We start from the raw sequence: 72,089 nt of genomic DNA on the forward strand, positions 1-72,089 counted from the left end.
TTTAACATAGTATCTGGTGAGGTTCTTCCCATGGTGCCTGGTGAAGTTCTTACCATGATGTCTGGTGAGGCTCTTACCATGGCATCTGGTGAGGTTCTTACCATGGTGTCTGGTGAGGTTCTTACCATGGTGTCAGGTGAGGCTCTTACCATGGTGTCTGGTGAGATTCTTACCATGGTATCTGGTGAGGTTCTTACCATGGTGCCTGGTGAGGTTCTTACCATGGTGTCAGGTGAGGCTCTTACCATGGTGTCTGGTGAGATTCTTACCATGGTATCTGGTGAGGTTCTTACCATGGTGTCTGGTGAGGTTCTTAGAATGGTGCCTGATGAGGTTCTTACCATGGCATCTGGTGAGGTTCTTACCATGGTGTCTGATGAAGTTCTTACCATGGTGTCTGGTGAGTTTCTTACCATGGTGTCTGGTGAGGTTCTTAACATGGTGTCTGGTGAGGTTCTTACCATGGCATCTGGTGAGGTTCTTACCATGGTATCTGGTGAGGTTCTTAGAATGGTGCCTGATGAGGTTCTTACCATGGCATCTGGTGAGGTTCTTACCATGGTATCTGGTGAGGTTCTTACCATGGTGTCTGGTGAGGTTCTTAGAATGGTGCCTGATGAGGTTCTTACCATGGTGTCTGGTGAGGTTCTTAACATGGTGTCTGGTGAGGTTTTTAACATAGTATCTGGTGAGGTTCTTCCCATGGTGCCTGGTGAGGCTCTTCCCATGGTGCCTGGTGAGGTTTTTACCATGGTGCCTGGTGAGGTTTTTACCATGGTGCCTGGTGAGGTTTTTACCATGGTGCCTGGTGAGGTTTTTACCATGGTGCCTGGTGAGGTTTTTACCATGGTGCCTGGTGAGGTTTTTACCATGGTGCCTGGTGAGGTTTTTACCATGGTGCCTGGTGAGGCTTTTACCATGGTGCCTGGTGAGGTTTTTACCATGGTGCCTGGTGAGGCTCTTCCCATTGTGTCTGGTGAGGTTTTTACCATGGTGCCTGGTGAGGTTTTTACCATGGTACCTGATGATGTTTTTACCATGATGCCTGGTGAGGTTTTTACCATGGTGCCTGGTGAGGTTTTTACCATGGTGCCTGGTGAGGTTTTTACCATGGTGCCTGGTGAGGTTTTTACCATGGTGCCTGGTGAGGTTTTTACCATGGTGCCTGGTGAGGTTTTTACCATGGTGTCTGGTGAGGTTTTTACCATGGTGCCTGGTGAGGTTTTCACCATGATGCCTTTTGAGGTCTTTACCATGGTGCCTGGTGAGGTTTTTACCATGGTGCCTGGTGAGGTTTTTACCATGGTGCCTGCTGAGGTTTTTACCATGGTGCCTGGTGAGGTTTTTACCATGGTGCCTGGTGAGGCTCTTCCCATTGTGCCTGGTGAGGTTTTTACCATGATGCCTGGTGAGACTCGACTTCTTAGCTTCCTCCACCTCCAACTTTCGTGTCTCCCGTCCTTCACCTCCACTTTCCTTCTCCGTGAAGAAACATTTCATGGTCTTCTTACACAACGCTCTGAAATAAGGAAATGGCACTTTTAATAAGAACCTTAAATTTCAAATATTTTGCACAAAATTCTAGATGTCCTCCGTAGTTTGCACAGGAGAATGGTCTTACTGCCAGTTGTGAGGTATGTGGTCATGTAGCTCCAAGTACTATATTTCTTCCGAATAATTTATGTAAGTGTAGCCATCCTAGTGCTGTTCACTCATGACAAACAAAGACAGATCATACATCTGAAGAAAATTCTTATTTCACTATCTGAGGATGGCTTGACTGACTTTAATAAAGGGGCGACGAGCAAAATCGTCTATTTTTTTTTTTTTTTTTTTTGGGGGGGGGTCCAATTTCAATGGAATTTTTACTGTAAATTAAGCAGCATTTCAAACCTAGACACTGTGTTGTTAGTGACTTTTTACATTACAGTTAGACAGAAAAAAAATAAAAAGTGCCCTGTTCTATAGGGCTTAAATCTATCCCTCCACTACAAAATTGGTAAGTCTTACAATGTTCTAGTCGATATCAGATGAAAGATAACGAGTTAAATAATCTAATTACAGGGACGTTTGAGCGAAATGACAATTGATTGCATTATACAAAATGTTGAAATTTTTTTTTTCTTTTTAAGAACTTTTTGGAGAAAAAATCAATAAAAACAAAATGGTAAAACATATCACAAACCTTCTCTGTAATTCAATAGAAACATCATTCCTCAAGTAGCGTGTGAAAAAATCACGATGCTCCTTTAAATACTCTTCGAATGACAGATAAAACAATGCCAATAGCTTAGTTATTCCTAATTATGTTTTGTGTACAACTCGACGGTTATGGTCCGCCAAGTCTGAGCGAGTTACACCCCACCATCTTTGTCGACAACCTGCACGTTACTCAGGGACAATCTCTGCACTCTCTTCACTCTAGTCCTCACGGAAGCTGCCATGTGGAGTATTTAGAATGAAACAGTCATAAAAATCGTAATTGTTGGAGTAAAAAAAAACCCACTAAATGCCATGTCCTCTTGCTGACAGTAAGAACAAAAAAAAATACATTTGTGGAAAAACATACTTAGAAATATGATAGAAACAAGCTGATTTCATCAACATATTGCCTGAATTATGCTCTGTTTTTTTGGTAAGAATTATTTTCCATAATTTTTCAATTTCAATTTTTTATCACTAAAAAAAGGCTCGTCACCCCCTAACAGAAACTGCTCAGTGGCGCCCAGGGAACTTACCATACCTTAAGTATGCCACTGGGTGCAGGTACATCACTTAGTTTAATATCTTTATTATGCACCCCATACCCATCCTCTGGGCAGTACTCAAAAAGATTACAGAGGTACATAATGGGTCCAGGGACTGAGCCCCAAAGTTTTGATAGCTGAACAAGCTACAAAGGCAATGAACCATTCACACGTCCACACCTGATAACAATTGCAGTAAGTTATTAATTCAAATATTAAGCTTTATTTACAGTGAGCAAAGTCAGGGTATTATTCCAGAGTGATTTGTAACATACCACTGTGAATAAAATACTTTGACATACCTTGAGCATTTCTGAGCAGACTGTCTCTGAATTCAATAATTTTATCTCATTCCAGTACATAATGACGCAAAGTGTGACAATAGTCAATCTAGCAAAGCTTACATTTTGTTTCGTCTACATCTGATGGTGATTTAACCTCCCAAAGATATTTGTAACCCAGCCGGAGACGGACAGTAGTGACATCCAAGAGTCTGATTATTTTGCTGGATGCACCATAGACAGTGGCTCCTCCTGGATGACAGAATGATGATAAATGGACTGACTGGTGTCAGTCTCCTTGAGTCTTACGTCAATAAGAACATAAAAACATAAGAAAGAAAGAACACTGCAGCAGGCCTACTGGTCCATGCAAGGCAGGTCCAAGTCTCCTACCGGCTTAAGCCAATGCCCTAACCTAGTTAGGTCAGGTCACGTTCACTTAAGGAAGGAGCACGGCATCTGACCTAGTAGCACAAGCTAGCCAGATCCAGTTCACACCCACCCACACCCACTCATGTATTTATCGAACCTACTTTTAAAACTACACAACGTTTTAGCCTCTATAACTGTACTGGGGAGTTTGTTCCACTCATCCACAACTCTTACTAAACCAGTGCTTCCCTATATCCTTCCTGAATCTGAATTTTTCCAGCTTGAAACCATTACTGTGAGTCCTGCCTTGGCTAGATATTTTTAGCACTCTATTTACATCCCTTTATTTATTCCTGTTTTCCACTTATACACCTCAATCATATCTCCTCCCCTAATTCTACGCCTTTCTAGACAGTGCAGATTCAGGGCCCTCAGTCTGTCCTCATAGGGAAGATTTCTGATTTCGTATTATTGTTCTCAAACTGTTAACTGAAAGCATATAACTTACCCAATGCATCAGTTCTATCATGCATCTGAAGACCAATATGAGATGGAATCCACAGAAGATGCACTGCCCTCAACTCATTAAGCAGGTACATTAAAATCACTATTTGGCATTATTATAAAGTAGGAGTGGCTACGCAAGGCGACGAAGCAGCTAAGAGTATCTCACTCGTGTAGGTGTAACAATAAAAATAATAATAATAATAATAATAATAATAATAATAATAATAATAATAATAATAATAATAATAATAATAATAATCGCTCTGGGATTAATGTTCGCTAGGACATGGAACGGGTCTTAATCTCGTTCTGGTTAGCAGTAATCCAAAACCAAGACAACAGTGCATAAGTGTTTGCAATAAAGCGAACAGAATCCTTGGCTTCATTTGAAGGAGCATAAATAATAGGAGTCTTCAGGTTGTTCTTCAACTCAATATATCCTTAGTTAGGCCTCATTTAGATTATGCTGCACAGTTTTGGTCACCGTATTACAGAATGGATATAAATGCTATGGAAAACATACAAAGGAGTATGGCAAAGTTGATACCATGTATCAGAAATCTCCCCTATGAGGATAGACTGAGGGCCCTGAATCGGCACTCTCTATAAAGGCGTAGAATTAGGAGGGATATGATTGAGGTGTATAAATGGAAAACGGGAATAAATAAAGGGAATGTAAATAGCGTGCTAAAAATATCTAGCCAAGACAGGACTCGAAGCAATGACTTTAAGTTGGAAAAATTCAGATTCAGGAAGGATATAGGAAAGCACTGGTTTGGTAATAAAGTTGTGGATGAGTGGAACAAACTCCCCAGTACCGTCATAGAAGCTAAGACGTTGTGTAGTTTTAAAAATAAGTTGAATAAATACATGAGTGGGTGTGAGACCTAGCTAACTTGTGCTACTAGGTCTGATGCCGTGCTCCTCCCTTCAGTGGGTGTGACCTGACCTGACTAGTTGGGTCATTTGGTTTAAGCCGGGAGATGACTTGGACCTGCATCGCATGGACCAGTAGGCCTGCTGCACCGTTCTTTCTTTCTTATGTTCGTATGTTCTTCCGAAGGAAAATCGGTTCTTCACTGTTACAGCATGTGCTGTTCAAGCACAAGGGGGCTTTAAAAGTATATTACGGTATTATAGACATTTTCATTAATCCATCCATGACATTTCTTAAAAATTATGTAAGAAACACGCTACATATCACATAAACATAATACATACAACCATAAAAGAACATAATGATATAACTGTAAGAGTAGATTAGATTAGATTTTGCCACCGAAGTGGCTAGTTTATTGTGCACCCCATATCCATCCTGTGGACGGTAGCGCGAGAGCATGTGGATACACAAAAGGCCTAGGAACTAGGCCCCAAAGGGTTAACAGGAATACATGTGGATTTATATCTACATATCTATAGTTCACGTATCTGTTACAAGCAAATTTAGGAAATTTGCTTAGTATATCTGGTATCTTATTTTCATTAATAAGATATCTTGACATGTCACATAGGTTATTATACTGTCTGTCTCTGTATTCCTCAATAAGTGGACAATTAAGCACATAGTGTTCAAGAGAGTGACCATATGCCTGATCACATAATTTACATTTAGTTTGATCGTCATCTGTGTGTCTCCCAAACTGCCAGAAGTACTTGTAACCAAGCCTAAGCCTGGCCACTACAACATCAGTCAGTCTGTTCACATTGCAAGTTGCTCCATAAACATACTTATCTACGTTCATGTTATCATAGTGGGTTATAGATCTACTCAGGCTTCTAACTGCATTCCTATAACAATCATCTTCATTATTTACTTCTCTCCTAATATTATTCCAAATGCTAGACACAGTTATACCAAAGTTATATTCTACGTTCTCCTTCTGGATACTCTTCTTGGCTAACATATCAACTTTATCATGAAGGAGTAATCCAATGTGTGATGGGATCCATAGCAATTGTACATTAATTCCTTTGTCCCTAATTTTTGAGTATCTATACCTGGCTTCCCCAATGAGCATGTTGTTGGAGTCATTATATGAGCCAAGAGCCTTCAATGATGACATAGAATCAGTAATGATGATAGAGTCAAGCTCAGTGTCATAGGTTAGCTTTAGCACCATTAGGATTGCAAACAATTCAGTTTGCAGTGTAGACGCCCAGTTGTTAATTCTTATGCCTAACTCAACAAATTTATTGTCGTTCTTAACTAGGGAGGTGGCAACAAGAGCAGATGCAGCCCTGCCAGAAGACTCCTGTTTAGATCCATCAGTGTATATAACTTGTGATAACTTATTACTACCAGCTAGGCGAAAAATTTCTTCTTGAGCAGTTGCTCTAACAAGAGATTTAAGGAAGGGATTACTAGCAATGAGCTTCTTGGGAGTTAAATGAACACATCTTCCATGGAGGGGTGAAATGCTCTTGTTGCCTACAGTGATACAGTTCACGCAGGTTATAAAACTTAATGCAATTGCACGTTTTCACAATCCATTTAGATCTGAGTGTATTTACCTCTAGACACTTGGTAAGATTCACTGTGACAGTGTCTGGTTCGTTTCTCAACATGCTAATACCGAGTACAGTGTTAATTTCAACAATCCTATCACTGATACTAGAAATACCAAGCTCCTTCCTCATGTTAAGAACTTTTGTAGATCTGGGACAGCCAAGAATAGTCCTGAGAGCTTCATTTTGCATTAACTCCAAGGGTCGGAGGGAACTTTCTCTAGCTAATATCAACATGGGAGCAGCATAATCAATTAAGGACCTAACATAGGCTATGTACATCATTCTCACGATTCTCACATTAGCACCATAGTTGGGATTGTAGCCAGCAACAGCTTTGAGAGCATTTAGCCTAGCTTTACATTTCTTGTTTAGTTGTGGTATAGTGGATTTGTTAAAGGGTACATCTACACCAAGATATCTGTAAGTTTTAACGTAGCTAATGATTTCACCCTGCAAATAGATGGGTGGGGGATGTCGTTTGCTTGTTAATATCTTTGTTTTAGAGGAAGATATTATGAGGCCTAGTCGATTACAAATTGCTTGAACTTCATTAAGAATGGTATTCATCTTCTTATGCCCTGTTGTATGGATCATGATATCATCAGCATAGCTTATAGCTATATGTTTAGGTGAGGCAGGTAGAGCATTTAGGAGAGCATTAATCAGAATATTAAATAGCATGGGACTAAGAACTCCTCCCTGCGGTGTACCTAAAGACATTTCTTTAGAATCACTTCTGAAGCCTTGGTAAAGGACAGAGGAAACTCTATTTGACAGGTATCCTATTATCCAGCAGAGTAAGCTACCACCAATATTCATTTTGGCTAGTTCATGTAGTATAACGGTTCTGTTTGCAATATCAAATGCAGATTTTAGATCAAGAAAAGTGGTAAAACTAGTAGAGGTGTGTGCAGTGAGAAAGGTGGAAATACAGTTCTGCACACTTTTACCTTTCATGAACCCATAGAGGTAGGGGGAAAGTTGATGTCTGATTCTGTAGTACAGTCTGTTAAGCATCATTCTTTCAAAAGTTTTGCAAAGACAACTAGTTAAGGAGATCGGCCTAAATGTATCAGGCTGTTGGGGCTTAGGGATAGGCACAATGAGACTATTGGTCCATGAAGTAGGAAGAACGCCCTCAATGTAACTGAGATTATACAGTGCCAACAAAGGGTTATCAGGCACGTGCCTTAGAGTTCTGAGAATATCATAGGTTATACCATCCTCTCCAGGAGCAGTTGATCGACCTTTGGTTAATGCATTATCTAATTCATACTCGGTAAAGAGGCAATCACTCTCATCAATATTTTGGCTCATAAAATTAATCAGTTTCAACATTTCTTCAGAAGTACTCTCTAAATTTTTTCTAATATGAGATGGAAGGCTTTCATGCCTGGATGTTTTGGACCAGTCATTTATGAGGTCATTTGCTTTTTCAAGAGGAAAGGGATGAGCAACATTGCCAGTCTTTTTCCTGGTTATTTTATTTATACCTTTCCAAGCCAAACTCAAAGGGGTGGACCTATTTAATCCACTAACAAACTGTTCCCATTCCTGTTGCCTAAGTTCTTCCTTTCTATTCCTTGCATTTGTTAGTGCAGCTTGGAACGTTCTGAGCAGGTCTGGGGTTCTACATTCACGGTATGCTTTATCAATCCTCCTAGCTGCATGTGTTAGATTGCGCAGCTGTGGATCATTATAGTATTTACATTGGTTTTTATTGTTATTTATGGTGGAGGGTCTTTGTTTCCTATTCCTGCCCACTTGATCTGTGAGAACACTCTCAATAGTGGTAATTAAATCATCATTAAATTTTTGTGTGCCAGTGGGCTCGTAATTCTTATACCATTGATCCAAGTGGTTAATAAAGTTGTCTCTGTGTTCTGGTTTGAGAATAAGTTTCCTCCTTCTGTATTTAGCTCCTTGATTGCTGGAGATGTGATCAAGATTGACAGTTGTTAGTCTTGGGAAGTGATCAGATAGAAGATCATCAACTATGACAGAGTCATGCATCGTATATGATGTATTAAATCCAAGACACAGATCTAGTATGCCACCATATATGTGAGTAGGCTCAGTAGTGCCCACAATTCGAACATTATCATGCTCATTCAGCAATCTCACTAGTTTAGTTCCATTGGTGTTTGTTATAGACCCACCAATATTCTTATGTCTGGCATTAAAATCTCCAAGAATGATGGTAGGTTCACTATTGATGCGATCTGGTAAAGCATCAGGTCGAAGCTGGTTCGCTGGGGCATAGAGATTAAAAATGTTTATGGAAAAATCGCCTGCATATACTTTGACACCATGATACTGCATGTTAACTCGACTCTGCAAGGAAAGGAGTGAATGTGGCAAGTTCTTTCTGACATACATCACACAACAGTTGGTTGACCTTAGGTTATAAGCTGCATATCCAGGCAAGTTTGGTGGAGGTGCTCCATCTTTCAATCTACATTCCTGCAAACAGATGACATCAATATTCTTGGTTGCACTAATATGATGTAAGTCAGGCAACCGCTTCCTGATGGAAGCAATGTTCCATGAAAAGATTTGTAATGTATCCATTGTAGTGAGTTATTACAATCTCTTGCTCATAAGATGGTAAAACTATTATGCTTTGACTGCAGTGTGCAGACACTTAAGAGCAAATAGCATAGTTTGTACGTCTTTATCTTCAGAACCTTTATTTTTAAGCATTTTTCGGCATTTTGGCAGCCAGTTATGAGGCAAGTTTTGAAGGCAAGAGTTATGGGCTTCTTTCTCACAAATTGCTGGAAGCTGAACGGAGATTGCTGCACTTTTGACATCATCACCATGCTCAAGAGCATCATCCTGATTACATATATTTATTAAACTTGTCAGGATCTGTTCAAGATGCTCAATTTTTTTCTGGAAAGTTGTTATAATATGAGGAAGGTCAGGCGAATCCAATGCCTCTCCGGAGGATGGCACTTCTGGGTTAGTGCTTCCTTTAACACCTATCACCTTAACAGGTACCATGGTTACATTAGCGTTCTCTGTTTCATCATTCATTGCAGGTAGGTCCTGTGCATCTGACTTATCTCCAATTTCCAGGGAGGTTACCTGTGTGGTGTCCGTCTGACTGTTGTAGTTGTGTGTATTGGGAGAAATGACAAACTCATCCCCATATTCAGGTGTAGCCATAGGTATCTGTAGTGGCAGACCAGTAGTTCCATATGTGCTAGCAGGGATGGCTAGCTCCTCCACAGCTGGTGTGTGTGATGGCATTCTGGTATCACCAGAATTGTTTGCAGTGAGGTGGGGTTCTTGCACACTTTGCAGAGGTTCAGTCTCAGATCTGGCTGTGGTAGACTGGATGGCCCCATCCTCAGTTACCATTAAAGGACTGTTATCAGGTTTACCTCGAAGGTTGTTTGGGTTCTGACTGCAGTCCTTGTGGGAAACTGTAACCCCAACTTCTTTACAGTTAATACACTTAAATTTTTGACTGTCAGGGCCTACTGTGCATTCTCTAGTGGAATGTTTCCCAGCACACTTACCACACCAAGAACGTAGTATTCCACAGTCTACTGCAACATGGCCATAGTGCTGGCATTTGTAACACCTACGTTTAGGGGGTAGGTACACTTCGATGTTTAGGAAACGTAAACCATGCACCCAGATATTCCGGGGGAGGGGCACAGGACCTACCCAACTGGCAATAATTTGGGATTTTCCTTTAAGTCTTTTAGGCTTGATGATATGCTCACTTAGAGTCAGATGGGATGGGTCCATGCAGAGAGGGTATCCAAAGATTATGATACTGACCCATTTTTTAAAGTGGTGAGTGTCTGATTGAGGTCGGAGCAGCTTAATATCCCCATAAGGTGTACTAAGTAGATCATTGATCAGCTCTTTATTCTGTTCCACAAACACAAAGTTGTGTGTGTTTTTCCTAAATTGGATCCTTGAGTTAGGATGCTTGTTTACAGCTTCCATTAGCCATGCACACTTAGCAGGCAGCGGGGTGTTGTCAGGGAAGTTCAGCTTAACACATTCTTCCTTTGAAGAAAGACTTCTTGCAGCCTCTGTGCACCAAGGACGTTTAGTATCACATTGTGTACGAGTCAAGTGAGTCTGACTACGTCGACGCTCTAGCCCTTTCTCACTTTTTCTCTTTTGTTTACTTTTAAAGGTCTGGAAGCTATCATCATTTCCATCACCTGCAGAAATAGGTTCCTCTATGACAGTTGCCATGTTTGCCAGTGATGATATCTGGTGTAAGACTCACAACACAAGAATTCATCGCTTATCTTTCCCTTATAGCTTATGCAAGAGCAAATATTCACTACAAAGTCAGAAGTCCAAAATAGATCACAAGACACAAGTGCTCAAGTTCAATGAACACCTCCAACCATACTAAACCCAGACCACCACCACTCAATACGACACACACCCCACCAAAAACACACTCAGAGACCTCTTGTATGTGTTAATAATATGGTACATATAATGATATAATGGATGGTACAGGCGAGGTCTTACACCTTATCACAAATTACAAAGATGAACAGAGAGAGAGAGAGAGAGAGAGAGAGAGAGAGAGAGAGAGAGAGAGAGAGAGAAAGTAGGTAATATTGAGCATAAAATTAGAATTCTGACGTACATCACATTAAACATGAGGTTCAAATGATAACTTCCACTTGAGATAGTTCAGGCTACTGCCACCTAATGTACCTCACTGAAATAATAATATAGCAGACATCACAATGAACGCTGACGACAACCTCTTACCCCAACCATAGATTGTAAACAGAATTACTAAAAAAAAAAAAAAAAAAAAAAAAAAACAAAAAAAAAAGAAAAAACTAGGTAATGTTACAATGACAATGAGATAAATCACTCTGGTTGACTTCCTTGGTCCATCCTGGGTAACTCACACGTTACTATGTTATACATGTATGCAAGCATAAGTGTGCAGCTGTAGATAGATGAACCAGTACCTAAACAATCTCACTTACACACGCGTTACTATGTATGACAAGTGTTACCAAGTACACCAAGTGTACACTTTATCACTTAGAATACACTTTTGTTGATGTAAATATAGGTGAGAGTGGTACACCGCTGGTCGTAATAAACACACTCAACTTCTCAAGGTCACACACTAGGCCCAGCTTCTGGAGTTACCAGCGTTTTAATGTGTTTATTATGTGTCAGTGAGTGTCTGCAGTCATTAAATTGGTGTATCAGAAGTTAAACACTACAATCCAGTTGATTAAATAGTCTAAAACAATTTACACAATGTATAACTAGAAGTGTAATGATTTCAAATTGTTACTATTACAATTTTAACTAGGCGCTAGACCCACTAGATGGGATGGCAAGGAACACAGATGTTAACAGGCTGACTCTTGCTTAACACAGTTGAAAGGTAACTGAATTACTCAAGTAAGAAAGTATTCATGAAACTGAACATTATGCAGGAGTAAGCTTGTTCACAGTAAAAATACAAAGCATAAGTTACACACTCACACCACAGATCAACACTGCAATTTGAAATATTACTGGGAATTTAGCAGTAAAGTTTCAGTCTGAACGAGAAAATGTATTAGAAAACACAACAATGACACTAGGACAAGCAACTTAATTATGTAACCGTATTTAATAGTTCAGTTACACTGAGCAGAGCATGTGTTACACTGATTTATCAAATGTAAGGAGTCACTACACTGAAGTACACTCTGAGCCTTTTAAAGTCTTAATACAGGCTTACAAATGACAATTAACTGTTGGGGAAAGCAGCACTTAACACTTCTAGCACACGTATGACAGATGAATGTTCACTGTGTACAAGCCAATCACCACAAGCTTACTATGTTTATAAGTGAACCTCTGGCATGTCCCACTCAAAATGTCAGCACTGCAATGCTCGTCAAATTGTTCTCAAGCCACTACAGGAAACACTGGTATGCCAGCAGCACTGCAGAACGTATACACAGACATGCTGGGCCCTAGGACAGCTATAACTGCAGGCTGCCTTAGCTTGTGCTGCCCTCAAGCTTGCTTGACTGTGTTCGCCAAGCCCGCGCCAACTACCCGGACACCTGCTTGCAGCAGGCAGGCAGGCACACAGGAGACACTCGCAAGATGAGCGGAGTGCGGCACAGAGGACACGGGCACTCAAGTACCCATGTGGTCTGGCAAAAAAAAAAAAAAAAAAAAAAAAAAAAAAAAAAAAAAAAAAAAACCACGCCTCTAGACCACAAGCAAATAGAGGCGAACGGCTGAGTTCCAAATCGAGGAAGGAGAAGGGACAAGGAAGGGATATTCACCTCGCTAGACACAGGCAATATGGGTGTAGTGGCCTGCAGGTCGCAGTGCAATTTTCAAGGTCATTCACTGGGCCCACAGTCGTCTCGAGAGTTACCAACCCTGTACTACTTGTTAACTCCAAACCCACAGCACTTAACACATATAGCACACGTGTCTTGGAATGACACAAATTTTCACTACATAAGAACTAGTTCTCACAACACCAAAGGTATGGCCGGAACACTGTAGAACGTTCACAAAGGCATTCTGGGATTCAGAACAGATGTAGCCTTGGCCTTCACTGGCTGGCTTGGAGCGCTGTTTGGCCTGGATCAGCTAAACTCGCCCTTATCCCATATGTAGATAATGGCGACAAGTTCTTAATAATGTACTAGCCTCGTGTCAGGACCTGGGGTTAATAATCTCAGGGGATAAAACAAAGATACCCAACAGGCGTCCTCCTCGGCAGAGAGGCACAGTTCGTCAGATCCAGTTGCATGATGGGTCTCTTCTAGAATATGTAAGCAGATACAGGTATCTAGGCTTTGAGGTTCCACTACTTGGACCTGTTGTAACGAGACTTTGTCGCCAATACAAAGAAAGGCTGAGAGCACTTAGAGTTGTGGCAGGTTTTCATCCCAGGTATGGAGCTAATGTTAAAATTGTGAAAATGATGTATCTTGCTTATATTAGATCATTGGTTGATTATGCGGCGCCACTACTTGCACTCGTGTCTGACTGGAAGCTTGGAGGGCTGGAAAAACTGCAAAACGAAGCAATGAGGATCATCCTAGGATGCCCTCGTACTGCCAAAACTTTAAATATGCGGAAAGAACTTAATATTCCAAGCATTAGAGATCGTGTTACTGAAAGAAATATCCTTATTGGAGTCAATATGCTTAGGTTAGCCCATTCAAACCCCTGCACAGAAGCCCTTCAAACTTTCCTCAGCACTGGTGAACATCCTTCCAGATGGATCGAAAAAACTGGAACCGACCTCCGCATGAACCAGCTACATGATCTATGTCAAGTTAGACAACAGAGACATTTCCCTGCTCCATGGGATATTACCCCATTCCAAACTACCATTCCTCCATTTCCCCCCAAAACTCTTCTTAAATCACAACCAAAGCTTCGTCTTGAAGCCAAACATGATGCCTAAAGCTGTATTGATAACCTAGTCACACTCTTTCACAAATTATTTATGTTGATGGTTCTGTTCACCAGTCCACTGGTGCAGCTGGTAGTGCTGCTGTTGTCATACAGAGTGATGGCTCTCAAGCTGTCAGTGGCCGTTACAAACCCAACAAGGAGAACAGGAAGACAACAACAAACTGTACTGTATCCAACAGAAGATTGTACTGTATCCAACAGAAGATTGTAGTGTTTTCAACAGAAGATTGTACTGTATCCAACAGAAGATTGTACTGTATCCAACAGAAGAATAAGAAGATTGCATTGTCAGTGGTCAGTCTTCACGTGAGGTCACAGACCCCGAGCTGCTTTGGGGATTTGGTGGACGGTTACGAAGCATGGCTTGCTTCTGCAGTGTTTTAAAAATTGAGGTTGGAGAGTTGAAGGAGGAGGTCTTGCTTCTCCAGGAGGAGATTAGGAGGCTGAAGGTCCACCTCAATGGGTCTGGGAGAGAGTGTGAGGTGGCTGGAGTTGTGGGGAATGAGGCTTCTAGCAGTGAGGTGCAGTCTGTCTCTCGCTGTGAGGAGGCTGTAGTTGGGGAGGTAGCAACGGCTACCAGCAGTGAGGTGCAGTCCAGCACCTGCTACAAATGGCGAGTGGTAACCAGTAATGGGAGGAGAATCAGAATAAGGAAAGTTAAGAGTGAAGATCTGAAGGTAGGAAATCGCTTCTCTGTTCTTCAGGATGAATGTACTTCAGTGGCCAGTGAAAGTAAGGGTACTACTGCCCCTGCTAACAGAGGTAAGCGCATTCTTGTGGTTGGTGACTCTCAGGTAAGATATATTGACTGTGCTTTTTGTAATAGGAATAAGAAAATGAGAGATAGAGTGTGCTTCCCTGGAGCTGGTGTTGGGGACATAGTTAACAGGCTGGATAATATCATGTCAGGTAATGGGGACAAGCCCATTATCTGTCTCAGTGCTGGTGGAAATGATATTGAGAAGGGTAGGAGAGAAGAGCTGCTAGATAAGTACAGGTCAGCTATAGATTTCATTAAGTCTAAGGGAGGGGTCCCAATCATATGTAGCATCTTGCCTAGAAGGGGAGTAGGAAATGAATGGTTGTCTAGGGCAATTGGTGTAAATTGCTGGCTAGACAGATACTGCAAGGAACTTGCAATCCAATTCATTGACAACTGGAACAACTTTTATGGCAAACATGATATGTATGCAAGGAATGGGGTACATCTCTCTGGGGCTGGGGTGGTAGCACTTGCAAACTCAATTGAGAAGGCCATTGGTGAAATGCCTATGATTTTAAACTGATAGAAGATAGAGGTATAGGTGTGTGTGGGAAACAAGCAGGTTGCAACACTAGGGTTGGAAACAGTGAATGTATAAAAGGCATTCAGCATGAAGTTATAAATAAAGACAATAGATCAGGTCAGCAAACAAAGGGAGACAGCAGAGGGCAGCAAGGGACTAGCTCCCTTAAGGTTTACTATACTAATAGCAGGAGTGTAAGAAATAAGATAGATGAGCTAAGATTAATTGCAAGTGCAGGAAACATAGATATTATTGCTATAACAGAGACCTGGCTCAATCTGAAAGATAGAGAGATGCCCTCTGAATGTCACATACAAGGCTATAAATTATTCCACACTGACAGGGTCAACAGGAAGGGTGGTGGAGTAGTGATGTATGTCAGAGACAAATTAAATTGTTGTGTTAGACAAGATATAAAATTAGAAGCGTCAGCCACTGAATCTGTTTGGTTACAGCTTCTCGAGGGCCGAGAAAAACTAATTTTGGGTGTGATTTACAGGGCCCCAAATCTTGATAGGGAGTGCAGTAAACTTCTATGGGACGAAATTCGTAAGGCATCTACATACGAAAATGTTGTGCTAATGGGAGATTTCAACTATAGACAGATTGACTGGAGCAATTTGACAATGTAGGATCTATTGCCTGTACTCAAAACTGTATTTATGTTTCCTTAATATTATTACGACTATTTATTTCATCATTAATAAAGTTGAGAAGTATCCTCCTGTTCGGTTTATGGCCCTTAAATGTTCTCATTGTTAAACATTAGTCATTGGTCATGCAGTAGTGACATAACTGGAGTTTACTCCTCCCATCCCCCCGCCCTTGGATTTCATGGGGGTGACACCAAAGATGTTGCCCTGGGTGACACCAACCCTAGCGACGCCACTGATGTATTCTACTGCACCATCATGAAGACAACGTGTACACCAGAGGTGGGCACGTTCTTCGATAAGAAGAGACACATGTGAAAAATTTTGAATTTTCCCAATTTCATTATGCTTAAATTTGAATTATTATTATTATAATCAAAAAGAAGCACTAAGCCACAAGGGCTATACATGTACAGCCTTTTAAATTTGAAAAATATAATAATTCCGTATTAAAATGTGATGCTATTTGGATCCTTCAAGAAATTTCGAGTGAGGGGGGATGTGGAACAGCTGAAGAGTGATGCCAGAGAGAGATGCCATAATGAATTTAATGTGTGAACACTGGATTGAATTGTGCAATGTAATCAGGCGTCCTCGAAGATCAGTTGGTGTATATCGGCCTCAATCCATAATATAGACGTTGCTGACACATTCCTGCTGAAGAATTGGGATAAATAGTGTGGAAAACCCTTACAATTCGGCAACAAGGACGAAAAAATAGAGGACTCCAATTCTCCCAGCAACACACCTCAGCTAGGTGATGCTTACAAATAATATACAGTAGTTTTTGCATTGGCCATCGTAAATTCTAGCTGTTAGGGTGTGTTACAACAGCATTAAGTGTCTTCCAATGATAAATAGTAAGTTAATGCGTATAAAATTTATTGCTTTAATGATATGGTTATATAAGGAATTGGAGCAAGCTAAACCAATTAATAAAAGGACTGTAGAAGGTACTTAGGTTGAATGACGGCTTAGTGTCTCTGCAGCCACACACGGAGTCGTTGTCTTAAGGAGTCGTCAAACTCCAATCCTTTGGGCTGTGGGAAATCAAGTAATCTTGAGTATATAGTTGCCCCAAAGGAGCATATGTTTCAGCATTTCATTTAACAATGCTGAGTTGATGTACTTACTTCTTTGGTCTCAATGGCCCATGGATTATGGGATATATTGGTAAATCTAGAGAAGCAATGAACTAGCTATTACTGCAGCCGACCTAAGTTCATTACTGACTAGACTTACCTGGGTATTTGTATCTGACCCTCAAAGTTTTCCCTGGCTAGGGAATTACCCCAATATCCGTTGTCTTGATTGAAGTAGTAGTATGTCACCGTGCAATGTCTCTCTCTTTAGATTATTTACAACACACACACTGTTACACTACACTGTTATCAAGATTTCTCCTTTCATAGTAATGTCACAACAGGAAGATAAGTACGCTTCACTTCAATAGTTCTACCATGAATTGTTGAGACTGTCACTGAGAAACAAAACGCGCAGATCACCAGTGTTCTTTGTCTGTTATCCCTGTGTTAAGCACGTTTCCCCTCCCAGGTTTTAGAGTAATCCGACTCCTTGCGGCAGGCTTCATCCTGGGTGCACCCTCCATACAAAGGAATTGCTGAATTCAGCGTTATTTCCCTCTTTGCTAAACATCATCACAGTGTTCAATACAAGTATCAGATTTTCTGATATCTGCTCTTCAACAACAATTCATTTTTGCCCCACACAGGAGTTAAAGTGATGTAGGATTTCCTGTAATTTTCCTACCATGGTCAAAAGAGTCCTTTTCCTCACTTCATTATCAGTAGCAAAAAGGGAAGCAACGTGACTTTGCTCTGGTACATGCTGGCAAAGTATTTGCTTCAAATTAAATTGTTGATCAGAAGCAAGATGCCATTTGCCCTTTCTGAGAGGGTTGTGTCCCTCAGATGAAAGGGGCTGATCCCCCCGCTTTCTGGGAAAATTTTCTCCACAGCTTAGGAGAAAACCTCCCCTAGTCTCTGTAAAAATATTCCCATTAACTATTTCTAACAGTCAGGGCCTAAAATCATATACAGTCCACATCATTTCATAATTTACCATTATTGGTATTGTTTAACATTGTAATTATTAATTTAATGTTAAGTCTAGCTTGTTTTGTGAGAGTGGTAGGGAGTGGGCATCGAGGGAGTGACAGTTCGGCGACCTACTGTGACTAAGTCCCACTTACCTCACCTAAATTATTTGCTGAAAACAATTCAGGTAATACCCTGTAAACCTCCTGCAGGTAATTTCCCACACCACATATAATACTTTTCATACATTTTTGAATGTTCAAGAGCCACAGAAAGCATTATTTTAAAATTGTATTTATAAATAATAAAAAATACAATTATATAATAGCCCTACTCACCAAAGCAGAACATATTTAATCTCTGCTCGTTGAAGACTTTTGACTTTTTATTTTTGCAGATAATTGCTTAAAATCTGGCTAGTAGGATGCCAAAGCTGTTCTAAGAAGCTCAATGAGGTGACTGTTAGTGAGGATAGCACCATGTTTGACCTGATAAATTTCATTACAGAGAAGATAGATTCACAGCAATAAATTGTCCCAAAAACAGGGAGTAGTCGGAAGCCAGTTTTCTGAAAACTGGGATACTTTGCTTTTGGGATTTGTTTCCAAAAGTCAGAGATGAGCTTTTATGTACTAGCTTCAAACCCACATCTTCCTGCAGCTCAGTAAGCTCTGTTTTTAATGAAGCAACATCCGTAGCAAAAGGTGCAACAACAGGACATCCATCGTTGATGACATTAATCACTAAAGAATTTACAAGAAATCAAAACATGGCTTTAGCTTTTTTAGTTTCTCAAACCTGTTCTCAAAATCATTATAAAGTGTTTCTAAGTTTCCTTCGTATTGTTTCAATTTACTGTCTTTAATTTCAACATCAGGAAAAGCAGATGTTCTTAATTCAAGGTTAGGAAAGTGGTCAAATTTCTTTGTTGGCAGATCTCTTTGAAAAAGATATATTTTATTCTGAAAACTGATTGGGCAAGTTCTGTAATAGCTTTGTTCATGCCTTGAAGTACCATTAGATCCTGTAGCCATTCGTGATCTAGTTGTTGCAGCGAGAGAAAGGAATTTGTTCTTTTGCCTTTTCAAGTTTTGAGTTCTCTGGAGCAAGAATTGCAATCATATTACTAATATTCTTTTTTACAAATTCTCCATGATTGTAAGGTAGTTTACTTCGAGTAATATTACAAGCTATAATATTATTATTATTATAATCAAAAAGAAGCGCTAAGCCACAAGGGCTATACAGCCCAAGCTATAATAAAACTAGCTTCAGTAGCACATCACTGCTTACAGAGGGAAAATAGGCTGTTTTGTTGTTGAGTGACTAAATTAGATTTAAAAAATCTCATCTTATTTTTTCGCAGTTCTAATTCAGGAGGAAATTCAGATGCAATTTTTTTATGGTTGCATTCATGGTGATGATTTAAATTACTGGCTCAAAAGTGGCTGATGGTTACATGAAAGATAAGGCACAGTCCCTTTTCACCCTTAACAGTAAAAGCAAAATCGTTCTCCCATTATTGGATAAACACTCTCTTGTTCGTATTTCTGTATTAAACTCTTCTGTTACTCAACAAGGGTTTTATAACTTTAACTAAAATCAATTTATTAATCAGAAAAATACTTAACTAGTGCAGTGCAGTGCAAACTGTGCTCCGCTACCTCCGCAAGCACGTAACTTGTGTACTGCATGAAGAGTAATGGACGTGTGTGAGACGTGTCTGCCCTATACGAAGACAAGAGCGTAGTCTTACAACCCCAGTATCAATGATAAGGCCAGAAACCTAAAACTCGGCTTGATAGACCCCTCAAGGAAGGTTCCTTGATGTTGGTGAGGGGCTCTTGATTTAGGGAATTGGATCTGTGCTCCAGTTCCCCGAATTAAGCCTGAATGCCTTCCACATCCCCCCCAGGCGCTGTATAATCCTCCGGGTTTAGCGATTCCCTTGATTATAATAATAATAATAATAATCGGCTTGATAGAATACAACTTGTTATGAATCATATCAGATCAACGGTTACGAAGATTACAGCAAATTAGTCTGAGAATGGAAAACCCTTATATGAAACACTATGGTAAAGTACAGCCCGCGCTGCGCAGCCAAGTCTGCGTGCTCATTGTCCTGAACATCTACTTGATCAGGGACCCAGCAGAAAACGAGTTCCTTGGTGTGGCGCAATCAAGTGGAAAGCGTTGACTCTAGTTCTAGAAGCGTAAAAGGCACATTGTAAGACTCTTCCCTGCTAGAAGAAAAGCCTGAAGGCATTAACACTCTGGCAGACTTGAAGGAAAGAAAAACGAGGGGCATAAATGGAGCCTCTGAGAGATGTGGACAAGATGATTTGCAATTTCTGTGGCAACTTCAAAAAGGCTTGCAATACTGACACCGGCAGCCCTAATAAGGACAGCTCGGTTTGGAGAGTACTTGGCACTCAGTGCCCGTCATTTATTATTATTATAACAAAAATGAAGTGCTATACCTCAGTTTCCGAGTTTTTTCAAAACTGTATTGATAGAGGAAGCCGAAGTGACGGTAGAAACAATTCCGCCAAAAAGTGTGTTTAAGTTCACGGATTACACGTCGGTCAACAACTCTCGCCCGCTTGCAGTCAAGGAGTCACTCTGTGGTTCTGTTGTAACCATATCAGCCCCATGCAACACATTTCAAATGCACTGCATGAGCACAAGTAGGAGACCACCAAGGCACGCATTTCTGAGACTGTATTTGAGGTTGCGGTTAAAACTGAAGACAGACATACATGTATTTGCAATAGCTCAGCAGGGAAGGACAAAGGAGATTCATCACTAAAAACAATTTGATGCGAGTAAAGGGCCCAATTCGCTAGTTCAAACTGCCAACGTGGGCTACGAGGAAGTCGAGAATATGATCATTATAATCATGGGGAAGTGCTAAACCCGTAGGATTATACAGCGCCTCTGGGGGAAGGGAGGGTGGAAGGTGTTCATGCTTAATTCAGGGAACTGAAGCACAGATCGAATTCCCTAGATCAAGAGCCCCTCACCAGCGTCAAGGAACCTCCCTTGGGGGAGGTCGAGAATATGAATAAGTAGGATAGGAAAATGACCGCTGTCATGTAAATCAGGGACCACAGACCAGATAAAGTTTAGTGCAGCTGAGGAACAAATTGAGAAACCTATGCAAGAGTTTGAGTGCGAAAGTCAAAATGAGTTGGAGTATCTGTATTTAAAATATGGAGGGTGGAAGAAATGAGAAGAGCCTCTAAATGATCGCCACGAGTCATAGTGAGACCCTACCCAGAGGAAATTATGAGTATTAAAATTAATAAGAGGAGAGGAGTTGGTAAGGAAGAAATTAGAGATGCCACATCAGGAATAGATGATGGCCGAGGAGGAAAAAGATAACAGAGCAGACTATACCACTTGTCCAAGTAAATACAGGTTGCAGCGTAATGCAGTGCAGTATTTACAAGGACTCGAGAACGTGGTATACTGCAGCGCACAAGAAGTGCTAATAGAGCATAGCATTAACATTGTGCATCTGTCTATGGACCAAGAGGGTCAGTAAAGTTAACATGCAGAGGCATTGGGAAATTAATGAGTGAAGTATTGGAATGACATGAAAGTGGTGAGAATATGAAGTGTTAGGGGGTGGACTGGTGTCCATCACAAGTGTTGTCTTTTTGATAAACGCTAAACGAGGATATGGTTTCAATAGTCTCAGATGGGAGGGAAGGCGGAAGGAGCAAGGTGACAAAGGGAGTAGATGTAGTTTGGGTAAAAAGTGGAGACAACAGAAGACACCAAAGATGGGGTATAGGTATCTTGGCAGGCAGAAATTTCCGGAGGGACAGGCAAGGGAGCAACAGTATCAGATGCTGCGCAGTTCAAGGTAAAGGCCTAGACTCAGAGATAGGGAAGAAATAGAACATTTGATAATGTCCTGTAGTTTGGGAGCTGAAGGAGATTTGGACATAAATGAATGTGTACTTTAAAGAAGGAATACATGGAATCTATTTAGATAGGAAGGGGAGCGGAGGTGCTGAAATGTAAGTGGGAAGGCAAAGAAGTAGGGACAGCAAGAGATGAGGTCGGAACTTCAGAACTCAGGACTGCAAAAGGGTTAGACGAGTTGACTGTGGAAGTGAGGGATAGAGATATTTGTGGAAGCAGGCATCACCGAGGTCTGGGACCATCTAGCGACCCTGGAATAAGAGCCGTGGGAATCTTCCTTGGAGGCGGAGATGGGAAACTGCCATAGCATAAGTGAAGCCCTCTCTAAGACGAATCTGCCTTCCCTTAAAATCGAGCAATGGCAAGAAGAGGCAAGGTGCACCTCTTCGCAGTTAAGGCAAAAGGTAGGGTGGCTGCAAGATTGACTGCTATGGTCAGTAGCACCACAGACCGGGTATTCTGCCAATGACCTGCAATATTTTGGCGGGCAGCCAAAGCGCCAGCATTTTCTACGTTATTGTGCAGGGATCACCTCCCGCACTTGTAGGTACTGTCCCACTATGTAAACAGATGGTGGCAGCTCACGGCTGTCAAAAGTTAGCCTTACTATATTGCAGCCTCTGCCCGCAGGCAGAGAGTACATGTCGGCTTCAATGATCAGGAGATTCTGGAGCTCAAGTTGCTTCAGAATGTCTTCATTACAAACAAGTTGCGTTGTATGATCACGTGGGGAAAGATAATAGTTCCACAGCAAAAATTAAGGGAGATGTGCTTACAAATCATAACTGGTGCATTGTCAATATTATTATAATCAAGGAGAAGCGCTAAACCCATTGGATTATGCAGCACCTCGGGTGGGGGATAGAAGGTATTCAGACTTAAATCAGGGAACTGGAGCAGAGATCCAATTCCCTAGATTAAGACCCCCCTCACCAGCATCAAGGAACCTCCCTTGAGGGGTGGGGGTCAGAAAGATAGTAGTAGAGGCTAACTTAATATGAGTAAGCATGTTATCAGGCATTTATATGCATTTGAAAAGGAAAATAATGTCAATTCACTTTATGGCAATAGCCTGGAAATTAACCTGCCATATAAGCTGTATTGACGTGCGGTACTGTATACAGCTGTATTGACGTGCGGTACTGTATACAGCTGTAATGACGTGCGGTACTGTATACAGCTGCATTTATTGTTGATCGGGACACTGTTCAATGTACCTGTTATGTTACCCTAGTTATTACACTTTCAATGTTAATTTTATGCCAGAATTCTAGCACTCGTGTGAAAATTGCCATCCCTTGTCAAATTTTTCATTACCCTGCATGTGTAGTGGCATTTTAAGGTTTCAATCACCCCTTGATCTAATGGTTGTGTCAAGTTGCAATATTTGGTGGTAAATACATTATCGCATTTAAATCCACATTCTATAGATGAAAATTACTGAATTATCAAGCATTTGGTGAATTTTTCAAAAATTGTTTGTTGAAGTACATCTTGACTGAGGGAGTAAAATAAAATTCACACAACATGAAGACTTCACATCTGCACTGTCTAGATCACCAAATAATGGGTGAAGTCTAACCTCTTAGAGCATGGCTGGGTTTAGCACTTCATTTTGATTATAATTTTAAAGGATGGGCATAATACAAACAATAAATCAACACAGGCTTTCACTTAAAAAGAATCTCCTGATGCATTAGCAAGAAGCAAGCTAAAACCAAATCTTTTGCTGCCTTAAATCCACATGAAATGTATTCTCGCTGATAAAAGTACTAGACAGCAATAAAGAAAATACACCTATCATAGCACTTAAATGTTCAGATTTGTAGCCAGAGGGGCAAAATATCCCACCCCTCTTCAAAGCAATTTTTTTGTTTAGGACTTTACAAAATTTAAACAGCATGCTATTGAAAACAAGACTGGGTTGTGTAAAAGTTTACTATATTCAGTACCATACACCTCTTATTTGCAAATTCAGTACACTACACACCACTTCCCTATACATTTACATACCAATTCTGCTTCATGGGTAGTCAGTGTACCCACTGGCTAACCAGTCATGGAAGAAGTGAATGTTTTTAGATATTTGGGAGTCGATTTGTCAGAAGATGGGTTTATGAAGGATAAGGTTAACCAGAGAACTGATGGACAAAAGGAGAGTGGCGTGTCGAGGTATCTGGAGACAAAAAACCTTTTCCATGGAGGCAAAGAAGGAAATGTACGAAAGTATAGTGGTTCCAACACTATATGGGTGTGAAGCTTGGGTTGTAAATGCTGCAGCGAGGAGGCGGCAGAGGTAGTAGAGATGTCCTGTCTAAGGGAAACGTGTGGTATAATTATTATGAAGAGAATTCGTAGTGTGGAAATTAGGTGGTGTGGAGTTACTAACAGTAGTAGTCAGAAGGCTGAAGAGGGGTTGTCGAGGTGGTTTGGTCATTTAGAGAGAATGGAACGAAGTAGAATGACTTGGAGAATGTATATATCTGTAGGGAAAGGAAGGGTAGGGGGTCATCCACAAAAACGTTGGAGGGAGGGGGTGGAGGAGGTTTTGTGGACGAGGGGCTTGGATTTCCAGCAAGTGTACAAGTGTTAAACAGGAGTGAATGGAGACGAGTGGTTTTTGGGACCTGATGAGCTGTTGGAGTGTGAGCAGGGTAATATTTTGTGAAGGGATTCAGGGAAACTGGTTAGCCGGACTCGAGTCCTGGAAATGGGAAGCACAATGCCTGTACTTTAAAGGTGGTGTTTGGGATATTGGCAGTCTGGAGTGACTAAACTGTTGTATCTGGGCACCTCTACAAAGACGGTGATTATGTATGAGCGAGGTGAAAGTGCTGAATGATGAAAGTATTTTCTTTCTTGAGATTTTCTTTTTTGGGTTGCCTTGCCTTGTTGGAAGATGACCAACGTGTTTGGGGGAGGGGGGGGGGGTTAAGCTAAAATACTATATCAGTAAAATCAGAAAACGTAGCTTATTTACCATAGTGCTATGATCAGAAAAACATTTTTCAAGCTTAACCCCAAAATGGACACTAAACAAAATTCTAGAGGATTTTGGAAAAAATAGAAAAGTGCATTTTTATAGCTGCATTTTTATAAATCAAAGACTAAAACAAGTGAATCAAATAAAAAATTTGCTATCTGGTTGACTAAAAAAAATGTTCACTTCAACAGCAGCAGTATCAATGTGCCGGCAACGTGAAGTTTTACTGTATGACAAAAAAAGATTAATTGCTTTTAGTGTTTAACACTTATAATCATAAACTAGTGTACTATGTATTTAAAGAAAATTTAACACTTCAAACATTGGGAAATGCTTAGCTCGACATTGCTCCACTTGAAACATACGGTATACATTGGCTTAATTTATTTTTATTCTATTTTTTCACTACTTTGGCCTTTAACATTATATACAAGGAATACTAACACTAATTGTTTAACATGGAACATGGAAATGTCACACTAACTATTGGGTAATCCTTTGTTAAAAATGCTTAGTACTTTGAGACTTAATTCCAATTTTAGTATGAAGTTGTACTAAATTTGGAAAAAGTTATCTTCATGCTACTTCCAAACTCTTGGCTAGTAGAGAAGCTGGTGGTGGAACAAAAGCTGATTTCATTGTTTACTTATGTTAGGCATACTAGTATGTTGGACAATCATCAACTTGAGTTAACCATAATTCAGTGTGTGGACCCCTCCTGGCCTTAATGCCCCTTCCCCCTTTCTACAATAGATTGTAGAAGACCCAAAGAGTGGTGCCGAGGTCAAAAAATTTGACAGGTGGCAGATTTGAAGGCAGGAAAAACTGAGCGTACTATTGTAGCACATTGGACACAGTCGTCAGTTGCATACTAGTACACTTGACAGTTTAAAGGTAAGTTTGCATTTTCCTGTAGCCAGTGAAAACCTGGCAACATTTTACAAGAAATCAGCTTAGGAAATAAAGATGAACTGGTAAAAATAGTTTATTAATTTAATATCCATTACAGATGGAGAAAATAGAAAAACAGGTACACAAGGAAAGGAATAGTTTAAGACTAGTATACACTACAGTTGTATTTTAATAGTTTTTCAATTTTTTTGTGTATATATACTGTAACATACAGTAGAGCATGAGAAGAATCAATCCAAAATTCTGGAGGCAATGAAGGTCAACCTTTGTGGTTCATTTGTAAAACAAAGTCACTCAGGACTAGGAATGGAATGAAATGTCCATTGTAAAGCTAAAACAAAATTCAAGACTGCACATAAATGTGCTCAATCCTATATGAACTTAAAACCTTTTTCCTACTAACTTCACATACACCTTTAACCAGAATAATCTTCAGTGCTAGTTAGGCAATACAGCCAATGTTGTTTATCCCTATTACAAGGTTTGCCACCTCTTGCTTTCTGATGACTAATGTTTACTCAAAGGGTGCAGACATTGCCTTAGCCTGTGCTCGTACTCTCTTCTCGTATTCCAGTCGATTTTGGCTGAAAATAAAATACCAAGTAAATCCAGTACCTTCATTAGCCTTATGTACTTATAAATTTTTAAAGTAAAACTGAAAGATCCAATACTGTCTTAAGTTTCCCTTTAGTTTACCAATTTCCATTAACCTGAAAAGAACTGAAGGATCCCACAGCCACTTATAATATTTCTTCAATTTAAAAATTGAATTTATACTAATTATTTAACCCCTAACTTTTAGAGCAATTTGATGTGAGCAAAGATGCTTAATTACGCAAAAATATTTATTCATATTGCTGAATAGCTCAAAAGCACTGTTTACACATCCAGCTGCAGCAAAAGTAAATTTGATAAAATGCCTTCAAAACTGGCAAGTATGCCGACAGAGTAAACCAAAATTTACGAGGAGCAAACAGCTCCACATAAATTTTTTCATATTCTGCCTCAGCAACACCTATGCATGTACTCTAAAGCATTTTGAAATGCTTACCAATAAATAGTGTAAGCTTCAGCCTGTGCAGGGTCCTTAATATTGGGGTCATTGAGAAGATCTTGTATGCCCAATAGGATCTGTTTAATAGTAATAGCTGGCCTCCAATCCTTCTCTTCATCTAACAATGACAAGCAGACAGTTCCTGCGCAAAAGAAAATTATACAAATACAAAGTAATTTATACCACATTAACACGATAAATTATGCACAGATTTTAGTACCCGTTTCCCTGTTGTGAATAACCACACAGAATTCATAATACATTTACTTTCAACGAACACTAAGTCATCCTTACACGTTCAGCTGTACTCTATACTCAGAACATCAGTTTCCAAATTGTGTATAATCAAACTAGTTAAGATACTTTTTGCTTAAGATTTCTTTCGGATGCATTTGTGTAGCAAAAAAGATTTCCACTGAGCAAAAGTGCTCCCAAGTGTCTTGGCAGTCACTACAATGGAAAATAAAAGTTTGATGGCAAGGAAAACCGAGACGGGAAAAAGTGATATTTACAGTACAGTGGACATTCATAATTTGGGAGGGTGACATTCCTGAAATCTGTGTTACCAACGTTTTCCATGACTCAGGTGTAAAAAAACATGGGTAAAATTAAGGTTGCATGCCTGAGAACCAGTCAAATTTCTTTAATGTAATACAGTGGACCCCGGTATTCGATGGCATCGGTATTCGATAAATCCGGTATTCGATGCATTATATATCAAAAATTCTGCCTCGGTATCCGATCGAAAATCCGGTATTCAATACGATTTGTACGAGACTGTGTCCACGTGTGGCCTGAACTCCGTGTGTGCGTGTTTACAGACCAGCCATTGTGCGCACATCTAAGGATACATTCGGTACATTCCATATTATCACTTTCTGGTGCTTGTTTCTGCAAAACAAGTCACCATGGGCCCCAAGAAAGCTTCTAGTGCCAACCCTTCAAGAAAAAAGGTGCTAATGACTATTGAAATGAAGAAAGAGATAATTGCAAAGTACGAAAGTGGAGTGCGCGTGTCGGAGCTGGTCAGGTTATACAGTGGACCCCCGGTTAACGAACTTTTTTCATTCCAGTAGTATGTTCAGGTGCCAGTACTGACCGAATTTTTTCCCATAAGGAATATTGTGAAGTAGATTAGTCCATTTCAGACCCCCAAACATACACGTACAAACGCACTTACATAAATACACTTACATAATTGGTCGCATTTGGAGGTGATCGTTAAGCGGGGGTCCACTGTATAATAAACCCCAATCAACCATCTCTACTAGTGACCAGGAAAACGGCAATCAAGGAAGCTGTTCTTGCAAAACGTGCAACTGATTACGAAACAGCGACTGCAAGTGTTAGAAAATGTTGAGAGACTGTTACTGGTGTGGATAAATGAAAAACAGATAGCAGGAGATAGCATCTCTCAAGCGATCATTTGTGAAAAGGCTAGGCAGTTGCATGACGATTTGGTAAAGAAATTGCCTGCAACTAGTGGTGATGCGAGTGAATTTAAGGCCAGCAAAGGTTGGTTTGAAAGATTTAAGAATCGTAGTGGCATACATAGTGTGATTAGGCATGGTGAGGCTGCCAGTTCGGACCAAAAAGCAGCTGAAAAATATGTGAAGGAATTCAAGGATTACATAGACAGTGAAGACTTGAAACCTGAACAAGTGTTTAATTGTGACAAAACAGGCCTGTTTTGGAAGAAAATGCCAAGCAGGACCTACATTACTCAGGAGGAAAAGGCACTCCCAGGACATAGGCCTATGAAAGACAGGCTTACTCTGTTGATGTGTGCCAATGCTAGTGGTGATTGCAAAGTGAAGCCTTTATTGGTGTATCACTCAAACTCCCAGAGTGTTCATGAAAAACAATGTCCTCAAGGCTAATTTGTGTGTTTCAAGTGCTTTACCTGGAGTTTACCTAGAGAGAGTTCCGGGGGTCAACGCCCCCGCGGCCCGGTCTGTGACCAGGCCTCCTGGTGGATCAGAGCCTGATCAACCAGGCTGTTGCTGCTGGCTGCACGTAAACCAAAGTACGAGCCACAGCCCGGCTGATCAGGAACTGACTTTAGGTGCTTGTCCAGTGCCAGCTTGAAGACTGCCAGGGGTCTGTTGGTAATCCCCCTTATGTGTGCTGGGAGGCAGTTGAACAAAAACTCAACTGACTCTTTTAGAGTTTTGGAAGAATCATTTTAATATCCTCAATTGTATAAACCTTATAGGTATGGCTTGGGAGGGATTGACTAAGAGGACCTTGAACTCTGCTTGGAAAAAAAAACTAGCCAGAATGTGTAGACAAAAGGGATTTTGAAGGATTTGAGGCTAACCCTGACAAGTCTATGCCAGTTGAGGAATCCATTGTGGCACTGGAGAAGTCCTTGGGGTTGGAGGTTAGTGGGGAGGATGTGGAAGAGTTGGTGGAGGAGGACAATACAGAACTAACCACTGATGAGCTGCTAGATCATCAACAGCAAGAGGCCACACCTGCGGAAACTGCTCCGAAGGAAGGGATAGAGAAATTTAAGAAGTTGCCTACTTCACAAATTAAGGAAATGTGTGCAATGTGGCTCGATGTGCAAACCTTTTTTGATGACAATCACCCTAACACAGCTATTGCAAGCCGTGCTGGTGACTTACACTGACAATGTTGTGAAACACTTTAGGAATGTCATAAAGGAACGGGAGGTACAGGCCACTATGGACATATGTTGTGCAACAGAAGTCCAGTGACTCAAGCTGGTCCTAGTGGCATTAAAAGAAGGGAAGTAACCCCAGAAAAGGACTTGCTACCTCAAGTCCTAATGGAAGGGGATTCCCCTTCTAAACACAACACCTCTCACCTCCTCCCATCCCATCAATCACCAGATCTTCATTAAAGGTAAGTGTCAATTATTCTTTTGTTATTGTAATTATTCTATTGCATTAAACTTAATATTTCATGTAGTAAAATTTTTTTTTTTTTCATACTTTTGGGCATCTTGCACGAATTAACCCGTAAACAGTCCAAACGTATACAGTGGACCCTCGACCAACGATGGCATCGATTAACGATAAATCCGACTAGCGATACATTTTAACGCAAAAATTTTTGCCTCTACTAGCGCTAAAAAACTCTACCAACACTATTTGTTCCGTCAGACGCGTCCACTTCTGGCCAGTGTTTACAAGCCAGCCAGCCAGCCACCGCGGTCACTTCCAAGCATACAATCGGAACATTCCAAGTTATCACAGCCTTTTTAGTGATTGCACCTGCAAAATAAGTCACCATGGGCCCCAAGAAATCTAGTGCCAACCCTACAGCAAAAAGGGTGAGAATTACTATGGATATGAAGAAAGATCATTGCTAAGTATGAAAGTGGAGTGCGTGTCTCCGAGCTGGCCAGGTTGTACACAAAACCCCAATCAACCATTGCTACTATTGTGGCCAAGAAAACGGCAATCAAGGAAGCTATTCTTGCCAAAGGTGCAACTATGTTTTCGAAACTGAGATCGCAAGTACTCGAAGATGTTGAGAGACTGTTATTGGTGTAGATAAATGAAAAACAGATAGCAGGAGATAGCATCTCTCAAGCGATCATATGTGAAAAGGCTAGGAAGTTGCATGACAATTTAATGAAAAAAATGCCAGCAACTAGTGATGTGAGTGAATTTAAGGCCAGCAAAGGTTGGTTTGAGAGATTTAAAGGGAAGGGAAGTAACCCCGGAAAAGGACTTGCCACCTCAAGTCCTAATGGAAGGGGATTCCCCTTCTAAACACTAACACCATCAACACTCTCCCCTCCTCCCATCCCAACAATCATCACCAGATCTTCAATAAAGGTAAGTGTCATGTAACTGTGCATGTCTTCTTCAGTTTGTGTGTATTAAAATTAATATTTCATGTGGTAAAAACAATTTTTTTCATACTTTGGGGTGTCCTACACGGATTAATTTGATTTCCATTATTTCTTATGGGGAAAATTAACTTGACTAACGATAATTTTGACTAACTATGAGCTCTCAGGAACCGATTAATAGCGTTAATCGAGGGTCCACTGTATATACGTTTTTACCGCTAGTGCCTTAAACGTATATATACGTTTTGTGTGTCCTACATTTAACCCTTTCAGGGTCCAAGGCCAAAATCTGAAGTCACGCACCAGTGTCCAAGAAATTTTGAAAAAAAAAAAAAAAAATTATTTTTTCTTACAGAATTAAAGAGCATATTTTTGTGAAGGTAATAAAACAAAAAAAAATTAGAATATGATCAGTACTTACCGAGATACAGTGCCAAGAAGTTTATAGAAAATGATGTGGTGGCGGCAACATCGACGAATTCCACATACGCGTATTATATTATTTTGTTGTTTTAGTTGTTTTTTCTTTTCTTTTCCAATTTTTTTCTATTCCTACTAACATTTGGGGCCTGAGAGACCAATACTGTATATAATTGATATATATATACTCACTGTATTGAACACAATAACCGCACTAAAGTTATGATCATATTATTGTTTACCACTGTTGTTTATTACAATAAACATGCACAAATATTGTATAATACTAATGTTCTATCATATATTTACATATTTACAATCACTGGACATGGTTTTAGAACTGCTGGAGCTTGTGGAACTCCTTGAAACAAGGCACCATGCACAGAGGCACCTTACATTCCTCACACATAAACCGAGTATCTTTGCGTCTTTGTTGCCGTCGTTTTGTTTGTGCACAGACAATGCATCTCTTCTGAGCAAATTTCTTTTGAGTTGAAGGAAGCTGTATTATGAAATGATCACCTTCTCTTCTCAAACGCTTGGGTATATTGTGATGAATTCGAGGACCATGTTGTATTGCAGGTGTTGTTACCTGGTACTTCATTATGAGTTGTCTGACAACAGAAACAAAATTCACCATACGGTGGTCTGTTACCAGTCTTTATTTGGTACATATTATATGCATTCAGCATTGAAATGTCCATGAGATGGAAGAAAAGTTTCATGTACCACTTGTAACTCTTACGAACACAGTCAACAAAACCAATCTGCATGTCACTTGTCAACCAAGCGCATGTTTTGTGTATAATCAATCACTGTCACTGGTTTTCGAATACGTTCATTAGTCACTCGATCAACTTTGCCACTGTCTTGCATTTCATTACGGTGAATGGTTGTCAACAATGTGACATCTTGTTTGTCATGCCACCGTAATGCCATGATGTCATTGGCAGTAAACACCTGCACGTCATCACCACGAACACCTGCGTTGAGCCTGGGCATATGTTTACGATTAGAACGCACTGTGCCACACACATCTGTCTTGTTCACTCGCATGAAATCACTGAGTAATGGGCTTGTGTACCAGTTATCGGTATATAATGTATGGCCCTTACCAAGATAAGGTGCCATCATGTTTCTCACTACGTCACCTGATATACCCAATAACATCTTGGTATCTTTCAATGCTTTACTACCCGTGTATACAACAATATCCAACACCAGGCCACTGTCACAATCACAGAGTACAAACAATTTTATACCAAAGCGGTTCCTCTTGCTCGGTATATACTGCTTGAATGACAGTCTACCTTTGAACAAAATCAAAGACTCGTCAATTACAAGATTCTTGAATGGATAAAAGTATATCCTGAACTTTTGTTTGAGATACATGAAAACATTTCTAATCTTGTATAACCTGTCACTTCTGTCAGGGCTGGTTTTGTCAGAGAAGTGCAACATACGTAACAGTAAGATAAACCTGTTCACTGGTATTATTTCACTGAAGGATGGGGTACAAATTAGCCGATTTGTGGACCAGTATGCTTTTATATTATGCTTATAGACGTGAGGCATAAGCATTATTGTTGCAAAAAAGCAAATACATTTCTGCAACAGTCGTCTCTTTCCACCTGTGTAGTCTTGACTGTGGTGATAAGATCGTATTTGCCATGGTGTACTGAAAATACTTATTACTTTCCCTGACAATAATTTCCATCAATGGCTGGTCAAAGAATAATTCAAAGAATTCCAGTTCATTGGCCGTGGTTCCAAGGGGACAGGTAGGTAGAATTCCACTTTGCGAGTCATCAAAGTGGTGAGGGCTGGGAACAAAATTGGGATTTTGCTGCCAATCCCAGATACGGTTTGCTGGTGGATACTGGACATCATAGGCTGGTTGTGGCGGGCTGGTGGGTGACGCTCCGCTTTGTCCTTGAACTAACGAGTCAGCAGCGTGGGTTCCCGCGTGGCACAGCGAGTCACGCTTGGCGGTGCCACTACCACCACCAGCCCCACTAACACCATCCACTGATGTCTGTGGCCCATCCATGCCAAGTGTAGCCACATCATCCTCACTATCACTACCTAAAACGGGTTCCACTTTTTTTTTTTTTTTTTTTTTTTTTTTTTTTTTTACAAAGTTTCTCTTACTTAACACAGTCAAAGCTCTGAAATACCTTAACTCCAGTGAAGCTTAGACACTGAAAAGGAGGTTTAATTAATACCAACTACTCCCATAATCACCGGCATTACTTTTCCCATTTTTCATTCTTAAAGCCTGAAGAAAGGCTGTTAACTGTATTCCTTTCATAACATTGGTATACAACACTGATTAGACATGTGCAATACCAGCAAGAGCTTATTAACTGGAGGGCATCTCCCTTCCACAAGGTGGGAACAATAAGCAAGAGTGATATTTACCGCTTGCAACAAAACCTGTGTAAACACTTCTAGTTTGAAATGAGAAAAAAAAAAAGTTATCTTACCTTCTAATCCTTGGTCTTCCCCTTTGTTGCCACCTGTGACAGGATGTGGCCTGTACCTCCACTACATAATCACTGCACAATTTTGATTTTTCATAACTTTCATGCTTTATCAACAATTCAGTAAATACAGGTAGAACAAGTAAATGACCATTTAAGGAACAAGAATGTAGTCCAATTATGTTACACTAGCCTCCTTCCACAATCTCCCACCCCTCTGCTCTCCTCCAACCAAAATTTTCCTTAGAAATTGTTAGTTTCACAATTTTCTTTTTGGCATCTCCAGCATCACTATTCCAACTGGGTGCTAAGATTAAGGGCTTTAGCATCTAGCGGATAAGTGCTAGATCGGTGGAAAACATTGGTTTTGGGGGACTGACATGCTGTATTGTAAAAGCGAGTAAAGAATTAGCAAAAAATATTAACCCTTTCAGGGTCCGTCCCGTAGATCTACGGCTTTTCGGTGAGTGTCCAAACCGTAGATCTACGCCAAAATTCTAGCGCCGTCAAATTTAGCCTGAAAGCGCTCATAGGCCTACATGCGAGAGAATGGGTCTGCACCGTGGGTGTGCGCCGTAAACAAAAAAATCTAGGCGCCTGCATAGCATTGTGGGAACGCCGGCTCATTCACCCTTGTTCACCATGCCTCGTCGCAAATCAGCTCTCACTCCCCGGAAAATTGGGACTCTCCTCTTCCTGTCTGATAGTTCTGACACTGATGGAAGTGGAAATGAAGACGAATTCTACGGCTTTGATAAGTTAGTGACCGAAAATAATGACCAGGATATCGATAATAGTGCAGAAAACCCTGATGATCCTCGACCTTCTACCTCTGGTGTGGGCACTCGTGACTCACGGTCGGGTGTTCCTAAACGTAAGAGAAAACTAATATTTTCCTGTGGCCAGGCCTCTGACTTCAGTAATGACGATGATTCTGACGTGGATTGTGATTTTATTGCGCTCGACGATCATTCGAGTAGTGATAGTGAGGAAACATTCACCAGTGAAGCGTCGGTATGTTCGCCGCCGCATGCGCTCGGGTAGTGTACCCTATGCTGTGCCCAGGGGACGGAGTACATCCCGGAGTACATCCCGTGGCCCTACACTCGTTTTAGGTAGTGATAGTGAGAATGATGTGGCTACACTTGGCATGGATGGGCCACAGGCATCAGTGGATGGTGTTAGTGGTGCTGGTGGTGGTAGTGGCACCGCCATGCGTGACTCACTGTGCCACGCGGGGACCCACGCTGCTGACTCGTCAGTTCAAGGACAAAGCGGAGCGTCAGCCACCAGCCCGCCACAACCACAACCACCCGTACAACCAGCCTATGATGTCCAGTATCCACCAGCAAACCGTATCTGGGATTGGCAGCAAAATCCCAATTTTGTTCCCAGCCCTCACCACTTTGATGACTCTCAAAGTGGAATTCTACCTACCTGTCCCCTTGGAACCACGGCCAATGAACTGGAATTCTTTGAATTATTCTTTGACCAGCCATTGATGGAAATTATTGCCAGGGAAAGTAATAAGTATTTTCAGTACACCATGGCAAATACGATCTTATCACCACAGTCAAGACTACACAGGTGGAAAAGACGACTGTTGCAGAAATGTATTTGCTTTTTGCAACAATAATGCTTATGCCTCACGTCTATAAGCATAATATAAAAGCATACTGGTCCACAGATCGGCTAATTTGTACCCCATCCTTCAGTGAAATAATACCAGTGAACAGGTTTATCTTACTGTTACGTATGTTGCACTTCTCTGACAAAACCAGGCCTGACAGAAGTGACAGGTTATACAAGATTAGAAATGTTTTCATGTATCTCAAACAAAAGTTCAGGATATACTTTTATTCATTCAAGAATCTTGTAATTGACGAGTCTTTGATTTTGTTCAAAGGTAGACTGTCATTCAAGCAGTATATACCGAGCAAGAGGAACCGCTTTGGTATAAAATTGTTTGTACTCTGTGATTGTGACAGTGGCCTGGTGTTGGATATTGTTGTATACACGGGTAGTAAAACATTGAAAGATACCAAGATGTTATTGGGTATCTCAGGTGACGTAGTGAGAAACATGATGGCACCTTATCTTGGTAAGGGCCATACATTATATACCGATAACTGGTACACAAGCCCATTACTCAGTGATTTCATGCGAGTGAACAAGACAGATGTGTGGCACAGTGCGTTCTAATCGTAAACATATGCCCAGGCTCAACGCAGGTGTTCGTGGTGATGACGTGCAGGTGTTTACTGCCAATGACATGGCATTACGGTGGCATGACAAACGAGATGTCACATTGTTGACAACCATTCACCGTAATGAAATGCAAGACAGTGGCAAAGTTGATCGAGTGACTAATGAACGTATTCGAAAACCAGTGTCAGTGATTGATTATACACAAAACATGCGCTTGGTTGACAAGTGTGACATGCAGATTGGTTTTGTTGACTGTGTTCGTAAGAGTTACAAGTGGTACATGAAACTTTCCTTTCATCTCATGGACATTTCAATGCTGAATGCATATAATATGTACCAAATAAAGACTGGTAACAGACCACCGTATGGTGAATTTTGTTTGTCTGTTGTTAGACAACTCATAATGAAGTACCAGGTAACAACACCTGCAATACAACATGGTCCTCGAATTCATCACAATATACCCAAGCGTTTGAGGAGAGAAGGTGATCATTTCATAATACAGCTTCCTTCAACTCAAAAGAAATTTGCTCAGAAGAGATGCATTGTCTGTGCAAACAAAACGACGGCAACAAAGACCCAAAGACACTCGGTTTGTGTGAGAGGAATGTAAGGTGCCTCTGTGCATGGTGCCTTGTTTCAAGGAGTTCCACAAGCTCCAGCAGTTCTAAAACCATGTCCAGTGATTGTAAATATGTAAATATATGATAAAACATTAGTATTATACAATATTTGTGCATGTTTATTGTAATAAACAACAGTGGTAAACAATAATATGATAATAACTTTAGTGCGGTTATCGTGTTCAATACAGCGAGTATATATATATCAATTATATACAGTATTGGTCTCAGGCCCCAAATGTTAGTAGGAATAGAAAAAAATTGGAAAAGAAAAGAAAAAACAACTAAAACAACAAAATAATATAATACGCGTATGTGGAATTCGTCGATGTTGCCGCCACCACATCATTTTCTATAAACTTCTTGGCACTGTATCTCGGTAAGTACTGATCAGATTCTAATTTTTTTTGTTTTATTACCTTCACAAAAATATGCTCTTTAATTCTGTAAGAAAAAATAATTTTTCTTTTTTCAAAATTTCTTGGACACTGGTGCGTGACTTCAGATTTTGGCCTTGGACCCTGAAAGGGTTAAGGGAAAAAATGTCAGTTGAACATTAGTTATGGAGATGGGAAGCATGGTGCCTGAACTCAGGATGGGTGGAGAATGTTGTAATACAGAGAGTCATCTGAATCAACAATGTGGTGACCCTACCTTGGTGGGGGAAAACAGGCAATATAGAAAAAATGCTATACAGTGGTACCTCGAGTTACAAACTTAATTCGTTCCAGAAGGCCGTTCGAGTGCCGATACCCAACAAATTTGTTCCCATGAAGAATAATGTAAATTAGATTAGTCCATTTCAGACCCCAAAAATACACTTACAAAAGCACTTGCAAAAATAAATCGAGTCGAGAGCTGTTCGAAACTAGGTACCACTGTACATATTTACCTGATACTAAAAAATTCTAAACTAGCCATACATTAAAATAAAAAAAATTAAAATACCTGATGGGTAAACATTTGGGTGAAATAAAGGAGGTTCAAACTTGCACTTGGGTGGTGTGGATGGGTAATCATCCTTGAAGATCATGCGTAACCTGTAGAGACCACTCTCCCAGGGAGTCTGTTGGGTAAAAATGTCAAAACTTTAGTTTCCAACCGTATTACATATGCATTTTTTCCAATGGTCTATTTTTATACTTGCCTTTACATCACTTTCAACTAAAATTAAACAAGGTACTAAAATAAATTTTACAGCCTCTTCTCACTTAGCGACGTACAGGTACCATCTGACTTACGACCAAGTTTGGCTCCGACCAACTGGTCGCAAGTCAAAATGGACCTAAGTCGAACCTTACTACTGAATATCAACATTACACTTTTGTATTTTATTTTATTTTGTCGTTTTATTTTGGCATTTCATTTTTTCCTTTACTTTTATGCTTTTAGTACTTTATTTAATACCGTAAGGTTTAGGATAAACACTGTACAACACAAACAGTTGTTTATTTCCCAGAAATTTGGCATAAAAAAACATGGTTGTAAGTCGAATGGTCATATGTCGAGCACGTCGTAAGTCGGATGGTAGGTGTATTCGTTTACGACTGACTTATGATGGGCTCGCTGACCAGTATGCATACCTAAATAATGTATACGAACTGATTTCCTCTATTCTGTTTACTACAGCATACAGTACACTACCATATAAACATTTAAAAATATACCAGAAATGTTATAAATGGTACAAAGGTGACATTAAAATAATATCAAAGATGGTTGACAAACCCACTACCATTATAGCAGGGGTGGGCAAACTTTTCAGTGCACAAGCCACATTGTAAATTTTTTAATTTTAAAGGGCCGCATAATATATTAAGTAAAATAATTAATACTATTTAAAATAGCCAAAATAAAAGGTTTTTAAAGAAAAAAGCAATTAATTTTTAAAGTAGAAACTTCAAATGTTCTTGGCGGGCTGCACGCAGCCCATGGACCATAGTTTGCCCACTGATGCATTATAGTGTGCTCCTCATATAGCGACAAATTCATTTACTGACGGGGTCTTAGGAACGAAACTAGCCATTAAGTGAGGAGAGGCTGTATACCCTTTGAACAAGTAAATTTCCTCATTCTGTTTTCCCTCGATTTATGTAACTTATTTGTCCATGTGAAAATTTCCCAGTACTTTTAAAGTCATATACAATACACAGTAAACCCCCTTTTATCACAACCAGTGAATACAAATGCAACAAATTAAAAACTGAAACCTTCAACATTTGTGTGGATTATTATTATAATCAAAAAGAAGCGCTAAGCCACAAGGGCTATACAGCGCTGCAGGGTAGGGAAGGAAGCAAGGGAATTGGATGGCAGGAGGGAGGGGGGATGATCAGCAGGTTACAGAAAACAGCGGGGCAGGGGATAGTACGGGGGTAGAGGGTAGCAAGAGATACAAGTAGAAAGGGCTGAAAGTATCAGAATTTGTGAAGTAAGTCAGTCGTTGTCAAAAAGTCAATAAGAGAGTCCGGATGAAAGGTGGGTCCATCAGCGAGAAGGGAAGGTAAAGAGAGAGCAGCGGGGCGAAGACGACGACAGAGGTAAATTCTGCGTGCTCGTTGATAAAGTGGGCAGTCCAACAGAATGTGGCTGACTGATAATGGAGCTTGGCAATTCTCACAGAGAGGAGCAAGTCGCCTCTCCATGAGATATCCATGAGTAAGACGAGTATGGCCAATGCTAAGACGGGAGAGAGTAGTCTCCCAACCTCGACACTGGTGATAAGAAGACGGCCAGTAACCTATACTCGGTTTAATAGACTGAAGTTTGTTGCCGAGCATAGTAGACCAACGTTGTTGCCAACGGGTGTGAAGGTGGGAAGATATTACAGCAAAATAGTCCGTACATGGAATACCTCTATAAGAAACTGGTAGGTCATGTACTGCTGACCGCGCAGCAGTGTCTGCCTGTTCATTGCCCTGTACGTCAACATGACCAGGGACCCAACAAAAAACAATATCTTTATGCTTAGTAAAGATGCGGCGTAGCCAAAGTTGGATACGGAGGACTAAGGGGTGAGGTGTATCAAATTTTTGTATAGCCTGTAAAGCACTAAGGGAGTCTGAGACAACCACAAATGATGACACAGGCATAGATGCAATACGGATAAGTGCTGTAAGGATGGCATATAATTCAGCAGTAAAAATACTAGCTGAAGATAGTAAATGCCCTTGTACGACGCTGTCCGGAAACACTGCTGCGAATCCTACGCCGTCAGAAGACTTAGAGCCATCTGTGTACACAGCAATGGCATGAGAATGAGAGTGAAAGTGGTCAAGAAAAAGAGAGCGGGAAGCGACCGTAGACAGTTGGGCTTTCGAGCAAGGGAGGGAGAAAGAACAGACTCGAACAGCTGGAACTTCCCAGGGGGGTAGGGAAAAGTGAGATGCTACATGTACATAGAAAGGTGGTAGTTGAAGAGAAGACAAGAGCGAATGAAGGCGAAGAGAGAAGGGACGGAGTAAGCAGGGGCGGCGAACAAATAAAGAATGTCTACTAATATCAGTGACCATTCTATAAATGGAAGGATTGCGGAGATCATGAGAGCGTACATAGTAGCGCAGGCAATGGGCATCACGGCGATCGGATAAGGATGGAACGTTCGCTTCTGCATAGAGGCTTTCGACAGGGGAAGAGCGAAAAGCACCAAGGCATAAACGTAATCCTTGGTGATGAATGGGGTTAAGGCTAGAGAGAGTAGCAGGAGATGCCGCTGAATAGATCTGGTCACCATAATCAAGTTTCGATAAAATAAGGGTGGAATGTAGGTGAAGGAGGGTTCGACGATCAGCTCCCCACGAAAGATGAGCAAGGGTTTTAAGAAGGTTCAGCCGGCTGTGACAAGTTGCCTTCAGAGAGGTAATGTGAGGTTTCCAGGATAACCTACGATCAAAGAGGAGGCCCAGAAACTTGACTGTATCACGTTCAGGGATACGTGAGCCATAGAGGTACAAAGGATGATCAGAGATGACAAAGCGTCTAGTGAAAGTGATTTGGTGGGTTTTAGTGCTGGAAAATTTAAACCCATGTGTGGTGGCCCAATTGGAAACACGGTCGACTGCATGCTGGAGAGAAACTGTAAGGAGGTGACAGTCAGCGCCTGCACAGGCAATAGCGAAGTCATCAACATAGAGTGATGACCAAATATTTGATGGAAGACTAGAGGCCAAATCATTAATAGCAAGGAGAAAAAGTGTTGTGCTCAGAACACATCCCTGGGGGACACCTTCAGCTTGGACAAAGTCCGGGGAGAGCACATTATTAACCCGAACACGGAAATGCCTGTCAGTTAAAAAGTTCTTAAGGAAGGATGGTAGATTGCCTCGAAGGCCTAAGGAGTGGGCTTGGGCTAAAATATTATACCTCCAAGTTGTGTCATATGCCTTCTCAAGGTCAAAAAATATGGCAATAACTGAGTGGTTATTCGCAAAGGCATTACGAACATACGTATCCAAGCGCAGTAAGGGGTCTATGGTAGAACGTCCCTTACGAAAGCCATATTGACGAGTGGAGAGACTGTTGTGTGTCTCTAAATACCACACTAAACGTCTATTTACTAGACGTTCCATTACTTTGCAAACTGCACTGGTAAGAGCAATGGGACGATAGTGGGAGGTTTCATGTCCCGTAGTGCCTGGTTTGCGGAAAGGGAGAACAATGGCGGATTTCCACGGCTGTGGAAGAACTCCTTGTGACCAAATAAGATTGTAAAGGCGTAATAGGACTGCAAGGGCTGACTGATGTAAATGTTGTAGCATATGAATATGAATGTCGTCGGGCCCAGCTGCCGATGATCGACAAGCTGAGAGTGTTGCCTCCAGTTCTTGAAGTGTAAAAGGCACATTATACTGTTCTTCTCTGAGAGAAGAAAAGTCCAAGGGTGCTAACTCTCTGGCAGACTTTGAGGAAAGAAATGAGGGGCATAGATGGAGTCCCTGAGAAATACGGACCAGATGATTGCCAATTTCATTGGCAACATCTAGTGGGTTTGCTATATCAACACCGGCAACCCGCAGAACAGGAGCCGGGTCAGGAGAATATTTACCACTCAGTTTTCGTACTTTTTTCCAGACTGCACTCAGAGGAAACAGAGGTGATGGTGGAGACATAATCTCGCCAGCAAGTGCGTTTAGCGTCACGGATGACACGGCGAGCGATCGCACGCTTCTGTTTAAAATCAAGGAGTCGCTCTGTGGTTCTATTGTACCGGTACCTGCCCCATGCAGCGCGTTTCAAACGTACTGCACGAGCACAAGCAGGAGACCACCAAGGCACGCATTTCTGAGAATGCCTGCCCGAAGTTTGGGGTATAGAATGAGAAGCTGCGGTGAAAACGGAGGACGAGAAGAGGTGTAAAAGCTCATCGATGGAGGACGAAGAAGGAACCTCTTTAAAAACAGTCAGGTGTGAGTAAAGGTTCCAATTTGCCCGATTAAATTGCCAGCGTGGGGTGCGAAGAGGTGGCGAATATGAAGGGGAAGTAAGAATGATTGGGAAATGATCACTGTCATGTAAGTCCGGGAGAACAGACCAAGTAAAGTCTAATGCGGCGGAGGAAGAACAAACTGAGAGATCGATGCAAGAGAGAGTATGAGTCCGAGGATCAAAATGGGTGTGAGTACCTGTATTTAAAACATGGAGGGGGTGGGTGGCAAGAAAAGCCTCTAACTGAATTCCACGGGAATCACAGTGAGACCCTCCCCAGAGGAAATGGTGGGCATTAAAATCACCAAGTAACAGAATCGGTGGCGGTAATGACGAAACAAGGAAGGCAAAATCCGGAATAGATAATGCCCGAGAAGGAGAGAGATATAAAGAACAGAGCGTATACCACCTATGTAAGTGGATACGGGCTGCTGTGTAATGCAGCGAAGTATGAACAAATAGCTGATGGTACGGAATATCAGTGCGGAGAAGAAGGGCACTTTCATTAAAGGTCCCATCAGGAAAAGGATCTGAAGAATACAATAAATTATAGCCTGAGATGTGAGAAATAACAGCAGAGTGTAATTTTGGTTCCTGTAAGCAAACACCAACAGGGGCAAACTGGGAGAGTAACATCTGAAGCTCACCCCGATTACCCCTGAGGCCGCGTATATTCCACTGTAAAAAGGCCATGATTGGCAATGATAAGGATACTTGAAATCCGCAGGTAAGGGTTCCTACGGACTAGAAGGGTTAGAAAAGTCCACATGCGGAGGCAGTGGAAAATGTTCAAGCAGCGAAGGAACGGTGCGCTGTGAAGAAAGGAGTTGCGCAGATGGAGCAGAGGAGAGAGGAAGAGCGGAAGGTGGATCAGTGTCCATTGATGGTTTGGTCTCTGCAATATATTCAGAGATTGCTTCAAGTGTTTCGGAATTCAGAGATGTCGTATGGGAGACAATATTGGGAATGGTAGGGGGAGGATGAGTAAAGATTGGAACTGTATTGGACTGTACCAAGGTAGGGGGGGGCGAAAGGGTGGAGGGAACTGGAGAAGTGTGGCAGGGGACAGAAGAGACAGGAACCTGGGAGGTGGCAGAAGAGGAAGGAACTTGGGAGGGAACAGGGGAGGAAGGTACATTACGAGGAGGAGGGTGAACCTCTGCACTTGTAACTGAGCCAGTGAGAAGGGAAGAACTAGGGACAGAGACAGGGAGGGTAAAATGAGGAGGTGGAAGATGGGTAGGAGGTGTTACCGGACCTTTTTTTGACTTTTGAGAAGTAGAGGGACGATTGGGAAGAGGTGTCGTACGAGGTCTCGTCGATACTGAGGCTTGTAAGAGAGAACTCGAAGAAGCGAGATTAGACTGAGGCGTTGAAGTAGGGACGTCTGAGCCGAGGACAGCAAAAGGATTAGATACAGGAGTGATTATGGGAGAGGTAACCACAGAGGTGGGTGTAGAAGATGGGATACCAGAAGTGGGGGGACGTTTTGAAACACGGGAATAAGAAACACGTGGGAGTCTCCCTTGGAGGCGGAGATGAGAAACTGCCATGGCATAAGGGAGACCTTCTGTCTCTTTGAGGTAACGGATTTCCCGCTCGTTTAAATAGACCTGACAACGGCGAGAGTACGAAGGGTGAGCCTCATGACAGTTAAGGCAAGAGGGAGATCGATTGCAAGACGTATTAGAATGGTCATCGGCACCACAGACTGGGCATTCGGCGATAGATCTGCAATATTTCGCTGGATGGCCAAATCGCCAGCAATTTCTACACTGTTGTGGTGTAGGGATCACCTTTCGAACTTGTAACCGATGTCCTGCTATATAAACGGAGGATGGGAGTTCTCGGCTGTCAAAAGTTAAACGAGCCACATTGCTAGGGTATCGTCTCCGCCCACGGGCAGGAAGAACGTAAGTGTCTACCTTGAGGATTGGGAGATCTTGGAGTTCCAGCTGTTCTAGAATGTCGGTGCCACATGTCTGGAAATTTTGTTGAACTATGGTATGGGGCAGAATAACGGTACCACTACAAGAATTGAGGGAATGATGTTTTTCAAGGGTGACAGGAACAGTATCTATATGGGAAAGACGAGAGAGCTCACGAGCCTGGGTAGCATTCTGTACGGTAATGATGCGCGTACCGCTCTTAAGAGCATGAAAAGAAATATCTTTACCAACATGGCGTAGGAGTGCCTTGCCAATACTATGGTCAGAAAGATAGGCAGTAGAGGAAGTTGGTCGTAAAGTGAAGAATTTAGTCCACTGTTCAGTCTGAAACTGAGCGTGGAAAGGTAGTGAAGGACGTGTCGATCGTTTCTGAGAAGAACGAGAAGGTGAAGGTGGAGAAGTATCATCAGCAGGTAATTGTCGTTGACGTTTAGGCGTGGGACCAGAGTTGGTCCGACGTGGAACGGGTCGGCGATTTGAAAATTGCCGCACCGTAGAGGGAGAGGCCGGAAGCATAGTCAGAGGAGAGCGAAGGTCTGATAAATCGAAGGAGTCAGTCGAGGCCTCAGTACCTGAAGCGGGTGAGGAAACAGCACCGGCAATAGGTACAGAGGCATGAGGAATGTCTGAAGAGTGGTCCAAAGACGAGGCGGGGTCAGAACGGGGTGCGGTATCAAGAAGGGGCCCGGGGGTACCAGGTTCATGGACTAGGGCTGCCATGGTTAGGTTACTTCTTTCTTTTTGTTTTTAAGAAAAAAAAAGAAAGAAGAAAAGAAAATAAAAATAAAAAAAAGAAAAAAAAAGGGGGGACCGGGGAGGGATAGTTCCTAGGAGGGATGAAAGGGCCAGAAATCTCCCTCCGCGCCCAAGAGGACTCGACACCGCTAGTAGCGCAGATGCAGCATGGAACCCGTGCCATACCCTACCCTTCATGCCAGTAAACCAGCAATCTGGGATAGCAACCTCACATCTGCCGAGCTACCTCGGTGGACAAAAGAGAGGGCGGCCGGATATCCGCCACAAAGCATACCTCCTTCAGCCACCACCCCCGGAATCCGAAAGGTGGCTTCCAGAGCTACACCCGTCGCCCAAAAGACACCCAAAGCTACTCCGGGATACCGGAGAGGGATCGGGACATCCCTAGGCAATCCAGATTCCACGGCAAACTACGCCACCGCCAAGAAACCTCAACGGAATGGGATGGACCCCGGTGTCCTTTCTCCTACCCAGGAACTAGCGCGCCTGTGGGAGAAATCCCAAAGGACAAAAAGAGGAAGGGCAAAAGGGAGGAGTGGGGAGGAGGAGGAGGAAAGGAAAAAGGGGAGGATGGGGAGGATGGGATAGGGGAGGGGAGATTGGGGGGTAATTAGGTTCGGTCTGAGGAAGAAGACCGATAGGTCTAATTCCTCAGACCAAGAGCCTCTTCACCACGCCAAGGAGCCCCCCTTGAAGAGGACATTTGTGTGGAAAAGCTCAGGTATTATTAGTTGGGTAGTTAAGTAAATAAAATCCAGTTATGAGCAAAATCTATGATGGCCACAGTGGGATTTTTGGAAAAGGTCCAGCATCACCCTTGCTCCCCCCTGCCCCAACTACAGTTTTCTGAAATGTTGCAGGCCTTCCTCCGTTTATCATACCATACTAGTTCATCACCTCACATCTTTGGACAAACTTTCTTTTTCCTCCCTCCACCACCCCCTCCCCTTCTCACTAGCATTATTTAATTCCAGCAGTAAGGGCCTACCTGGCCAGAAAGAACCTAGAGTTCAAGGTTCCTCTGAATTTTATAATGCCTAGTCATAAAGCCATGCAGTCTCTGGACCCATATGTGCAAGTGGTTTTTACACAACCCAATACAGCACCTTTCAAGTCATGGGATTGAAGAGTTGGACATTTAAATGCCTATAACACAATCATGAAAAAAACTAACCACAGCAATGCAGGACAAACTAAAACTGTAGTCAGTTTTGGCATGCTTTAACATTACAGGCTCTTACACACATTTAAATGTCATTGGAAGAAGCATCCCAATCAAATGCAAACTGGTAAATTATGGCCTCTTGAGAAATACTTCCACTGGTTTTCCCAACTTAGTGGAGTAAGCTCCAGGAACTTTAGATTTGCAAAAAGAGCACAAAAGGGGTTTGAAGATATGGAGGAAGACTAAATGAAACTATTACAGAAGAATTGCTGGAGATCAATTCCTGTGAAGAGATGCAAATAAGAGAATAAGAAAAACTGGTACTGAAATGGTTAACACTGCATTTACATTAGCAATCTTATTTTATTTTTAAATTTTCAAACAAACTGAAAAGAACCCCAGCAAATCGAAAAGCACTGCTCAGAAGCAGTCTGAAGCAGATGATACCTTATTGTTAGCACTAAAGTACTGCAGGGGAAAACAGCTCAGATACATTACACAATACTACAGCACTAAAATAATTATCAACTACAACTCTGCATTCCTATTAACAAAAGAACCAGCTATTCACCTCAACCTAGTAGGGTTACAGTAGCCATTACACCTGCACATCAATAAGCAACAACATTCAATACTAAAGCTATTAAAAAAAACTTTGGGTCTCACGAATGTAACCTACTTTCCCCACAAGTCCTTCACTCATTAACACAATGAGTAAAGTATAGATTTTCAGGTACAGTTGTAAGCCAAGCATTACTCTAGAGGTCTACTGAATACTGAAAAATGTTAAATTTCCTTCATGTCCAACTAAATTTACAAGAAATTCACCATTGCTCAAAATGGTCAAAAAATTTTAATTTTTATAACACCAGCCATCTCCCACCAAGGTAGGGAGACCTGACAAAGAAAACAAAACACACTCAGTCAGTCTTGCCATAAGGGGGGACATCACCACAGTTCAGATGACCCTACAATCATCATCCCTTAGGGCTTTCAGAGTTCAGGCACTGCACTTACCACCTCCAGAAAAGAATTTCCAGCAGTTATTTTTTTTTCCTTATAGTTGTTTGGAGAGTAAATTAAATATAGTAAACCCTCAGTACAACAGATTAATAGGGAAGAACAGGTAGTCTGCAATGGTAATTCATGTGGATGGACAAGAAGTTTTGCTTGTAATAGTTACAATAACTTTTTTTATTCTAGTTTGTATATGGGTGATGTGGTGGAAGAGGGTGAGAGAAATGGAAGTTCCAAGATCTGAGCAAATTGATCTAATAGGTCATAATGCTTATGGAGAAGTTTTACAAGACAATCACACTAACAAGCAAAAACCATCCCCCCCCCCAATAATACACAATACATACACTAAGCACAAAAAACATGAATACAACAGCATTAAAGTTAAAATAACCTGCACAGCCATTTATACTTTAGTACAGAATATAGTACTGTGCATAGTTTTAAGACCAATGTGGCAAAAAATTAAAGGGGTCTACTTCAAAGGATAATATTTTCAAGTTGAAATCAATGAAAGGTAATCCCTACAATGAACAAAACACTGAAGTAAGTCTATAGGTCTATGCTAGGCAGGTTAAACTTTTACCCATCATTTCCACTCTAAAGTGATATACAGCATAAGGAGGGGGTTATAGTGGGGGTGGGGGAAATCACTTGAGCTAAGGTTATACTAGTGGGAGAGCTGCCATTGTGGTGGTGGTGGTGGTGGGGGGAGGGTGTTGTGTATGTAATACTTACTCCCTTCTTTCCTGGAATTGCACATTCCCAGTTCATCAAATTCAGTGTTCCATCCGGGTTTTTTGTGGGTCTTGCAATGAAGCCCTGGAAGGCAAGATTTCATGGATTAAAAATTAGGACATTTCCAAACAAAACCACTTATTAACTGGCCAATTCCCACTAACAAGTGACCCAAAGAAGGCAACATTCACCATCACTAGCTGGCTCTCAGAGGTTCAGACCTAGCAGTTAACCCACCTATCCATAAACTTTCCTGTGCCTGCAGGCAGGCACTGTCACAACAGACTAACCAGTTCCTATTTTCTCCCAAGTCCCTCTACTCACCCGTGAACAATGCTCTATAGTCTAAGAAACATCCAACTCTTGCCACAACACTCGCATAATGGAGCACTGTAGTAGGCCTATTGGCCCAGTGTAAGCAGGTTCCACACAGGAAATGACTAACTCTTGTAGAGGCTTAAAGTATGTGCTTAAAATAACCACTTACAGTTGCCCCCATCTACAACTATTACCAAACCAGTGCTTTCCTATATCCTTTCAATCTTAACATGTCCAAAATGAATTTATTGGCAAGAATCCTTAGACTATTTTCAGCAAGATTTTATATTCCTTTTATTCCAGTTATCTGTTTGTACACTTCACATGAAAGATTTACAGACAGACCTTGCTTCATTATTGCTAAATTAATACCAAAATCCCTCTCCAGCCCTAAGCTACCATGTCTAAATTTTTTGAAGCTATCCACATAACCACTCCCTATCTCTCAAACAGGTCTCCAGTAAAACACACCAACTGCCTCCACTAATCAAAACTAAACAAATTAGTGATGCCAAGAGTAACATTTTCCTTATCCTTCACAATCATCTTTAGCTACTCTAGTTTAAAATATGTAAATTTTGTAAATTCACTTACATCCTTCCATTCTAATATGAATTACATAAAAAAAAAAATTGTACTTACAAATGGATGATCTTTTCTCCATGCCTTTCTCTCCTCAGCAAGTCTAGCAATCGCAATCCCAGACATGACAAACCTGGAAAAAATACTGTGTTTAGTATGTATTTTTCAAACACTGCATAGTGGTAGTAGCTTAAAACAAAGTGAAATTTAGTAAACTATACAAATTTGACAAAAATAAACCCCACCCCCACCCCATGGGTCAACACCCCTCAGGTCAAGAATGAAAGATCAACACCCTTAGGGCAATAAGCTTTCACTGTCTTGCATAGATCTATGTAAATCATAGCACCCTTAATTATATGGCTATCTGTAAACTGGCTCGTGCATGCAGGCTCAACTCTTACCTGTCAACCCTAATTTTAAAGTTATCTAAAGTCCTCACTTCAATGACTACTATTACCAAACTCAACGATGACTTTGAACCTGCATGACATCACTGGCATTTAACCCTTCTGCTGACTGCCCCGTAGTACAGTAGAACCTCAAATTTCAAACTTAATCCGTTCCAGGAGTTAGTTTTAAATTCATGAAGTTTGAAAAGCAAAGCAATATTTCCGTCAATAAATAATCCAAATACAATTAATCCATTCCAGAAACCCAAAAATATTCACCAAAAAATACATTTATAGAGATTAATTATAGTTTTACATACACAACAAATATAGTATAAAATTATGTATTAATAAATTTAAATAAACATTTAAAATAACATTTTTACTTACCTTTATTGAAGATTGGTGATGGCATCTGGAAGATAGGGAGTTGGGGTTAGTGTTTGGAAGGGTAATCCCCCCTCCATAAGGACTAGATATTAAAGCCCTCTCTAGGGTTACTTACCTTCTCTGTCTTTTAATGCCACTAGGACCAGCTTGAGTCACTGGACCCATCTCAAAATAACTGTCCACAGTCCTCTATGTCGCCTTTAAGATTTCCATAAAATGGGACACTTCTGTCACTGAACTTGTTGCAAAGATGGCTTGTTTCAGCTTGCTCAGGGTGGTACTTCTCCATAAACATTTGGACATTATTCCACTTGGCACAAATCTCCTTAATATTTGAATCTGCATGCAACTTCCTTGCCCTTTCACAAATAATAGTCTGAAACATTATCACCTGCCATCTCTCTATCCTTGATCCACACCAGCAGCAACAACTCAACCTGATCGATTGTCTGGGGTCTTTTTTTTGCTTAGGACATTAACACCTTTTGCAACATCAGCTTCCTTGATTTGTTCTTTGCCAGGATAGAAGCAATGGTCAACTTGTTTTTCCCATGCATCCTGGCAAGCTCAAGTTTCACACCACTCTCATACTTCTGTATTATTTCCTTCACATCTACAGTGTTTCTCACTTTCTTTACCACTGGGGTACCACTAACTAGTTTCTTTCGGCCCATGGTAGCTTATTTCACAGTCCCACAAGCACTAAACACAATGAATTAATCGTAAAATGTTTGAATGAGACCGCAGGTTAGTGTTCACTCAAGCATCAACAAAACCAGACTGGCTCGTGGCACCTGCGCGGGGACGCGGACAGAGCAGGCTGGCGGACAGGTCAGTACCCGGCGGTTCGAAAAAGGGGAGACTTCGATAATGGGGACAGTTTGTTCGAAAAAAAGCGGTCGATTTTCGAAGTTCGATAAGCAATACGTTTGAAATTTGAGGTTCCACTGTACTACAATTTTGAGGTCATTATCAGTGCTGTAGTTCTACACCATGAGCTCAGCTCAAGCTGTGAGCAATAAATTTGGGCCTACATATTAGAGAATAGGTCTATGTGATAAGCGTGTACCATATAAAAATCCTGCAGCACGCAGGGCATGCAAAAAAAAAAAAATGCTGCAACAATGTTTTTGGTACAAAACAGTGACTGCGGTGTATTTTCCTGCAGTTTTTATGGTTGTATTCTTGGTATTATTCGAGCGTGTGGAAGGTATTACAGAAATAGAGATGATTTTGACTGGTTTCAGGACTGAAAATAGCTTGAAACCAAGCTCAAAATAGCAGAAATGTTAGATTTTTGCCAATATTCAAGAGTGAACAAATCACGTCACTCGTCCAATACACGTCCAACTGGTGGGTCTGATATGCATTCACAAATGCACCAATATTTATACAATTATAGTGGAACCTCAATTTTCATGATTAATCAGTTTGAAAAAGTGAAGAAAACCAAATCATACAAAAACTGAAGCAATATTTCCCATAAATAATATAAATCCAATTAATCCATTCCAGACACCCAAAAATATTAACAAAATATATTATAGGGAATAACTAGTTTTACGTACAGAAAACAATGAGAAAAATATAAATAGACTAATGAAATGGACAAATGAATATTTAACCCTTTCAGGGTCCAAGGCCCAAATCTGGAGTCACGCACCAGTGTCCAAGAATTTTCAAAAAAAAAATTTGTTATTTTTTCTTATGAAATCGTAGAAAATCTTTTTGTGAAGGTAATAAAACAAAAAGTACGAAATTTGGTGGAAAATTGACGAAATTATGCTCTCGCGAATTTTGATGTGTCAGCGATATTTACGAATCGGCGATTTTGCCGACTTTGACTCCTATTTTAGGCCAATTACATTATTCCAATCAACCAAATTCTTAGCTATTTCACTAGTATTACTTCTATTCTATCGATTGAGCACAAGAAATCGCCAAGTCAACTGTTTCAACTACAAAATAAAGTGATCGGAAATTGTTAATTTGGCCAATTTAACACAAAGTTCAAAATATTCCAATTTCAAAATAGGGTCCAGAATGAACAATGTAGGCATTCCTGGCACTAAACTAACATTTCATCTGTTCATTAGTTATGTTTTGAGGCTTTACAAATAAATTCCATTTTGATTTTTTATTCACATAATGAATTTTTATTCACACCAAAAAATAGAAGATTTACTGTTATGCAATACTGTAATAATTGTATAAATATCATCACCATATTTGTGAATGTATATTAGACCCACCAGCTGACGTGTATTAGATGTGTGAGGTCGTTTGTTTACTCTTGAATATCGGCAAAATTTAACATTTCTGCTACTTTGAGCTCAGTTTCAAGCCATTTCCAGTGCTAAAACCAATCAAAATCATCTCTATTTCTGTAATATGTCTTCCATTCTATCAAACGAGACCAAGAAATCGCAAATACAACTATAAAAAACATACGAAGAAACACTGCAAAGTTGCTGTTTTAATCGAAAAATCATGATTTCATTTTTTTTCTCTCATTATACACAGTGTGCTGCAGGATCTGTTTTATGTGGTGCACATATACCACATAGATGTATTCTCTCATATCTAGGCCCAAATGTACCACTCACAGTTTATCAGAGTGAGCTGAGCTCATGGCGTAGATCTACGGTTTGGACCCTGAATGTAAAGCCGTAGATCTACGGGACGGACCCTGAAAGGGTTAATATCACAAACAGCAGCACTCATTCCAAGCATTTTCTTTGAGAACCACAAGCAACTGCCTTGTCTTTTTGCAAATTATCGCCTCCAAAACACTACCTCCCACTAACTTTCTCGCTGATCCACACCAACAACAACTGCAACATCTTAGATTGTTTGAGATGTTCTGTTAGCACATTCACCCCTTTCGCAACATCAGCTTCCTTGATTTCTTTTTTCTTTGCCAGGATGGAACTGATCATTGATGCAGTCTTCCCATACATCCTGGTGAGATCAGCAACGCGTGTGCCACTTTTGTACTTTGCTACAGGTTCTTTCCTGAATTACATCATGTTTCTCACCTTTATCAAAGGGCTGGCACTCGGAACTTTCTTTGGCCCCATGGTGGCTTATTTAGCTGTCACACTAAATAAACAAGCACAAAAAACAATGGATTATTGCGAAATGTTTTGGACGAGTGCACGGGGGTGATGCTCACTCAACGAGAAACAAAAACAGACTGAGTCACGAACGCATGGGATGCTTTGTGTGGACACTCAATTCCGGAAAATGAGTGGCCGTTACATGGGCAGGCGGACGAGTTTGGTACAGACCATTTTCAACTGGACGAAAACCAAGTGGATGTACGAAAACTGGGACAATACTTCGACGAAAAAAAGTTGTCAAGCCAAATTGTACAAAAACTAGGGCATACGAAAACCGAGGTTTGACTCTTCACTAACAATGATGATCTGATAAGAAATATCACCATATCAAAAACAATATACTCAGATCACAACATAATTGAGGTTCAGTCATGTATGCGCGGAGCCCCAGACCGACATAATGAGATTAGTCACGAGGGAGCATTCACCAAATTCAACTTCAATAACAAAAACAAAGTGGGACCAAGTAAACCAAGTCCTAACCGATATAAGCTGGGAAGATATACTAAGCAACACAGACCCCAACTTATGCCTAGAACAGATTAACTCGGTGGCACTCGATGTATGCACAAGGCTTATTCCTCTAAGAAAAAGGAGGAGTAGATGTAAAACAGAAAGAGACAGGCGCTCCCTTTACAGGCGACGGAAAAGAATAACAGAGCGGCTAAAAGAGGTCAATATATCTGAAATGCGTAGGGAGACACTGGTCAGAGAAATAGCAAGCATCGAACTTAAGCTAAAAGAATCCTTTAGGAGTCAGGAATCGCGGGAAGAACTAAAAGCCATAAATGAAATCGAAAGAAACCCAAAGTATTTCTTCTCCTATGCCAAATCAAAATCGAGAACAACGTCCAGTATTGGGCCCCTACTTAAACAAGATGGGTCCTACACAGATGACAGCAAGGAAATGAGTGAGCTACTCAAGTCCCAATATGACTCAGTTTTTAGCAAGCCGCTAACCAGACAGAGTCGAAGATCAAAATGAATTTTTTATGAGAGAGCCACAAAATTTGATTAACACAAGCCTATCCGATGTTATCCTGACGCCAAATGACTTCGAACAGGCGATAAATGACATGCCCATGCACTCTGCCCCAGGGCCAGACTCATGGAACTCTGTGTTCATCAAGAACTGCAAGAAGCCCCTAACACGAGCCTTTTCCATCCTATGGAGAGGGAGCATGGACACGGGGGTCGTCCCACAGTTACTAAAAACAACAGACATAGCCCCACTCCACAAAGGGGGCAGTAAAGCAACAGCAAAGAACTACAGACCAATAGCACTAACATCCCATATCATAAAAATCTTTGAAAGGGTCCTAAGAAGCAAGATCACCACGCATCTAGAAACCCATCAGTTACACAACCCAGGGCAACATGGGTTTAGAACAGGTCGCTCCTGTTTGTCTCAACTATTAGACCACTACGACAAGGTCCTAAATGCACTAGAAGACAAAAAGAATGCAGATGTAATATATACAGACTTTGCAAAAGCCTTCGACAAGTGTGACCATGGCGTAATAGCGCACAAAATGCGTGCTAAAGGAATAACAGGAAAAGTCGATCGATGGATCTATAATTTCCTCACTAACAGAACACAGTCGTCGTCAACAGAGTAAAGTCCGAGGCAGCTACGGTGAAAAGCTCTGTTCCACAAGGCACAGTACTCGCTCCCATCTTGTTCCTCATCCTTATATCCGACATAGACAAGGATGTCAGCCACAGCACCGTGTCTTCCTTTGCAGATGACACCCGAATCTGCCTGACAGTGTCTTCCATTGCAGACACTGCAAAGCTCCAGGCAGACATCAACCAAATCTTTCAGTGGGCTGCAGAAAACAATATGAAGTTCAACGATGAGAAATTTCAATTACTCAGATATGGTAAACATGAGGAAATTAAATCTTCATCAGAGTACAAAACAAATTCTGGCCACAAAATAGAGCGAAACACCAACGTCAAAGACCTGGGAGTGATCATGTCGGAGGATCTCACCTTCAAGGACCATAACATTGTATCAATCGCATCTGCTAGAAAAATGACAAGATGGATAATGAGAACCTTCAAAACTAGGGAGGCCAAGCCCATGATGACACTCTTCAGGTCACTTGTTCTATCTAGGCTGGAATATTGCTGCACACTAACAGCACCTTTCAAGGCAGGTGAAATTGCCGACCTAGAAAATGTACAGAGAACTTTCACGGCGCGCATAACGGAGATAAAACACCTCAATTATTGGGAGCGCTTGAGGTTCCTAAACCTGTATTCCCTGGAACGCAGGAGGGAGAGATACATGATTATATACACCTGGAAAATCCTAGAGGGACTAGTACCGAACTTGCACACGAAAATCACTCATTACGAAAGCAAAAGACTTGGCAGACGATGCACCATCCCCCCAATGAAAAGCAGGGGTGTCACTAGCACGTTAAGAGACCATACAATAAGTGTCAGGGGCCCGAGACTGTTCAACTGCCTCCCAGCACACATAAGGGGGATTACCAACAGACCCCTGGCAGTCTTCAAGCTGGCACTGGACAAGCACCTAAAGTCAGTTCCGGATCAGCCGGGCTGTGGCTCGTATGTTGGTTTGCGTGCAGCAACAGCCTGGTTGATCAGGCTCTGATCCACCAGGAGGCCTGGTCTCAGACCGGGCCGCGGGGGCGTTGACCCCCGGAACTCTCTCCAGGTAACTCCAGGTTGTAATACTGCATAACAGTAAATTATTTGTGAATAAAAATTCTAAACAGAAAATCAAAATGGAATTCACATGTAAAGCTTGGAACGATGGAAATAAATGGTATAAAATACCGACACAATGGAAATATAAACACAAATGCAGTATAATGTGATCCTTTATTGACAACGTTTCACCCACACAGTGGGCTTTTTCAAGTCACACACGGATCTACCTGGGGCTGGAAGGTACGGGAGTATTTATAGTCATGTTCACGTTGAGGTCAGGTGGAGAATGCTGCATCTGATGATCTACCGGGTGGGGTTATAGAGTCTTGGGTAGCTAGGCAGGGGTATTGGACAAGTTGTGAGTAGACCTTCTGCAGTGGTCTATGTTCTTATGTGGGATAGCGATGAAGAAGTTTCTTGGCGAGTGGTTCAGCTATGTTATAGAAGCCATTGTTCTGGTTGAAATTGTTGGTTATAGAGATAAGCGATGATTCCAGGATTCTTCTGTATTGAGTGTTGTCTTCTGTGGCTATAAGTCTTGAGTTTCTGTAGTTAATTAAATGGTTGTGTTAATTGCGATGTTGTACACATAATCCCTTGTAATGACTGCAACAAATTATATGTGGGCGAAACATCAAGAGACCTCCAAACACGTATTTCAGAACACCAATATGCAAGCAGGACTGACGATACAAGGAATGCCTGTGTACAACATCGCAATTCACACAACCATTTAATTAACTACAGAAACTCAAGACTTATAGCCACAGAAGACAACACTCAATACAGAAGAATCCTGGAATCATCGCTTATCTCTATAACCAACAATTTCAACCAGAACAATGGCTTCTATAACATAGCTGAACCACTCGCCAAGAAACTTCATCGCTATCCCACATAAGAACATAGAACACTGCAGAAGGTTTACTCACAACTTGTCCAATACCCCTGCCTAGCTACCCAAGACTCTATAACCCCACCCGGTAGATCATCAGATGCAGCATTCTCCACCTGGCCTCAACGTGAACATGACTATAAATACTCCCGTACCTTCCAACCCCAGGTAGATCCGTGTGTGACTTGAAAAAGCCCACTGTGTGGGTGAAACGTTGTCAATAAAGGATCACATTATACTGCATTTGTGTTTTTATTTCTAAAGCTTGGAAACGTAACTAATGAACAAGAATGCCTGCACTGTATTTTAAACCCTATTTTGAAATTAGAATAGTGAATTTTGAAATTCGTGTGAAATTGGCCAAATTACAAATTTCTGATCACTATTGGGTGATCAAAATACTGTAGTTGATTGGGCTATTTGTGCTCAATAAAGCGGAGACATACTAGCAAATTATTATAATCAAGGGGAAAGTGCTAAACCCATAAGATTATACAGCACCTGTAGGGGGGACATGGAAGGTATTCAGGCCTAATTCAGGGAACTGAAGCACAGATCCAATTCCCTAGATCAAGAGCCCCTCATCACTGTCAAGGAACCTTCCATTAGGAGATATTCAGTGGCACCTTAAGTTTCGGCCATAATTCGTTCCAGAAGGCTGTTTGAGTGCCATTACCAAACAAATTTGTCCCACAAGGAATAATGTAAGTTAGATTAGTCCATTTCAGACCCCCAAAAATACACTTGCAAAAGAGCTTACAAAAATACACTTACATAATTGTTCAAGTTGGGAGCTGGTCGAAACTCGAGGTACCACTGTACTAGAAAAATGGATAAGAATTTGGTTGACTGGAACAATGTAACTGGCCTAAAAATAGGGCAATTTTCCATCAAATTTTGTACTTTTTATTACCTTCAGAAAAAGATTCTCTACCATATCATAAAAATTAAATTCTTGGACAGTGTGAACAAGTTTCAGATTGGGGGCATCTGGACAGTGAAAGGGTTAAATTCAGATTTAGAAAATGTACAAGAAAATACTTGGACAATAGCTGTAGAGAAAAAATAATTTAGGTAGCTTGGACAGGTGCATAACTAGGAACAACTGGATAAGATTAAGATTATTTCAGCATGATACAATGTTTGTACAGAAGTGAAGGACTAAATTTAGGTGTGCATGCAGAAACCCCCTTAACATGCAGAGCATTTCAGGCAAAAGAGAACTTGTCCAGGCATGGGCTAGTAAGCTTACTGCAGTCCAGTTTTAAGGACAGAGCTCAAGGATTTGCAGGGCTCCATTATGTTATGGTAAAAGCCAAATCCAGTTACATGGAGCATTGATGGACAACTTTTCACCTAAGCAATGAGCTTTATCAATTATGCTCAATATAGGGTGCAGCCAGGATTGCAATCTGGTGGGGGGGGGGGGGCTTCAGCCAGGAGCTCAATCTGGGAAGGACTTAAACATAAGTTAAATTTCTTAATTATCATGCCCTTGTGGTCACTGGTCAATATAGTGAAAACTATCCATTGAGAAGAAATTATTTGCATATGAAAGGCCTTTGCCCTCCTATACCCTCACACAGCTTCACCACCGTGCTTTATACGTTTAAAGATACCACTTCAATGTCAAAAAAAGTGCCTAAGCATAAATGAACACACGATACCTTAAATTTCATGAAGTAATCTATATTGTTGTGTAACTACCAGTATAATACATGGGCAAGAAAAAACTTGGATTTTAAACCTGGAGGGTTAGCCACCCAGGATAACTTCAGAAATGACATTTGCGAAGAAAATTAGTTTGAATTAATAAATTAAAATATCCTTGCCAATAATATTACTCAAAACAATTACTACATCAAAGTGTCAATTTTACTGCACAAGACACCTCTACTAATAACATCCAAAGATCAGTGTTTGTAAACAAAATTAAATGTGTACTTAGTATTCAGAAGGTAAATATAGCAGTTATTATTGCACACGTGTGCCAACAATAGCAATAAAAGATAAATTAGATACATGTGCAACTCTTGGGTATCTTTATTGAGGAAACGTTTCGCCACACAGTGGCTTCATCAGTCCAAGTATTCTATTCAAGATTGATGGACTGAACACATCGACTCAAGGTTGAGGGACTGATTACCTCATTCTCCTCCTGTTCTTCAAGTTTCTCCTACGTTTGGACTGATGAAGCCACTGTGTGGTGAAACGTTTCCTCAATAAAGATACCCAAGAGTTGCACATGTGTCTAATTTATCAACATGTCGGTTCTCTGAACCATTCATCTACAAAGCAATAAAAGAGTCAACCTGCAGTACTTTTCTTCTGACAGTTCACCAGATTTGGGGGGGGGTGAGGGGGGGATCCCTGATCTCTATGAAGTTAAACAATCGGGGTATAAAATACTTCCCAGAATGAAAATGGTGATTATATTGTACAAAAAAAAATTACAAGCAGAACCAAATACTTCAAATAACCGTGCTATTAAATTTCCTTCACAAACCTTTGTCAGCCTTTACTTAAATGAAACTACGTATGTACTAAGCTACACAAGGCATAATTAGCCATTTCTCTTACCTACACCACACTTTCTTAATCACAACTCCAAGTAATTCAACAGATACACCTGCAAACCCCTCAAGTAAAAAAAAAAAAACTGGGTGTAAATTATGGAACGTTTTGAGGTATCAAAACAGACATCAATGGCTCCCCATTATTCTCCTCCCCTCTACTTCCCACCTCACTCTCCTCTCTCCACCTCTTCTCTTTACCGCCACTTGCAGTAGCCTACACGGACAACTTACTCTGGGTAAAGTGGCTACAATATACGAGGTACAACTTACCAGTTGTGGTGTACAAGTGAGAGGTGTGAGTGAACACTGTGAGGCAGGAGAAACCACTAGAGCTGGGCTGAAGCTCGCTCTCTCTCGCCGGTTCTCGTTAAATATCGTCATGGCCGCCCCGCCAAAATTGAATTATTCAGTGCCTAAACCATAAATATTGTATATATGAAACAAATATTTGTATTCAATAACAAGGTGCAAGATAAACTTGTCTTGTAATGCATGACTTGTCTGGTGTGGTGATTTTAAGGTAAGGTTCTTAAGTGTTCTGGTAATTTACTGTCTGTGGTTGTATCATTGAGTTTGGTCAAGGATTGAAGGTTCAGCATTCATTTGTTTTTTTTAACTTCATGGCCTGACAGTGATCATTCATCTTCCATAACTCTTATATAAAAAAGCATCATCTTTTCTCGTCACTCACTATTTTGTTTTCCCCTGTACTTCTTACTAGTGTATCTATTATACAATATATATATATATATATATATATATATATATATATATATATATATATATATATATATATATATATATATATATATATATATATATATATATATATATATATATATATATATATATATATATATATATATATGTCGTGCCGAATAGGCAGAACTTGCGATCTTGATCCCATGTATCAGAAACCTTCCCTATGAGGATAGACTGAGGGCCCTGAAACTGCACTCTCTTGAAAGACGTAGAATTAGGGTGGATATGATTGAGGTGTATAAATGGAAGACAGGAATAAATAAAGGGGATGTAAATAGTGTGCTGAAAATATCTAGCCTAGACAGGACTCGCAGCAATGGTTTTAAGTTGGAAAAATTCAGATTCAGGAAGGATATAGGAAAGTACTGGTTTGGTAATAGAGTTGTGGATGAGTGGAACAAACTCCTAAGTACCGTTATAGAGGCCAGAACGTTGTGTAGCTTTAAAAATAGGTTGGATAAATACATGAGTAGATGTGGGTGGGTGTGAGTTAGACCTGATAGCTTGTGCTACCAGGTCGGTTGCCGTGTTCCTCCCTTAAGTCAATGTGACCTGACCTGACTAGGTTGGGTGCATTGGCTTAAGCCGGTAGGAGACTTGGACCTGCCTCGCATGGGCCAGTAGGCCTTCTGCAGTGTCCCTTCGTTCTTATGTTCTTATGTTCTTAAATAGCAACGCTCATCTTGCCATATAGGACAAGCGAAAATTTGTGTTTACCTGGAGTTTACCTGGAGAGAGTTTCGGGGGTCAACGCCCCCGCGGCCCGGTCTGTGACCAGGCCTCCTGGTGGATCAGCGCCTGATCAACCAGGCTGTTGCTGCTGGCTGCACGCAAACCAACGTACGAGCCACAGCCCGGCTGATCAGGAACTGACTTTAGGTGCTTGTCCAGTGCCAGCTTGAAGACTGCCAGGGGTCTGTTGGTAATCCCCCTTATGTGTGCTGGGAGGCAGTTGAACAGTCTCGGGCCCCTGACACTTATTGTATGGTCTCTTAACGTGCTAGTGACACCCCTGCTTTTCATTGGGGGGATGGTGCATCGTCTGCCAAGTCTTTTGCTTTCGTAGTGAGTGATTTTCGTGTGCAAGTTCGGTACTAGTCCCTCTAGGATTTTCCAGGTGTATATAATCATGTATCTCTCCCTCCTGCGTTCCAGGGAATACAGGTTTAGAAACCTCAAGCGCTCCCAGTAATTAAGGTGTTTTATCTCCGTTATGCGCGCCGTGAAAGTTCTCTGTACATTTTCTAGGTCGACAATTTCACCTGCCTTGAAAGGTGCTGTTAGAGTGCAGCAATATTCCAGCCTAGATAGAACAAGTGACCTGAAGAGTGTCATCATGGGCTTGGCCTCCCTAGTTTTGAAGGTTCTCATTATCCATCCTGTCATTTTTCTAGCAGATGCGATTTATACAATGTTATGGTCCTTGAAGGTGAGATCCTCCGACATAATCACTCCCAGGTCTTTGATGTTGGTGTTTCGCTCTATTTTGTGGCCAGAATTTGTTTTGTACTCTGATGAAGATTTAATTTCCTCATGTTTACCATATCTGAGTAATTGAAATTTCTCATCGTTGAACTTCACATTGTTTTCTGCAGCCCACTGAAAGATTTGGTTGATGTCCGCCTGGAGCCTTGCAGTGTCTGCAATGGAATAATTTCGCCAAAATCATTCTGAACCTAACGAAAAAATATATTTCACTGTGTTTGTTTAGTATTAAATTATTGTAAACAATTCTAAAATATATTTAGTTGGGTTAGGCTAAAATAAATTGTTCTTGTTATAATAAGGTTAGGTAAGTTTTCTAAGCTTCTTTTTGTGCAAAATTAAAAATTTTTACATTAACATTAATGAAAAAAATATATCTTTAAACATATAAGAGAAAATTTCAGAGAGGACTTAATTTTAAATGAGTTCTTGCTAATTGACCAGTTTTATTCCTCGCCCAGCTGCCGGTGAGGGTGGACGTTTGCTACTCCTCTCTGACAGGCGCAAGTGCTAGCCAGGCTGTCACAATGGTGGTTGGGGTGCGACGCAGAATTAACACTGTCGGCATAGAATTACTGAGAGGTACAATTAATCAAGATTCGGCGTTGACGTTGTTGCCTCTGATTATTCGAGAGACATATGGGATTGAGGATTGCGACCTTTACGGTGTAGCCTTAAATGGAAACTACCGGATGTTTGTGAAACTGCTGTCATCACACGTGTATGAGGATCTACTTGCTCATTATCAGGATGTTGCTATCGAGGTTAACGAGGGCATCCTGGTAAAGATGGTCGATGTTTCGAGTCAATTTACGTATGTAAAGTTACGTAATGTGCCTTTCGAGGCAAATGAAGCTGACCTACGTAGTGTGTTTACCTGGAGAGAGTTCCGGGGGTCAACGCCCCCGCGGCCCGGTCTGTGACCAGGCCTCCTGGTGGATCAGAGCCTGATCAACCAGGCTGTTGCTGCTGGCTGCACGCAAACCAACGTACAAGCCACAGCCCGGCTGATCAGGAACTGACTTTAGGTGCTTGTCCAGTGCCAGCTTGAAGACTGCCAGGGGTCTGTTGGTAATCCCCCTTATGTGTGCTGGGAGGCAGTTGAACAGTCTCGGGCCCCTGACACTTATTGTATGGTCTCTTAACGTGCTAGTGACACCCCTGCTTTTCATTGGAGGGATGGTGCATCGTCTGCCAAGTCTTTTGCTTTCGTAGTGAGTGATTTTCGTGTGCAAGTTCGGTACTAGTCCCTCTAGGATTTTCCAGGTGTATATAATCATGTATCTCTCCCTCCTGCATTCCAGGGAATACAGGTTTAGGAACCTCAAGCGCTCCCAATAATTGAGGTGTTTTATCTCCGTTATGCGCGCCGTGAAAGTTCTCTGTACATTTTCTAGGTCTGCAATTTCACCTGCCTTGAAAGGTGCTGTTAGTGTGCAGCAATATTCCAGCCTAGATAGAACAAGTGACCTGAAGAGTGTCATCATGGGCTTGGCCTCCCTAGTTTTGAAGGTTCTCATTATCCATCCTGTCATTTTTCTAGCAGATGCGATTGATACAATGTTATGGTCCTTGAAGGTGAGATCCTCCGACATGATCACTCCCAGGTCTTTGACGTTGGTGTTTCACTCTATTTTGTGGCCAGAATTTGTTTTGTACTCTGAAGATTTAATTTCCTCATGTTTACCATATCTGAGTAATTGAAATTTCTCATCATTGAACTTCATATTGTTTTCTGCAGCCCACTGAAAGATTTGGTTGATGTCCGCCTGGAGCTTTGCAGTGTCTGCAATGGAAGACACTGTCATGCAGATTCGGGTGTCATCTGCAAAGGAAGACACGGTGCTGTGGCTGACATCCTTGTCTATGTCGGATATGAGGATGAGGAACAAGATGGGAGCGAGTACTGTGCCTTGTGGAACAGAGCTTTTCACCGTAGCTGCCTCGGACTTTACTCTGTTGACGACTACTCTCTGTGTTCTGTTAGTGAGGAAATTATAGATCCATCGACCGACTTTTCCTGTTATTCCTTTAGCACGGATTTTGTGCGCTATTACGCCATGGTCACACTTGTCGAAGGCTTTTGCAAAGTCTGTATATATTACATCTGCATTCTTTTTGTCTTCTAGTGCATTTAGGACCTTGTCGTAGTGATCCAATAGTTGAGACAGACAGGAGCGACCTGTTCTAAACCCATGTGTTCGGGAAGTTTGGAACTGTACACGTAGCTCAACAAGGCAAGTGGACGGCAGGGGCTTATGTGGGTTATCCAGAAGGTAGTTTTAGCCTAAAGATGACTCTGAGGCAACCTATACCTTCGTATGTGTTCTTAGAGGAATTTAGGACACAAATACTCCTAACTTACACTGGCCAACGTAGAACTTGTAGACTGTGTGATGGTTATGATCACATAGCGGCTGAATGTGTGCGGCGGAGGACTGGCCAGGGAATACCAAGGAGTGACATTACGAGGCGAGGACCTACAGTGACAGATCAGAACCGCCAGGATGGACGTAGGCGTGGTCGGTTGTGGAGTGAGGAAGTGGAGGAAATGCAACGTGAGGTGGAGCATGAGGGTGCAGTGCAGCAATTGAGTGTGCCTGCAGAGGATGTGATGCACGAGGCGGACAAGGACGTACTGAATGACGTAGAAATTGACGTAGTGCTTGAGACAGTTTTGCAGGAGATGTTCCCTAAATCGGAGGAAGCCTTGACAGAGGTAACGACGGGAGACCAGGTACAGGGACAAGGGGAAGCATGCGGGTCTGAAGAAAGGAATGTAATGTCGGCTTGGCCAAGTAGTGAGAAGGGGAATGAGGTGATAGAGGTGGAGGTGCACAATGAGGAAGGTCAGGAGACTAGTATGGCGGAAGAGGAAGTGTCGAGGAAGCGGGCAGCTGTCACGTCTGACTCGGATGACGTCCTCACTCCAGCACAAAGACCAGGGAAAAAGGCGGGGATTGAAGGTGTGTGTAGAGGCACAGAGAAAAAGAAATGCCAGCAAGGGGTTAGGAGTGGAGGGGATGGGGTGAGTGCCAAGGACGGTGTGTATGAAGCTACTGGACAGCGGAAAAATGTGGTGTGGAAAAGTGGGTGGAAAACGTAAGCAGGCCTAAGGTGTATGACAATTAATGTTAATGGTTTATGTAAGAGTGGTAAGTGTGTATGGTTGCGAGGACTGCTGTATCGTTACAAGGTAGATGTTGCCTTTATACAAGAGCATAACTTGAAAATAGGAAAATTGCTGGAGGTGGATGGATATAGGGCTTTTGTAATTCCAACCACACGTTTAAAAGGTGGAGTAGGTGTTTTAATTCGTGAGGCAAGCCCGTTTGTTTTGCAAAGGTTTGACGGGGGGGTGAGGGAAGAATAATGAGAGTGGACGGGTGGTGGATGCGTGAATGCGTGTCCTTTGTTGGAGTGTATGCTCCGGCGGAGAACGATGCGAGGGTAAAATCGGCATTTGTAAGGGATGATCTGGTGTATTTCTTGAGAGCGCTGCCCAGGGTTGCATTGATTGGGGGAGATTGGAATTGTATAATATGGAGATTTGATGTGATGCCAGCGGGGGCGGGATATTTTTCAAACGTGTTGCGAGAGCTGTGTAGAGATATTGGGGTATGAGATGCATTTTGGGGTGGAATAGGTGAAGTGCAACATACGTATGTAAGGAGGGAATACGCAGCTAGACTGGATAGGATCTATATAACGCAAGGGGTTTCAGTGGAGTCTTTTAACACTATAGAAGCAATTTATTCAGATCACAGGGCAGTGGTGGTGGGGGTAGCATGGGACTCGTTAGTGAAACGGTTTGAAAGCTACTGGAAATTAAACACGCGACTCCTTGAGGATGAGGAAGTGGAGGAGGGGTTTGCTTCGCTGTGGAGGAAGCTAAGTGAGGAGGCAAAAAGGGTTGATAATGTTGTACGTTGGTGGGACAGTGTGGCCAAGGAGAGGATTCGTAGGTTTTACGTGGGTGAGGGGAAGCGTATAAATCGACTGAAGTATGGATTAACAAATTATTTGGAAAGTAGAATAGGATACTATCATGAGCAAGGAGTAGTGGGAGGGGTATTCCAAACAGAGGCAATAGATGATCTGAAGAGCAGGATAAGAGAGGTGCAGGAGGAGAGATTTCATGCGGTGCGGGTGCAGGCGGGTGTGGAGGAAGTGCTTTGGGGGGACAAGCCATCGGCATGTGTGTTGAGGAGACAACAGCAGAGGAGGACAGCGACCACAATAGCAGATTTGGAAGTGCACACTGAGGTGAAAGGGTTTAGGGAGGGGCAGGTGTTAAAAACAACGGAGGTGATGAGTATGTTCGCGGATGCGTGGTATGGGCATTATTGGAAAAGTAAAGGAGTTAATAGGGAGGATCTTGATGGGGTGTGTGCTGTAGAGCCCGTAGCTCTGGGGAGAAAGGACAGGGAAGCTTTGGGTGGTGAGATTGAAGAGGGGGAGATATGGAGAGCGCTTGTAGACAATGTTTTACTTAAAACATTGGGATCTGTTAAGGGGTTTTTTAGTAACGCTGTTCAATAGAATGAAAGACGGGGGAGAATTGGGCGAGAAGCAAAGTACAGGGGTCGTAGTGCTTGTGCCCAAGGGTAAGGGGCCGAGTACACTTAAGGATTACAGGGCAATTACTCTCATGTGTGCGGACTATAAATTGTTCGCGAAGATTTTGGGGAATAGGTTAAAATGTGTAGTGGGACGTGTAGTTTCAAAAGGTCAACTAGGGTTGCCAGGACGGTCGATGGTCATGGGGCACGGAATTCTAAAGGGGTTTGTTGAGAGTTTTGAGGGGACGCAGGAAGGAGGGGGTATGGTGGCGATTGATTGGCAGGGTGCTTATGATCAGGTGGAAAGGGAGGGTTTAAGACAGATCCTTAGCAAACAAGGTTTTGGGGATGAGATTGTGGGGTGGGTTGAAACGTTGTATAAAGGGGCAAAAGCGAGAATTCAGATCAATGGACGTGTGGGAGGTGTGGTGAACATGGATAGGGGCTTGAGGCAGGGTTGCCCGCTATCACAGTTATTATTTGCATGTGTGCAAGATCCATTTTATAGGTTGGTTGAGACCAGAGTGTGTGGTGGGGAGGGGTCGAGAGAGGACTTGATTAGGCATCATGTGGTAGATTACGTGGATGACACGACACTCCTAGTCTGGAAGGGAACAAGATTGAGAGAGTTGGGAGGGGAGGTTGGCATGTTTGGAGGGGCGACAGGCATGAGGGTAAACGTTGAGAAAACAAAGATCATGGGGATAGGGGAGTGGAGAGACAGAGTTGATTGGGACTGTGATGTGGTGAGAAGGCAGGAAGGGCAGTTATTAATATGTGGCATTTCGTATAGAGCGACCATACGGGAGGCTAGGGAGGCGAATTCGTTGAGAATGGTGGAACGCGTGGAACATCGGTTGGGGATGTTACGGCCTTATCACTTGACATTGTTGCAACGGGCGATTGTTATTAACGTACTGCTGTACAGTAAGGTATGGTATGTAGCAGCAGTTTTTCCATTGTTGAGGGCTGAGATTACTCGTATCCTTAGAAGTGTTTTTAGGTTCTTATGGGGCTCAGGATGTGAATGGATGAAGAGGGAGGTGGTGACTTTGCCGGTGAGGAAGGGAGGTTTAGGTTTGTTGGACCTGGGAAGGAGGATGAAATGTATTTTCGTCAGGTGGGAGTGGAAAAGATTAGGGGGACAGAGGGGGACATGCATGCAAAGGTTACATGATATTTTGAGGGGAATGTATGTGGGTGGGGAATGGAGGGGTGTGAGATTTTGTTGAGGGCACTTTTGTGGGCGCACGAGCCAGACAAATTAAAGGTGAGGGATTTATATCGAATATTGAGGGTAGAGGAGACGGCCCCAGTTGAGGGGCTGTTCCCGATGTATGCATGGGGCTCTATATGGAGTCTGTTCGGTAAACTAAAGCTAGGGCCCAGGGTGTGAGAGATCATGTTTAAATTTTTACACGGGATTCTGCCTACTGGATCAGTCCTCAGAAACAAACGTGTGGTAGAGGAGGGTTGGTGTGGGTTATGTGGGGAGTTGGAAACAGCCTATCACGTGGTATACTTTTGCGATTATTTGGGGAGTGTGAGGGAATGGCTGGGGAAAGTGGTCAGGAGGATAGGAGGAACTGGGGTGTCAGTGTTGAGAGCGCTGAGTCTTGATATAGGGGGGTGGGGGAGAATGTGGCACGGGGAGTAGCTTATATCGTGGTGGATTTCGTGTACATATCGTGGGGAATGAGAGGGGTGGATAATGGGAAGACGAGGAAACGAGTTTTAGCGAGGATTTTTTGTAGGACAATGAATAGGAATCGGGAAATTTATGGGAGGAGCTTTCACTGAGAGTTACAGGTCCATAACTGTTGGGGAGTTGCTAGAGTTGTGAGGGGGGGGGGAAGTGGGTTTAGATTGTTGTGTAAAGCATTCGATAAAAAAAGGGGGGGTACCAAACGGGCTTGCCAAACGAAAGATGTTGGTTTGGTGTGCATGTGCGTGGGTGAGTGATAAGTGCAAGAGAGAACGATTGTGTGTAATTGGGATGTGCATGGGAGTTAGTTTAATATGTTTATTATGCACCCCATACCCATCCTGTGGGCGGTAGTCAAAAGATTACAGAGGTACATAATTGGTCCAGGGACTGGACCCCAAAGTTATGATAGCTGAGCAAGTTACAGAGGTAATGAACTCACAATTTACAAAGGTAATGAACTCACAATTTACAAAGGTAATGAACTCACAATTTACAAAGGTAATGAACTCCAGGTAAGTCTGGTCACAATCATGACAAGTTACAAAGGTATTTACAGATTACAGAGGTACGTAATGGGTCCAGGGACTGGGCCCCCAAAGTTTTGATAGCTGAACTAGGTACAAAGGTAATGAGCTGGGAGTGCTGAGTTCATGCATTCTTAGTAGTTATTTAATATTGTTAATTAATGCCTTCTGCTGAAGGCTATCGTAGTAGCGTATAAAAGTAGAAGTCTGAGAATGCTGCATGGGACAGCAATAAAGATAGGATTTGACTCCCATTGTAAACTAATTCAGTTTCTAATGTATATATATATATATATACATTAGACGAAACAGAATGACTTCAAGAGTGTATCAGTCTGTAGTGGAAGGAAGGCGGGGTAGGGGTCGGCCTAGGAAGGGTTGGAGGGAGGGGGTAAAGGAGGTTTTGTGTGCGAGGGGCTTGGACTTCCAGCAGGCATGCGTGAGCGTGTTTGATAGGAGTGAATGGAGACAAATGGTTTTTAATACTTGACGTGCTGTTGGAGTGTGAGCAAAGTAACATTTATGAAGGGATTCAGGGAAACCGGCAGGCCGGACTTGAGTCCTGGAGATGGGAAGTACAGTGCCTGCACTCTGAAGGAGGGGTGTTAATGTTGCAGTTTAAAAACTGTAGTGTAAAGCACCCTTCTGGCAAGACAGTGATGGAGTGAATGATGGTGAAAGTTTTTCTTTTTCGGGCCACCCTGCCTTGTTGGGAATCGGCCGGTGTGATAATAAAAAAAAAAAAAAAAAAAAATATGTATATATATATATGTATATATATATATGTATATATATATATGTATATATATATATGTATATATATACATATGTATATATAAATAATATTAGGACAGCAGCTGGCGTTTTCACTACTGTAGAGTTATTGTTTTCAATATAATATGTTCTTAAGTTTAATTTAGTATGGTTAGTTTATAAGTTAAATAAACAACGGTGAAATGCTGTACATTTTGGTGAGCTGGGGTAAATAGGGGGGGGGGTTATACTGCTTGCATTTTTGCGGCATGTAATTATTGTGTGTGGATATTGAAATTAGCAGTCGGGAAGGAGTAAGAGGATTCTTTATTTTGTATTACTTGAATAGTTATATTTTGTAGTAATGAATTATGTATATGGCAGTATTCACCTATCAGCTGCATGACATATTACTGCATATTGCAGTGTATAGAAATTGATGAATTTATATTGTCTGTCGATGCTCTTATGCTGTATGCTTTTGTTAATGTATTGTATGTTATAAATAAAATATAAAAAAAAAATTGACCAGTTTTACATATTCGGCACGACATATATATATAGATATATATATATATATATATATATATATATATATATATATATATATATATATATATATATATATATATATATATATATATATATATATATATATATATATATTTATATATACTACATTCTACAAGATTAGAAGAACTGATTGTATCCAACAAACCTGACTCAAGATAGTTTTTCCTCTCATATTTCCTCTTACAACCCGGCCATCTTTCATCACATATGTGAAGGAATGAAATTTGTCAGCCTGAGCTGAGAGATTTCAGTAAGATGGTGGGGATATCGTCATTCTACAAGCATCGCACTACTGGTTTAGTAGTTGCGACAGCAGGGCTTGTGATACTTTACGTAGAGATTGCCATATTATTGATGGTATACAATACCGACAAGTTTGAGACATACGCAATACTTCGACAATAAAGGCTGATAACCTCATAATTATTTCTGTTGTCTTCTACTTTCTGTATACTTTGAAGAGTTATCATATGACTCATAGGGATGGGGAGAAATGAGAGGACATGGTGTATATGTGTGGTGCTGGTCTCTGCCGGACAGGTCGTGTGCCACACACATCTCTATCTCTCAGAGAATTTTTTCCCCTCCACCAACCTGTTCAAACTCTTGCAACATTGCATAGCTCCTGACGAAGTAAGGATGTGAGAGTCCTAGAGCTAGTATTTTCCATCCCCCAATGGTATATTTTTTTATTAACACACTGGCCGATTCCCATCAAGGCAGGGTGGCCCGAAAAAGAAAAACTTTCACCATCATTCACTCCATCACTGTCTTGCCAGAGGGGTGCTTTACACTACAGTTTTTAAACTGCAACATTAACACCCCTCCTTCAGAGTGCAGGCACTGTACTTTCTATCTCCAGGACTCAAGTCCAGCCTGCCGGTTTCCCTGAATCCCGTCATAAATATTACCCTGCTCACACTCCAACAGCGTGATGAGGTCATACCTGGAGTTTACCTGGAGAGAGTTCCGTGGGTCAACGCCCCCGCGGCCCGGTCTGTGACCAGGCCTCCTGGTGGATCAGAGCCTGATCAACCAGGCTGTTACTGCTGGCTGCACGCAAACCAACGTACGAGCCACAGCCCGGCTGGTCAGGTACCGACTTTAGGTGCTTGTCCAGTGCCAGCCTGAAGACTGCCAGGGGTCTGTTGGTAATCCCCCTTATGTATGCTGGGAGGCAGTTGAACAGTCTCGGGCCCCTGACACTTATTGTATGGTCTCTTAACGTGCTAGTGACACCCCTGCTTTTCATTGGGGGGATGTTGCATCGTCTGCCAAGTCTTTTGCTTTCGTAGTGAGTGATTTTCGTGTGCAAGTTCGGTACTAGTCCCTCTAGGATTTTCCAGGTGTATATAATCATGTATCTCTCCCGCCTGCGTTCCATTGAATACAGGTTCAGGAACCTCAAGCGCTCCCAGTAATTGAGGTGTTTTATCTCCGTTATGCGTGCCGTGAAGATTCTCTGTACATTTTCTAGGTCAGCAATTTCACCTGCCTTGAAAGGTGCTGTTAGTGTGCAGCAATATTCCAGCCTAGATAGAGCAAGCGACCTGAAGAGTGTCATCATGGGCTTGACATCCCTAGTTTTGAAGGTTCTCATTATCCATCCTGTCATTTTTCTAGCAGATGTGATTGATACAATGTTATGGTGCTTGAAGGTGAGATCCTCCGACATGATCACTCTCAGGTCTTTGACGTTGGGTTTTCGCTCTATTTTGTGGCCGGAAATTGTTTTGTACTCTGATGAAGTTTTAATTTCCTCTTGTTTACCATATCGGAGTAATTGAAATTTTTCATCGTTGAACTTCATATTGTTTTCTGCAGCCCACTGAAAGATTTGGTTGATGTCCGCCTGGAGCCTTGCAGTGTCTGCAATGGAAGACACTGTCATGCAGATTCGGGTGCTGCAAAGGAAGACACGGTGCTGTGGCTGACATCCATGTCTATGTCAGATATGAGGATGAGGAACAAGATGGGAGCGAGTACTGTGCCTTGTGGAACAGAGCTTTCCGCCGTAGCCGCCTCAAACTTTATACTGTTGACTACTACTCTTTGTGTTCTGTTTGCATTCGTCACTCAACCTCTGGGACGAGCGGACGTGAGCTGAGCCTGCCCTCTGCTGTCAGCCGGTGACAACTTGGTTTTCTCAAAATGGCGCAGCAGGCAAGAAGAAGGGTAAACACTGTCGGCATAGAAGTGGTGCGTGGGGCTGTGCATGCCCACTCAGCTCAAGTTTTATTACCTGCCATCATCAGGGACACATACGGCATTGCCAACGAAGAGCTGTATGGTGTAGCCTTGAACGGGGCATATAGAATTTTTGTGAAATTTCTCAATGCAAGTGTATACGAGGACATAGTCGCCAGGTTCCAAGATCTTTGTGTACCAGTGAATCCTGCAGTGACGGTAAGGCTACATGATGTGTCCCGCCATTATACGTGGGTGAAGATCAGAAATGTACCCTTTGAGGCTAATGAGGCAGACCTACGTGCCGTCTTCGAGAAGTTTGGGACTGTTCATATGGCGACATTGGGGAAATGGAAGGAAGGATCGTATTCTGGGATGCCTGAAGGAAGTTTTTCCTTAAAAAATGACATTGAGGCATCCTATTCCTTCCTATATTTTCCTAGAAGACTTCAGGACTCAAGTAATGGTGACTTAAGCAGGGCAACAACGTACCTGTCGATTATGCGGTGCCTATGATCACATTGCTGCACAGTGTGTTAAACAACAGGGTACACAGGCGAAGGAGCAGCATAAGGAGGCATCAGAGGACCTTGAGACGTTGAATTTGGCACGACCTGAGTCGGTTTCCTTGAACAAGGCTTGGAGTGTGGAGGTCGAGGAGGCCTTGAGGGAGGAAGAGTGTGTAACTCTTCCGAGAGAGACATGCACTGCCGGGCAGGTACCGGAGACCAAAGATGTGGTGTCACTGGGTGAGGACAGGGCCGTGGAGGCTACCATTGATTCAGTCCTCCACGACCTGTTAGGGACCCCAGGAGAGGTCACAGTTGAGGGGCTTGTGGGTGCCCTGGATGCTGCTGGGGTTCCAGGTGGTGAGAGGGGGGGAGGCATGTCAGAGACCCAGGTTGAGGCTGGGTTGCAAATTGGCACGGTGGTGGCAGAAGTGCATGGGGATGGCTTCCGGGTGGAGGCGGGGAGAAAGGCTCGAGTGTCACGGAAGAGAGCGACAGTGCCCTCGGACGTGGACAATGTGGATGTGCTCACTCCGGCACAGCGTTTGGGCAAAAAGGTTTGGGCTGAAGTGGTTGAGCATGGACCTGGGGGGTCCAGGGGCAAGGGGCATGTGAAAGCAGATCACAGAATGGTGATTGAAGATCAAGGGCATATAAAGGGGAAGGGGGATAAAGGTGGTGCAATACGTAAAGGAAAACCTCC

At 41.8% G+C, this 72,089-nt stretch overlaps 1 protein-coding gene across 1 annotated transcript; it reads right to left on the reverse strand.

Moving 5' to 3' along the window:
* Positions 1–25,757: 25,757 nt before the first annotated feature.
* lwr (ubiquitin conjugating enzyme lesswright) lies at positions 25,758–58,723 on the reverse strand. The gene is made up of 6 exons (XM_070096052.1): positions 58,594–58,723; positions 48,324–48,396; positions 47,364–47,447; positions 37,263–37,380; positions 26,749–26,893; positions 25,758–26,281 (listed from the first exon to the last, which is right to left on the reverse strand). The coding sequence occupies exons 2-6, from the start codon at positions 48,387–48,389 to the stop codon at positions 26,212–26,214; spliced, it is 483 nt and encodes a 160-aa protein (XP_069952153.1). The 5' UTR covers positions 48,390–48,396; positions 58,594–58,723; the 3' UTR covers positions 25,758–26,211.
* Positions 58,724–72,089: the final 13,366 nt, after the last annotated feature.

Source organism: Cherax quadricarinatus, chromosome 52, assembly GCF_038502225.1.
Source record: "Cherax quadricarinatus isolate ZL_2023a chromosome 52, ASM3850222v1, whole genome shotgun sequence".
Classification (NCBI taxonomy): Eukaryota; Metazoa; Arthropoda; class Malacostraca; order Decapoda; family Parastacidae; genus Cherax; species Cherax quadricarinatus.

Excerpts from the sequence above, each read along its gene's own strand:
- lwr (XM_070096052.1), bottom strand. The coding sequence starts at position 48,389 with ATGTCTGGGATTGCGATTGCTAGACTTGCTGAGGAGAGAAAGGCATGG. Across the intron at positions 37,381-47,363 it reads CAATTCCAGGAAAGAAGGGA|ACTCCCTGGGAGAGTGGTCT; the intron begins GTAAGTATTACA and ends TTTACCCAACAG. Across the intron at positions 26,282-26,748 it reads GAAGCTTACACTATTTATTG|CCAAAATCGACTGGAATACG; the intron begins GTAAGCATTTCA and ends TTTTATTTTCAG.